Raw genomic sequence first — 71,040 nt, forward strand, 5'->3', positions numbered from 1 at the left:
CCCACAGCAGATCGGGCCCAGAGGATCCGGCAGGGGTCTCTTTGAGGTGTATGGACTAGGGGTCTGTCCTCAGAACGCGTCAGCTCGACCCCATCCCCGATTAATACCAGTGCGGGTCTCAGTCTCTTGTCCCTCGCGTCCCCCAGCCCTTTCCAAGGTCTCCAGATTTAGCTCCCACTCTCCACGGGACGCAGGCCCGAGGACCCGGAAGAAGCGGAGTGGGCTCCGGTTTTCACACTTTTATTGTAAAGCTCGGGAATAATTACACGGGTCTTTCATTGACAGCTCAGCAAACAAACCGGAAACGAACCGAACCGGAGAGGGTAGGGGCGGTGCCTGCGCATGCTCGCAGCGGGGATGGGGAGGAGGAGTGGGAGTGGGAGTGGGAGTGGGGGTGGGGGTGGGGGTGGGGGTGGGGGTGTCAGAGAAAGAGAAAGACGGAAAGAGACAGAAATCATTACAAATCAACGGGATTGTGCTCGCAGCGCCAGGGATGGGGTGGAGCGGGGCGGGGGCCCTTCCCGGGAGGAGCGAGGCGGTGGGAAGGGGCACGAACCAAGAGAAACACGACCCCAATGTGGGCACCCGACGCGCCCAAAACCCCCCACCCCGACCCCCACCCCCCTACACACGAGAGAGACACGGCCCCCCTCCCCACTAGATAACCTGAGGAGAGGAGACACAGTCTCCCCTCCCCATGGGCAGACACACCCGCCCGAAACCCCACGGGCGAGACACAGTCCCCCCTCCCAGAGAAGTCCCCAGTGGAGACGCCCCTTAAGAGACTTTCTCATGGCCAACACAAGCCCTCCCAACACCCGGAGACAGCCCCGACCCAGGGAAGAAATGGCTCCAGAGGCCCTACCCTCGGGAGAGAGAGGTATCCCAGGGCTCCTAGGAGAAAAGACAACTCAGAGATGCCCAGCCTCATCCTAAAGTGCTGCAGGGCAGAGAAACCCCCATAGAAGAGATGGGGGCAGGGCCAGAAACATCCCTTCCCAGACATGCTTCAGAGATAGCCCCCTTCCCTGGGAAGAGAGATGGCCCCAGACTGACTTGCCTTAAGTACCCCCAGGAACCCTGGGAGGAAAACAGGCTCCCCAGAGAGCCTGGGTAATGGGGGGAGACATGCTCCTGTGGTCCTCAGCGGGAACACATGTCCCCCAGAGGCTCCCAAGGGGAGAGATAGGGCCTAGAGAGCCCCCAGAAGTGAGGGATGCCCAGAGAACTTCTCCCCACCCTGGGATGTGAGACATGCTTCAGGGACGCTAGGAGAGAAATATGTCCCCATATACCCTACCCTACCAAGAGACATGCCCTGAAGTAGGGGGATGGGGACCGACTAGGTCCCCTCTAGGAAGACACAGACTGGGTCAGGCTGGGTTTGAGGGGGGCTTTCCTCTGGCCAAATGTCGCCTATTGGTACATAAAACTGTACGCGACACAGGCATTGGGGAGGGGCTTCACAGACCTAGGACCCACAGGGATAGTCCCCAGTGCTGTCGCCATCCCCTGCCCACCTTTGGTTTCATCTCTCCAGTGCCCAGTTAGTGACAGACCCAGTGCCCTGGCCCCAACCAGGGGGCTGGGGACTCTCTTTGCCTGTGGGAAGGGCTTCTCAGCCCTCCCAGCCATCTGGGCCACCCTCTTTCTTCTGGCTTCTCCATTGTGCAAAATGCTCCTCTGCTCTTCCGCTCAGTGCTCAGGGGTCTCTAAGACCAGGGCAAGGTACCCAGGCCACTAGGAGCTTCCAGTGGGAGTCCACTGACCCCAGGAAAGCCGCCTGTCTGGACCACCTTCTCCACCAAGCAAATGGGCCTCATACAATCTTCTTGCCCAAATCCTGACCTCCAGGACCCAGGACAATCCTGGAGGCCGCTGTTCGACCAGCAGGGCACCCAATACTACCAACTCCAAGACTATTGCACCTGCCCCATTTGTGCAGGGGAAAGGGGCTGTCTCTTTAACAAGCCCCCAGCCCATTTCCTGGGCTTCCCCAAGGGAAAGGAGCCTTTGGCCAACCCCTAGACCTGGTTGCTGTCACCCCATCCCATTCTACCCCTTCCCCTCCATAGAAGGGCTGCGTATGCCAGGGCTACCAGCCTAACAATGCTCTTCTTCCTAGCACTGTCACCCCAAACCAAGTTAGGGGTAAGGGGCAGATAAATAGGGTGATTCTTCAGCCCCCTGGCGTTTCCTGGGTGGGGGTGGGGTCTCTGTACAGGAGTCAAGACCCCAGCAGCACAGCTCCCAAAGGCACCAGACGACCCCGCAGCCTGTACCCACCCCTCCCAATCTTGGACCACCTCCCCAAGCTTAGACTAAGTCAAGCAAGGGCCATACCCTGAGTCTCCAGCCTCCCAGCCTGGGCCCCTAGGAAGCTGGAGAGGTATGGGCCAAGGCAGTGGGGGTTTGGAAGGAAGAGGGGCTGAGGCTTTGAGATGGCCACAGCGGGAGATGGGGGCTCTGCAGGACGCCCCTTACACCCTGGCCCCCTGAGGTGAAGAAGAGAACTCCACCTCATCATGGCTGACTGGGCTTCTCTGCCCCCCAACCTCCCTACCCCCTCCCCTATGGGACCCCTGACCCTGGCAAAGGGAAGCCCAACTGGAAGAAGGGGGCCTGGAGCCCAGGGTGCCCTGAGGCAGCCCTCCCACCCCCTGAGATCAAGGCAATGGTGGTTTTACAGGCTGACGGGTCAGTCATGGCAGGGGCTGGGGGTTGGGAGGGCAGGGAGGGGGCAGAATGCAGGCCCCCTATATCAGGAGCAGCACCCAGCCACCCCCTGAGCAAACCTTCCTGCTCCCAACTCACCCAACCAGGCCAGAGGCACAGTCATCCCACCCCTGTCCAGCTGCCCCCCACAGCCTCAGGGCCCCTCTGTGATGCTCATCTGGATGTGGGAGGCCAGCCTGAGCGGGGATGCCCCCCCAGGGCACAGCGCAACAGTTCCAAAAAAATAGAGATTTGTATTTTTAAAAAAAATTAAATAAAAGCCCAGCTCTGCTGATAGGCAAATGTTCCCCCCGTCCCCACCCCCACCCACCCGTTGTTTCCCTGGCCTGCACCCCCATCCCACCATGGCCCCAGGGGTATTTACAACATGGAACAATAGAGGCCTGGGTTGGGGGGCACTGCGGCAGGGAGGAGGGGGCACAGGGTAGGTTCCCCCCCCAGAGGGGTCCCCCAAGACAACACAACATCAACAAGAAAAGTTGCAAATCAGGCAGAAATGGGGACGTCATTCCAAGGTCCTTATATACAGACACTGCATGACCAGCAGGGAAGGGGGGCCCAGATGGGACTAGGCGTGGGCATGTGGCAGGCAGGTGGGCCAGCCCAGGAGCAGCACGGGAAGACGAGGCCTCCGCTCCACTCCCACCCCCGTCCCTACCCCACCTTTGGTAACAAAAGCCCTTCAGGGAGCCCCTGGCAGTCAAGAGTTTCCTCTGGGAGCTCCCAGGGAAAGGGGCTCCCCAGTTCAGCCCTGCTTCAGGGCTAAAATTGGGCGTGCTATCCCCGCCCTGGTCGGCCATGAGGGTAACAATGAGTTAGAAGTGTGCTGCCCACCCTTGACTCCACCATCTGCCCAAATCGAGGGGGTGGTCCCTGGAAGTCAAGGAAAGGAGCCCAGTCATTGTAGAGGAGCCCTCTTGGGCATCAGCTGGGGAAGCCCCATAAAGGGGAAGGGGCCCCTGGGGGCTGGGAGATGGAAAGGAGGGGAGAGGACCTGGACCCTGCATGGGGGAAGGGCCAGCGTGGTCATGAGGCCAGTGATACGCCCACTTGGGGCCCTGGCCAGGAAGTCCACGCTGAAGGGGTCAAGAGTGAGGCCCTGGAATGGGCCCATTTGGGAGCTGGCCGGCGGCTGGGGGAGGGGGGCCGGCCGGCCAGAAGGGGGCTCACAGGTAGATCTCGCGCTTGGCCGTCTGGGCAGATGCCGGTGTGGCTGCGGGTGGGAAGTCCGAGGTCTGGGTCAGGGGGATTTCCTCCAAGGTGGCCGAGTCCTTGCAGGAATCATGGCTACTGTGGGAGAAGGCACTGTAGGAGGGCAGGAGGCGCACGGGGGCCGTTTTGGTGTTCCGGTCTTCCGGGGGGCTGGGGCTGCCGGCACCCGCAGGCTCCTGCCCTCCTCGGTCCTGGTAAGGCACGAAGGTGGAGAGTTTGAGGGCGCTGCTCTTGGTCCGGCGGCTGGGAGATGACTGGCCAGGCATCCAGCATGTGTCAGAGTGGCCAAACTCACTGCACTCCCGGGTACATGTGCCTGTCATGGCTACATCAGGCAAAGGGCGAAGGTCTGTAGGAGCAAGCGGGGAAGAACAATTGTCAGACATACAGCCTCTGCAAAGCTCTGCTTCATGGCCTCCCACTGGCATCTACACCCCGCCTCAGGACAGGAGTATGCGCCCTTTCCTGACCACTGAACTCACAGGCACACACACCCTCGAATGGACACATGCCCTCCCACCATCGACCTACTGGCCTACTGTACACACGCACATGCACACACACACGCACACACACCAATCTATCTTCTTTTTCTTTGTTTTGAGATGGAGTCTTGCTCTCATCACCCAGGCTGGAGTGCAATGGCGTGATCTCAGCTTACTGCAACCTCCACCTCCTGGGTTCAAGCAATTCTTCTGCCTCAGCCTCCCAAGTAGCTGGGATTACAGGCGCCCACCACCATATCTGGTTAATTTTTGGATTTTTAGTAGAGATGGGATTTCACCAGGTTGACCAGGCTGGTCTTGAACTCCTGACCTCAGGTGATCCACCTGCCTTGACCTCCCAAAGTGTTGGGATTACAAGCATGAGCCACCACACCCGGCCTTATCCTTTCTTTCCTTCAAGACAGGGTCTCACTACTGTCACCCAGGCTGGAGTGCAGTGGTGTGATCTTGGCTCACTGCAGCCTCAATTTCCCAGGCTCAGGCGATCCTCCCACTTCACACTCCCGAGGCGCTGGGACTATAGGCATGCACTACCATGCCTGGATAATTTTTTGTATTTTTTGTAGAGATGGGGTTTAGTCATGTTGCCCAGGCTGGTCTTGAACTCCTGAATTCAAGCAGTCCGCCTGCCTCAGCCTCCCAGAGTGCTAGAATTACAGGCATGAGCCACAGAGCCCTAAATAGACACATTCCTTCCAGCGTCACCTATCCCACAGTGCTCTTCTTACACACCCACCAAATCTGTCCTCAGACAGGTGCACAAACATACTGCCTCATCGATCTCCAGACAGGCTTAAACGTGCAAATCTATCCTCAGGGGGGGTTGAGGAAACCCCCATCCTCACTGAATTGATGGATACAATCAATCTCTCTCTCTCTTTCCCTCTCTCACACACACAGATAGGCATGGATGCACAAATCTACTATACTGGGCACCCCTATCCTCAGATGAAATTGGGCACATCACTTCCTTCAGAACCCCCTCAAGCCTCACATGCTCCCGGTGGTCCTGAACCCACCCTCCTCCAGCAAGGCCTTGCTTTAAACCCAGGGGGAAGGGACAAGCTTCTATGTGGGGTATTCACATAGAAGCACACACTCACATCCACAAGCACGCTCATGCAGCCCCTCCCCACCTCACTTTGGCCCCTAAACCAGCCACCACCCCTGGCCTTGCCCCGGCTCCCTGCCCAGAACACCCACGGGAACAGGAGTTGGCTGCCTGACATTAGCAGTAGCCGGTGTAGTTGCTGGGCAGCGGGGATCTCCATGGGAACGGCTGGGCCATGAGCACTTCCTGTCACAGCTGTCCCTGTCCTGCCCTTGCTCAGGGACAGCACCAGGCAGTGCCCCCCCCACCCCCCAGGGACATGGCTGAGCAACACTGCCTGGGACAGGGGCTCCCCTGGCACCACCCACTCTGGCTTGGCCTCCTGCCAGTGCCAGGTGAGGAGGGGACAGCTCTGTTGTTAACCCTCAAAGTGCCAAGGTTCTACAGCTCAGAGCAGAGTTGAAGGACCCAACATGGCTCAGAGCAGAGCATGGGCACTGGGTGGGTGAGGCTGGGTGCTGGGCAGAGTCCCACAGACCCCAGACCCCAGAGCAGCTCCCACATACCTGGCACTCTGCCTCAGGGCCTGCTCCGGCCAGCCGGCTCTGCGCGGGCACAAAAAGGACGAGACGGGCATGAGATCACGCATGGAGGGGCGGAGTGGGGGTGGAGGACACTCTGAGACCTAGGGCCTGGGAAGTTAGACAAGGGCCCTGTACCTGAGGCAGGGGAGGGAAACCTCCCATCTTTTGTGGGTAGGGGAGGCTTTGAGTTGAGGGAGCGGGTGAGACCTGAGGACAGCTCCAAGTTAGAGAATCTTTCCATCTTGGCTTAGCTCGTTCACTCTCCCCCTCCACAGGCTGCCATGGATGCCTTCACACATGCACACGCACTGCACACACACTTTCTGACGGCACACCTCGACCTCTGCTCGAGCTCACATCTCCATTTTGCCATCACCCTCCAAATCCCTCCCAGACAGGCCTTTCTCCTCACCAGACCTCCTGCTGCTCTTCCTCAAAGAGGTGCCAAACCTTCTCCCACTCCTCTCCCCAGCAGATTGTCACTCTGTTCTCTGATCCCCCCCTCCCCGTAGCATCCAGGGCCCAATCTCTATTCTCAAGGCCTTCCCACCGTTCAGAGGACCGCCACCCACCTTCTCAAGGTTTCCTCACCATTATGTGAGCTTTTTGGTCAACACACTCAGGGTCCCTGTTCCCAAGTGGCCGTGTAAACATGGTGCTGAATGCAATAGCTTTGGAGTCAGAGAAACCTGTCACTTTCTAGATGTATGACTCTGGGCAAGTGACTTAACCTCTCTAAGCCTCAGTTTCCTCCATTGTAAACTGGGTGCCATAAAGTTCTCAGATCACAGAGTGGTTCTGGGGATTAAATGCGTGTATACCTGAAAGCCCTCAGCACGGTGATGATGACTGAGTACACAAGAACTCAATACACAGAGGATTTGTTTAAGGCCTTGTCACCATTCCCAGGCTTCCACTCACTCCTGGGGTGCCCTGACCATGGTGCTGTGCCTCACCATTCTCGGGGTGCTCCATCTCTCCTATGCTGCCGTCAGGGGTGGTGCGCTCATAGTGATCCTCAGGCAGGGCCAGGGGACCGAGTCGAGGCCCTGAGGATGACTTGCTGGACGGTGTCTCAGACTCCTCCAGGCCACTGTCATAGTAACTGTGCTGGGATGGGTCCTGCAGCTCCTGGGCCTGGCTGGTGGCCGAGAAGGTGACGCGGCGGTGAGGTAACTGCAGGGAGAGAGATTGTCACTATTGCCCAGCCAGCTTGCCCACAGGGCCCACCACCATACCAGGCCCTAGTACAAGCCAAGCACCATCCTACTCAGGCCTCAACAGCAACCAACAGAGACAGAGACCCAGGCCCTAGCATAGCACATTCCTCCCGAAAGCACAGGCCTCCGTGAAAGACTGCTCCTGAGTTCTAGGACCGCTCCTCGTACAGCCAAGTCCACATACTGGAAGTCCCAATACAGCGCAGGCCCCAGTGTTATTATAGCCCCTATGCCACCCCAGTGACCCTCATCCAGTGCAACCACTTGTTATAGCACAACCCTTCTAGTTCTAACCCAGCTTCCCAATATTGGCAAAGCCTCCCTTTAATCCCAGAATGGCCTGCAATACAGTGTAGAGCCCAATACCAGAGTAGCATAATACCACCCGACTCCCCTAATTCCAGGTCAGCCTCTAAACACCAGCATAGCCTGCAATTTCTAAAACAGCTTCCTAAAAGCAGCAGACTCCTAACTCCCAAACAGCTCACCAATACCAGAACAGTTAGTTCCCTCATTTCCAAACAGCACCCTCCAAACTCCAGCTCCTCACCTGTCTCACTGCTCTTGCCACTGCCTCCTTCCAAATGAGGGGACAACCTTTCATTTCTTATCCTCTGTTCCTCATCCCTGGTTTGCGATGTTGCAGCAGTCTGAAGACTCCCTGCTGTGGCCCCTCCCACTCAGCCCCCCATCCCCACTTCACTCCCCTCCAGAGAGGCCTGGGAGTGGAAAAAAGAGGGAGGAGCCTGATAACAAACCAGGGCACCTGGGGGAAGGAGACAAAGCAGAACAATGGAAACTACCCAATCCTCCCATCAGGAAATAGAATATTCACTGGAGAGGGTAGGGCTCTGCCAGGAGCCTGGACATGGGGGGAGGGCATGGCACCCATTAGGGATTAGGAAAGCTGGTCTCAAAGGGAGACTCCTTCCAGGAAATAGGAAGTAGCTTCTGGGAGGGCTGCTGGCATGAGGAGCCAGACTTGGAGGCTTGGACTGGGGACTGGGGACTGGGGACTAGGGGTCAGGGGAGTGGAACCGTTACAGGCTGCTCCCAGCCAGCAGCCCTGTATGCCTGCCACAGGTTAACGATCAGCCCTGGAACCTGGCAACCTCAACTTGGCACTTGGCACAAGCAGCCAGCCACCCAAATACCCACTTGGGACTGCCACAGATTTTCCTGCCAACCAGAAATTAGGAGTTGTGGAGGGCGCAGACCCAGGGCCCCTGGAGGCCAGGGGTGAAAACAGCCAAGCCCAGGGCTCTGCTGATGAGTCTCCACGCTCCTTCCCATCCTCCAAGACTTTGGCAGTGCTTTGTCTTACTCTATAACTCTGGATAGGAGGTTATGAAGATGGCCAGGGGAGGTGGCCTTGGCTTTGTAGACTTACCCTCCTAACAGCCCCATTCAAGGCAGCTAGGGTGGAAGAGGCTGTCAGGACAGGAGTTTTGGAGCTGTGGGGAAGGTAGCCCAGAACTGCCTCCCCACTATCCCCATTCCTGAAGATGGCTCCCACCTCATCTTCAGGAATAAGCGACCGTTCTTGGAATCCTTGTATTGATCTAAAACACTGAAGGGTCTGGGTGATGACTGATAAGGTCCCCAAAACTGATATGGACATTTGGGGCCGGGAGGCCATAAAGGAGTGTAGTCCACCTGGTGTAGAGGTGAACAGGGTCCAGGAGAGGTCTGGGAGGCATGGGGCTATATGGTTGTTGGTGCTTCTCTTTCCAGTTTTCTTTCAAGATACTGGCCAGCAGTCTCACCTCCCTGCAGAACCCATATCTGGTAATTGAAGGCTTCAGTCCTGCCTACTAAGCAAGTTGCTTGGTCTCTTTTCCCATGATTCTTTTCCGTAAAATGGAGGGTTGAGTTATACCCAACACTTAATGTTCCCTCTAATTTTATGACTATCAAATTATAAAAGCCCAGATCAAAAAATCTCTCTCAAACTCTTTGAGTCCTGAAGCTCTAGACACTTACTGATTATTTCCAATTGGCTCTGGCTACTGGCCCTTAAGATTCAACATGTCTGAAACCAAATTCTTCTTCAATTAGCTTCTGTATGGTCAATGATCTCATCACTATCCTATCACCCAGACTCAGAAGGCTGATGTCTACCTGGGAATCCTGGTAGCTCTCCCCTCATTCCCCATCCTTACCCCATATCCAATTATCCCTTGAATCCTGTGGGTCCTTTATCCCTAACCTTGGCCAAATCCGTCCATCCATCACCCCCATTGCCACCATCATAGTCCAAATTAAGAGGTTCAGTCCTGTACCTTCATCTCTATGCCCTTTAAGCCCACCATATATTCCAGTGAACTTTCTAAAATTCGGTTCATCTAAAACACTCATGAGCTTTCAGGGACTATTTCCTTCTGAAGAACTTTTGGTAAAGCACCTATGTCCTCTACAACCTACAGTTCTTCCAGTCTCTTCTTTCAGCTTTCTCTTATGCCTTCCATTCTTGCCAGAATATTCCTTTTTCTGCCCTTTCCCTCCCTCCAACTGGGTTCACTCCTGCCACAGGAGTTTTCTCACACGGTGACCCTGTGAGGAGACCCTGTGATTAGGACCCTGCCCTAATCCTGCTCATCACTGACAAGCTGACTTTCTCCTTCCAGAAGCCCATCTCCATGTCTTGTGTAAGTTTTCCCACACTGTGCTGGTCAAAGGAAGGGAGGGGCAATATGGTAAAATAAATTCAGAAAACTCAAGAGGTAAACAAAATTGGGGCTGGGCACAGCAGCTCACACCTGTCATCCCAGCATTTTGGGAGGCTGAGGTGGGCAGATCGCTTGAGCCCAGGAGTTGAGACCAGCCTGGGCAACATGGCAAAACCCTGTCTCTGCAGAAAATGCAGAAGTGTAGATCGTTGGTGCAGCCTGTAGTCCCAGCTACACAGAGATAAACAGGTCCAGGAGGCAGAGGTTGTAGTGAGCCAAGATTGCACCACTGCACTCCAGCCTGGGTGACTGAGCAAGACCCTGCCACAAAAAAAAAAAAAAAAGAAAAAATGTCTAGCAGTTTCCCCCTTTTTTGGAGGACTCTGCAGAGCCTTTAATGGGCTAATGTGATTATGAATTTCTTAGTACCAAAACTAACTTCTGCAGGCCTTTTTTTTGAGACGGAGGTCTTTCAGCTGTGTCACCAGGCTGGAGTGCAGTGGCCCAGCAGATCTCGGCTCACTGCAGCTCGCCCTCAGGTTCAGGCCATTCTCCTGCCTCAGCACTCAGAGTAGCTGGGACTACAGAAACCCGCCACCAGCCCGGCTAGTTTTGTATTTTAGTAGAGAGGCGGGGGTTTCCACCATGTTAGCCAGGATGGTCGATCTCTCCTGACCTCGTGATCCGCCCGCCTCGGCCTCCCAAAAGTGCTGGGATTACAGGCTTGAGCCACAGCGCCCGGCCAGAACCCCTTTTTATAGCATAATAGATAATAGGAGACCCGCCTGCTTTGTGTTTGAATCTGGCTGCATCACTAGTTTTCACTTCTGCAAAATGAATATTAAAATGACCCATATCATAAAGAGTTATGAGCACTGATTGAACTAATTCACACAAAGTGCTTAGCATGGTACCTCACACCTAGTAAGGACTCAAAAAAATGGAAGTGGGGGCGAGGCGGTGGCTCAAGCAATCCCAGCACTTTGGGCGAGGCAGGCGGATCGCGAGGTCAGGAGATGGAAATTCCTCCCTGACTGCAGGAAAGAAACCAGGTATCTCCTAAAACTCTAGCAGCCGGTAGGTGGTGGCAGCTGATCCCAGCTACTCGGGAGGCAGAGTGGGAGGAGGGAGCTGCAATGGCTGAATCCCGGCCACTACACTACAGCCTGGTGGCGGCTGGCGGACTCCGTCTCGGAAGGTGAGGGGTTGAGGCAGTGGCTCCTGCCTGTAATCCTGCACTTTGGGGAGGCCATGGTGGGTGGATGGCCTGAGGTCAGGAGTTCAAGACCAGCCTGACCAGCATGGAGAAGCCTGTCTCTAATAAAATACAAAATTAGCTGGGTGTGGTGGCACATGTAATCCCAGCTACTTGGGGAGGCTGAGGCAGGAGGTGTGAACCCGAGAGGCAGAGGTTGCAGTGAGCGAGGGTGTGCCGTGCCTCCAGCCCTCTTGTAGCTGAGGTGAAACCATCTCAAAGAAAAAAAGAGGGCAGGCCGGTGGCTCAAGCCTGTAATCCCAGCACTTTGGGAGGCCGAGATGGAAGTGGGATCCGAGGTCAGGAGGTCGAGACCATCCTGCATGGTGCATGGCTTGTCCTCTACTAAGAAATACAAAAATAGCAGGCCGAGATGCGTGAGGCCTGTAATCCCAGCTACTCGGGGAGGCTGAGGCGAGATAAGCGTGAACCGGGGAGGCGGAGCTGCAGTGAGCTGAGATCCGGCCACTGCACTCCAGCCTGGGCTACAGGCGAGACTCAGGTCTCAAAAAAAAAAAAGAAAAAAGAAAAAAAAGAAGTGAGTAGTAGTATAAGTAGTTTCATGGAATAAGTTAGGAAAAGCTTTAGTAGGGCACTTCTCATTCGACTCTTAAGGCTCTCAATTGCCTCATCGTTCACTTGTCTGTCTTGTATAAGTATGGCCATTTTTTTTATCAGGGTCTAGTACCATGCTGAGTACTCGGTGGAAACTTGGCCTATGTGTGTTGATGCTGACAACAGGTGGTGTGGTTTGGTTGTATCTGAATGTTGGGAGAAGACATTCAATGTGGCTCCATGGATGGGTTAGGTTGGATTAGAGCTGAGTAAGAGACAATCCCTCAGACCATGGGAAAGAAAAAGAGATGAAGATGCTAAAGGAATAGGAGAAAGACGGAAGGAATGCCAGCAAGGACAGAAAAGGAAGAGAAAGAATGGGAGGTCAGGAGTTGTTGGAGGTCACGACATGGTTAGATCTCACTTCCCCAGGCCCTACTCCTCCAAGGACCCCAGGAGTTTTTACTTTGGGGCCCCCCCCAGGACATTAGGGGAGTTTGTGGATGGAATCAGAGGAGAGAGCTGGCGCCTGGTCCTCTTGGGAGTGTCTCAAGCCTCTTTAGTCACCATGGAGATAGGTTGCCTCTGGCCTCAGAGACTCCCCTAGGGCCTGAGGCCCCTCAGCCATGATTTAGCCTTCCTCCAACTCAGGCACAACCAGAGACAGGGCAGACCCAGGAGAGCAAGAAGTGAGAGACGGAGAGAGAGAGAGTGAGAGCAAGCAACCCAGGGTGGCCAAAGCAAGGAGTGGAAAGAGGGGAGGGAGGTAGCATCACAGGCAGAAGGCAGAACTAGGAAGCCTCTGCTCATGAGCAGGGAACCCCCTAAGAGCAGGGGTGCAGGGCAGGTCAATGAAAAGAACTTAGGAATTCCCTTGCCTCCCCCTGGGCCCCGCTCCCTGCAGGCCAGGCTGGTGATCATGGTGGGGAGACACAGGGGAGAGCCAGCTAATTGCTGGGTGTTGAGTGTTGTTGGGATGAAGGGGCTGGGGAAGGGACTTGAGGGAAGGACTTGCCCTGGGGGAAGGTGGCTGGTGTAATCAAGAGGTTCTCTGCCTTCACCCAAGGCAGGAAGGCTGAATGTTATTCCCTGCCAGGTGCTCCAGTCTGAGGTCTGTCAGAGGCAACTGTTTGAGCAGGTTGGAAGAATCAAGCCTCAGATGGGGCAGGACTTGGGTACAGCTCCACCCACCCTTTCTGGGTCATTCTTAGGAAGAAAGCCCTACAGACATGGGGCAAGGGGATACACTGCCAGACACCTCCATTTGAAGGCTGATCGGAAGGCCACTTTCCCAGAGGTGGATAGGGACATGGGGCTGGATGGCAAGATGGTAGGCTAAGATAGTGTGGGGTACAGTGGGCAGGTCTAGGATATGGCAAGAGGCAAAGAGAAGGGAAGGGGAAATTGAGGTAGGACCTGAGGACAAAGGGCTGCTTCCAGTCTCTCTCGCTTCTTCTCTCAGTTCCAGAAAATAAGAAACCAAAACTCCAAAAATAGAGAACTTTATTGTCAGGGTCAAGGGCACGTGGGACCCAGCCCCAGAAGCCTAGTGGTGAGGAAGAGGTTAATGCACAATACACACAGAAGGCACAATGGCGAGGTCCCCTCCCCTGGCAGACTCCCCACTCAGTTATCCACGGGACCCCCGGTCTCCCTGTTTCCCTCCTAGAGAAGCACCTAGGGCTGGTCTCACATAGAGACCTAGGTTTGGAGTAGACTTCTTCCCCATTTCCCTCCCCACTTCTGCTCACCTGCCCACCACCCCCAACACACAAGGCCCAGCAGCTGGTTCAGGGCAAGTCACAGGCCTCTCCCCAGTGGGGAGAGGGCAGGGAGGAGACCACAGAGCACACCCTCCCTTAATCTTCACTCAGCCTAATCCCTGTGCCTGGGTGAGGCAGCAGTGTTATTACCAAGGCCCCACCTCCCACTGCTGGCTCAGGCTGGCCCCCACACTGGCAGGAACAGTAAACCTGCTCCATCACTCCCACACCTCAGTCCAGATGGCTCCGTGGTAGGGGTGGGGTAGGGGCTGGGGTGTGCTGAGCTGAAAGGGCTGGCCTACCTGCTTGCTGGGGTATTTGGGGGGGTTGGTGCGGTAGCTGTAGTCGGAGTACTGCTCAGAGCCCGTGGACGTGGTGTCCCCGGTGCCCACAAATGTGTTTGCAGGTGGCAAGTCCTGTACCACCTGGTGCTTCTTGGAGGCTGAGGGTGACTGGGGCTGCAGCTGGATGGAAGGCAGTGGGGAGTTAGAGCGGTAGTGGCGGCCCAGGTCAGGGCTGCCTGGTGGGTAGTTGAGGGGCAGGTGGATGCGGGGACTGTCCCCAGGGGCATCGCTCATCAGGTTGAACTTGAGGGACTTCTGCAGCCCGGCCTCATCCTCGTCCTCCACTGGCTTCACGGGCTTTGGGGACTTGCTCTTCTTGCCCTTGCTTTTGTTTCCCTTGGAGGCCTTGCCACTGGGCTTGGGGGTGTACAGGTCCTTGGTCTCCTTCTTACCAGCCTGGTAACCACTTTTAGCCTCCCGCTGCCGGCAGTAGCGCACAAGAACCGCCAGGGCGATGAGCAAGGCCACGGCCACCACACCGGCCACCACACCAAAGAGAATGTTGCCACGCTGCTTGGAGCGCTCGTATTCTGGATCCCCAGCAATGTCAATATCCAGCGGTGTGTCCAGGCTGTGGCCCAGGAGGGTCTCCAGCAGCGTGCGGTTGGCCAGAGTCTCATTGACATAAAGGTGGACCAAGGCTGTGCCATAGCGTGGGGGCTTGCCGCGGTCACTGACCTTCACCACCAGGCGGTGTAGCCCATGGTGGCGCCGCTCAATCTCCTTCTCCAGGGTGATGGCACCTGAATGTGACCCAATCTGGAAGAGTCCGTAAGGGTTGCCACCTGCGATGCTGTAGATCAGCTCAGCATTGACACCAGAGTCAAAGTCCTCAGCTGCCACCTGGCTGACCGTCTCACCAAGACGTGTCTGGGGGGTCAGCAGCCGGTGAGAGGTGTTAGAAGGGGCAGTGATATAGGGTGCGTTGTCATTCTCATCCAGCACATTGATGGTGACGCCAACATAAGCTGAGCGAGGTGGGACGCCACCATCCACCGCCTTCAGCTGGAAGGTGTAGGTGCTTTGTTGCTCTCGATCGAAGCTCAGGCTAGAGAGGATAGTGCCTGTGCCATTCTGGATAACAAAGTCACCATTGTCCTGCTCCACTGAGAGCTGCACCCGGGCATTCTCCCCCTTGTCTCCATCAATGACAGTCACCATGCCCACCGGACTCAGCGCTGGCATGTTCTCCATCACTGAGAAGTTATAGCCACTCAACATAAATTTGGGGTCATTGTCATTGCAGTCCAGCACATTGACAAGGACAGTGGCTGTGCCCTGGAGGCTAGGGCTGCCCCGGTCAGCCGCCACCACCTTCAACTCATAGCTGTCCCTCTGTTCCCGATCCAGGGATGTCTTCACCTGGATCTCTCCAGTCTCGGGAGAGATGGTGAAGAGGCCCTTAGCAGCCGGCTCAGGCTCCAGAGAGTAAACCAGCTCAGCATTAGAGCCAGAGTCAGCATCACTGGCGGTGACCTCAGCAATCACTTCACCAGGCTTGTTGTTTTCCGGGAAGGCGACCTCAGTAACACTCTGAGTGAAGACAGGTGCGTTGTCATTGACGTCCACCACCTGCACCTTGAGGGAGTTGGTGCTGGAGAGTGGGGGGTTGCCAGAGTCCACAGCCACAATCTCAATGGTGTAGTCTCTGACCTTCTCGTAGTCCAGCGGGGTGGTAGTCTGCAGGAAATACTTCTTCTTGCTGTCACTGCCTGTCTCACTGGCCTGGCGCAGCTGGAAGGGCACATCACCTGCCACCACACAGGTGACAGCTGCATTCTCTCCCTCATCTCGGTCAGATACCTGCACCAGGGCCACAGCTGTCTCCTCTGCCACATCCTCTGAGATGTTAGCCATCCCATCTTGATGAGTCACTAGCCCTATGCCCCGGATCTCAATGGTGGGGGCGTTGTCATTCATGTCCTTCACGGTCACAACCACTTGGGCACGAGCACTCTTGGGGTTGGTGCCTCGGTCCTTAGCAAGCACTGAGAAGCGCAAGGTGCTTAAGTCCTCACGATCCACCGGGCCCTGAACAGTGATAAGTCCAGTGTTCCTGTCCAGTCGAAGAAGACGCCTCACAACTTCCGGTGCCTGGTGGAATGTGTATTCAATCTCTGCATTGGCACCTTGGTCTGAGTCATTGGCCTTCACCTATGGGACAGGAGAGAAAAACAAGGAGAACAGAGACGGTTTAGATCAGGGAGAGCAAATAAAGGGGCATATGTGCTGCCAATGTCCTTTCCAACAAGCATGGCAGACACAGCCAATCCAACATCGCTCCCTTTCCAGAAGCCATGTGTGTACTGCCTTTTCCCAATTCGGACACTCTGGCAGGCATTACTAACCTATTTTCCTGAAGAGCCCAAATGCAGCCTGCAAATCCTCAACAGTGCTACAGGCAACTATTGGAGATGGGACAGGGCAGAATTAAACTTCACTTGTCACTGCTGTGTGGGTCCACAAAAATACCAGGAGAGGATGAGGATCCAATAGAACTAGGGACGCCATTTCACCAATGAACCCTGCCTGAACCCTCCTGAAGAGATGGAGAGGTGTGAGTAGTAGAGGTGGTGTGTGTGCCCGTGTGAATGTGCACTACATGCACGCCTGCACACATGTATGTGTATGATTGTGTCAGAATGTGTGATTATGTGTGATATTTTTGTATGAGAAGGTATATGTTTGTATGTGTATGACTGTGTCAGAATGTGTGATTATGTGTGATTTTTGAGAGAAGGTATATGTGTTTGTGCATATGTGTGTTTGCACACATGAGTAAAGACTCACATGCCCACCTGAAGGCCCCAGGTTGTTGTATTTCTTTTGAAAGAAGTCAGGTAGCGTTGTGGGTCAGAGAAGCCCTCCAGGCCGGGCCCCAGCCACCGCTCTGTCAAACCGGGGAAACCTGTTTCAGCAGCAACTTCTCCTCCTGGCTGGCACTGGCTGGCGAGGCACCAATGCGAGGAATCCGGCCTGAGCCTGCAGCCAGGAGGGAGGGGCTGATGCAGGCCACAGAGCCTGCTGGCAGTGGGCTGGGCTCCCAGCATCAAACAATGAACTGTCTGTCCCTCTGCAGTCAGCGGGCACGCCCTCCCACGCCAACTCCGACGCGCACTCGACCCATCTCTATACAAACATGGTTGGTAATGGGGCAAGAGGACCCAGGTGGGAATGGCCATGGGGTACTACTGGGCAGGGAGAAACATGAGGGCTGGAGTTAGGTCACAGCCAGACAGAATGTGATGGCTGTGGGAAGTGAGAGGAGAATAAGCATAACTTGGTAGAGTCTCTGGGGTAACAAAACAGGAGAGTCCTGGGTTCAAATCCCAGTTATACCACTTCCCAAGTAACTGTGTGACCTTGGGCCAATTATTTAACCTCCCTAAGCCTCAGTCTAGGAACATGTGAAATGGGGATAATAATGTAACCTGTTTCACAGAACTGTGGTGAGTATCAAATGGGATAATACAGGTAAAAATGCCTGACACAGGGAAAGTGCTCCCTAAATAGCATTTATTTCTTTTTGCTTGTCCAACCTCTACCCTGCTACCCGCCTGCCTCTGAAAAATCAGTGCTAATGCAGTAGTGGGCACTGCACCGAGTGAGCCCTCCAGCCACTGCCAGTCCTCTCCTCCTTGGGAATGGGAACTCCAGCTATTCCTGTCTGGGCTTTTGCTACAGTGAAGACTCCTGGGCAACGGTTCCCCAGGTACCCTGGTCTCTGCTCACATCTCTGGGTGCCAAACCTTAACAGTTTCTCCTCCCCTCACCCCAGTTTACCTGTCACTAACTTTATGATGAGGATCCCCAGTCTCCCTTGCCTCTAGATTGGTCTTCCAGCTTATCTACCTCTTGTCTCACCTCCCTTTGTCTCTGTCTGTGACTCTTGGCTTCTGTCTCCTTTCTATCCTTGCTCACTTCTGATTCTGCCCCATTCCCACAGCCCGTTTTCTTCCATCCTCTTTTTTCAGCCCTGCTGACCTCCCTGCTTACTCTCTGCCCTACTCTCCCGCTTCACCTCACTGGGAGGTGGTAAAGCTGTTACACACCTAGGCTATGAAGCCAGACTCTTGGCTGCGGCAAAGGTGGACTCTGAACTCATTAGCTGTAGGATATCAGGCAAGTTTTCTAATCTGTATGGACTCAGTTTCTCATCTGCAAAATGGGGATAATGCTTACCTTGTACTCTAAGGATTAAATGATATAATACACATCATGTGTTTAGAACGGTGCCTGGCACATAGGCTATTATTATTTGCCATCCCCAACTGTCTGTCTCCCTTTTGTTTTTCAGTCTTTTTCCAGGTCCCAGTCTACCAGGCTCTTAAAAAAAAAAAAAAAGGCTGAAACTCCCACCCATCTCCCACTTCGACTTGAGGACCTAGGACTAAGGGTTTTCCAGGATGGGTAACGGTGTCCAGGGCAGGCCGCGCCTCCTCAGCTCCCTCACATCAAAGAGAGAGGCATCTTCAGCCCATGGGGAAGGAGAAAGGAGCTGGGGCTGGCAGGAGGCCAGAGCTGAGATGACAGCAGGAGATACACCCACCTGTCTGCAGGGACGCTTTCTTTGCTCCCTCCCAGGCCCCAGCCCCATCAAGCTGCCCAGCGCCTGGGGCAGTTCCCATGGAGGGGTGCTGAGAACTTCAGCAGAGGAAACTGACCCCCCACTGAACCCCACTGTGCCAAGCACCCCACACCTATGGGCACCCCATGCCTAAGGGAGGAGGCAGGTATATAGACACCCCAGTATGTGTTTTTAGAACACCTGGCTAAAATGATCTCATTTGATTTTGTCAGGAAGAGGCAAAATGAGGCTATTTCCTTCAGCTTCAGGAAAACCTCATCTGGCTAAAGGGAAACTTGTCCCTGGTTGGGAAGATACTCTCATCTCAGGAGAGATTCTACCTGGATAAACGGTGATTCCTTTGTTCCAACTCAGCTCACCTGGCTGGCAGAGAAGGTCTACTTGACTAGGGCGGGAGTTTCACTTCTCAGAGGTTTCCCCAGCTTGAGTCTGCTTAGGGGTGGGGGGAAACTGTTCATATGCTGCGTCACTGTCACTTAAGTAGCCTAATAGAGGAAAGTAATATCACTGCTGGGGTGGGGTGGGAAAGGCTCCCCTGGCTGAGTTTGGGGAGAAGGGGTCTCACTACAGTATTCTGGCAGCTTTTCCCCTAAGTGAAGGGAACGCTCACCTGGTTGGGTGGGCTCCCATTTCTAATGGTGGATCACCCTGACAGTTATACGGAGGGGGCCTCTCACCTGGATGACCGAGTGGCCTATGGGGCTATTCTCAGATAGTTCGGCCTCATAGGAGGGCCGCTCAAACTTGGGGGCGTTGTCATTGGTGTCGAGCACGGTGACACGCAGCAGGGCACTGCTGGCGCGTGGGGGGCTGCCGCCATCCTGCACTTTAATGGTGAGGTCGTAGGAGTCCCAGCGCTCACGGTCCAGGTTGCCCATCACAATGAGTTGTGGTTGCTTCTCCTCCTGGTCCTCTGCCACCTGCAGCCCAAATAGCTCCTGGGCCTCAGGCCCAGCCTGCAGCTCATAGGATGCCACACCGTTGGGACCAGCATCACGGTCTGAAGCCAGCGGGATGGGGAAGAGTGAGCCGATGTTGGTGTTCTCAGGGATGGCCAGAGTGATGACTGGTGAGGCGAAGTTGGGTGTGTTGTCATTGATGTCTTGTACTTCTATCTGGCCCTCTAGCAGCCGGGGGCTGCCATTCTGCACGAGGTCTGTGATAGACACCTCAAACTCCAGGATGCAGGGATCACCAGGGAGCTGGTTCTGGCATTCACGGAGCCCCTCACGGTCGATGGAGGTCTCAGTGGTGAAAATGTCACCTGTCTTCCCATCCACGCGAAGGTACGGGGCACCCACCTCTAGCTTGTACAGGTGCCCCACATCTGGAAAACCATAGTCGGCTGCGAGGCTCCCAATGAGGGTGTTGGGTGGCTGTTCCTCCGGCACCTTGTACACTACCCGAGTGGCGTGGCCTGGGGATGGAGCCAGCAGGAGCAGCAGTGCTAGCAGCATGGAGGGCAGCAGTAGCCGTTGCCCCCCAGGGCCTGGGCTGTGCCTCAGCGGCCCCATTCTGGCAGGCCCCAGAATCAGGAGGGCTGCAAGAGGAAGAGGCAAAACAGAGGCCATGAGCTGGGAAGAGAAGCCTGGCCCTGAGCTGCCCAGAGCTGGCCCCATACTCACCCTCTCCCATTGACACACGATTCTCCACAAGAGCAGTCAGTCCCAGCACAGAACCCCAATTCCAGAAACTCAGATCCCTGAATCTCATCCACAGCTGGGTGTAGCAGCAGTGTCTGCCCCAGCTGGAGGAGCCAGTAAGAGGCCTGGCATGCTTAGAGCAGCTCCCGCCCATGGAACACCCTCACCCACCTGACGCTCCCTGGGCCTGAGCCCGGCTGCCCGCCCTCTTTCCTTCTTTCCCTCCCTGCTCTCTGCTCTGTGCTTCACCCAACACCTCCTTCTCACGAGCATCCTGCCTTAGTCACCGATGGTAATTACCCTGATACTGAGATAGGGAGAGAGAGCCAGTGGAAGGGTGAGGCCTCGAGCATCCCCAGTTGGAGCACCCCTCCCCACATGCATGGTAGGAAAGAGACACAAGTACCTCCTTACACACCCCAGACCCTGGGACCATGACTTCTCACACTGGGCCCCATTAAGGTTGGCTGGAGGGAGAGGGGATGATGTCTCATTTCTCTTTATTATGAGATGCCAAGTCAGTGCATATGTATGAGGTATGATATCTCAAATCCTCTTTTTCTGACAATCACCCACGGTGCCCAGTGTTCGCCATCCCCATAAAAGGCCAGCTTGAATTGGGCAAGGCTTGTGAAAATGGTTAGGTTTGAGGAGTAGGTGTTAGCCTTCCTGACTTTCCCCCAACACATATGCCCCAGAGTGTGCACACAGGCCCCAGAGTGTGCACACAGGCCCCAGAGTGCGCACACAGGCCCCAGAGTGTGCACACATGCCCCAGAGCGTGCACACAAGCACATGAACAGTTGCTAGGGCTCCTCTCCTCCCCCTCCTGCTACCATGGGCAGGTGCGTACAAGGGAACACAGGTCAAGATTGGGGTCAGAACTGTGGTCAGGGCTGACTAGCCCTGGAATTGGCATTGGGAACTGCCCTGGCCTGTCCTTAGCAACAGGGAGCCCAGCAGGTCTAACTGGGACAGAGCTGCCAGTGATTATGACACCACCAGCCTTTCCCTGACCACTCCCCCACCCCACACGCTCTGGTGTCTGGATGAACATCTGGCTCCTATTTGACATCTATCCCCATATATCCAGCCCCTACTTCACACCTGCGTTTCCCAACCTCTGCCCTAGCCAACCACAAGCTGCACCCCCATCACCACAATAACCCCCTTCTTCTGCCCATCTCTCCTGGCTTTGAGGTCATGCATTTGCAGATCCCAGTTAGACCCAGCTACTGTCTCTGTCTTGAATGCCCCCTCCTCTCCAACGAAACCATGGCCAGTCCCTCCTCTATTCAAATCCAAAATCTTTGGATCTGCAGTTTCTTTAGAGGCTTCTGGTTCAGTCTCCTTTCCCCACTTCCTCACTTTTACCTGGAATACCTTCCCCACACCTGGAATACCCACCCCATATAATCTCACTGAGGGCAGGCTCTGGCCCTCCAGGAAGCCTTCACAGTCCTCTCCTGCCCACGGTGACCTCTCCTTCCTCCAACTCACAGCCACTTATTGTCTGCTCCAATCCCAAGGCAATGAATCATGGGGCTGACTGGGACACCGCCCGCCTGTGTTGTTCAGCTTCAGTACTGTGCACCTATTCCTGAGTTATCTGCCTCTCCAGGCAGACACAAAGCACCATGAAGGGACAAGTACTCTGTACACTCACTCATCCCCTGCCCCCCAACAATGCACCTTTGCACATCTGGGTACACTGTAGGGACTCAGTCATGCATTCAACAAATGTTTATCGGACATTTACAATATGCCAGGCTTTGTCCTGGGCACTGGGATGCAGAAGTGAACAAGACTGGTCCAATCTGCCATGACAGTGGTTCTAACTCAATGACTATTTGTTCATTTATTTTGGTTGCTTCTGTATACCATTCGGCAAATGTAAGGCAGCAGGGTGGGGAAGAGCGAGGGCTGTGCCATCAGACGGTCTGAGGCAAACCCAGCTGCTCACTTCCTGGCTGCATGACCTGAAGCAAAGATTTAGTGCCTCAGTTTCCTTATCTGTAAAATGGGGATAATACTACCTATTTCCTGGGGTGTTTGAGATACTGTGGGCTAAATGTGGTACTCAACAAAGGACTCCTTCAAAGCATTTAGCACAATTGTAGTTGTGTACCTGTTTGGAAAATGTGTTAATTGTCTGTGTTTGCTACAAGATGGTGAGCAGAAAGCAGGAGAGTTTCTATTTTGTTTGCTCCTACCTCCTCAGGGCTTAGCCCTGGACCTGGCATACAGTGGGCACTCGGCAGCTCTTGAATGACTGTTGTTATTTTGGCTCTCTGGGCTTAGCCTTTCCTGGTGTGTGACCACTGCTCTTTCACTTGCTCACTTACCCCATTCCCCTACTCCACTAAGAACTTCCTGGGGTAAAATGTAAGTCTTCTCTGTTTAGGGCACATAGCAGACTTTTCAGCAAATGTTCACTGAATGCACAGAGTCCTTAGATAAATCAAACACTTCCCCTCCTCTGTGTGGCCTTCCCCAAGCACAGGCCCGTCCCTAAAGTGTGTGCGGCTGGCCAGCCGTTATCAGATTGGTGTGAATGTTTGTTCCCGTTGCAATCTTAATCTCTTTAAAGGAAGCAGGAATTTATCTGATACTCCATTTGGATCCACCCCGCCTCCAGTCACCTCCCCTCCACCTGCATGGACCTGACACAAGGCTCATCTGACTACTTCAACCCCAATCCAAACACATCCCCAAAGGACCATCACCAGAGAACCTCATTTTCTTATGGGACTGAGTCCTGCTGCCACCCTCCTCTGCATATACAAGGTGGTATCATTGTGCACCCCAATTCTCTACGTAAGTCTTGGCAGGTGAGGCGTTATGTGGGAAGCCCACAGGAATTACCCTAAACCTGAGAATAAATAAGGCAGTCACTGTTTGCCTCTGTTCTCTCCAGATCAAGGATATTTAAGATAGTTAATCTTTTGTGGTCACATCCTCCTTCAAGAATTTTATAAAACCATGGTGCAGATTTTTCCAGGAAAAATGACTATTCACAAACTTTAGCTGCTAATTAATTCAGGGGGCCATGATCCGGCAGTCAGAGCGAATGATGTGTGGCCACTCCAAGAGCTACAAATGAAGCCCCTACCTCAGGCCTCCTCCATCTCACAGTCACAACCTGAGGCCCTATAACCTTTCAAATCTCCTAGGCAGAACAGGCACACATGCTTGTGAGACTACCTCCGCCCCCCACATGCTCTTTCTCACCCTTAGGAGTTGCCTTACCTCCAGCCAGCAAAAGAACCAGTTAAGGACTGTGGTATCTAACCTCTGAATTGGAAAGAGAAGGAGAACCACAGGATAATATCCAACTCAAGGAAGGTATAGGATGGTGGAGCTGGGGAAAGGTCCCAGAAAGTAGGAGGAATGTGGGGAAAACAGGGCTGGGGGAGAGCTGCTCACAGTGGGGAAAGGAGTTGAAGAGGCTCAGGCCCTTCAAGCATCTGGAGAGTTCCTTCAAAATGAGGATTATCTGGCCCCACCCTTAGGAATCTTTATTCAGGAGGTGGGACCTAGAGAAACCCCCAAGCAATTGTAATGCAATGGTCGGATCATCTGGGTACAACTTTAAGATAATTCCAGGGAGTTAAGAAAGGGCCTGAGGTCCTGCAAACTTTCCGTTGCCAGGCTGGAATGCAGTGGTGCGATCTGGCCTCATTGCAACCTCTGCCTGCCGGGTTCAAGCAATTCCCCTGCCTCAGCCTCCCAAGTAGCTGGTACTACAGGCGCGTGCCACCACGCCCGGCTAATTTTTTTTTTTTTTTTGTATTTTAGTAGAGACGGTGTTTCACCATGTTGGCCAGGATGGTCTCGATCTCCTGACCTTATGATCTGCACCCCCCCTCGGCCTCCCAAAGTGCTAGGATTATAGGCGTGAGCCACCGCGCCAGGCCGGGTACAGCAAACTCTTTTTTTTATTTGGTGGGGGGATGGAGTCTCGCACTGGAGTGCAGTAGCTCAATCTCGGCTCACTGCAAGCTCTGCCTCCCAGGTTCATGCCATTCTCCTGCCTCAGCCTCCCGAGTAGCTGGAACTACAGGCGCTCACCATCACGCCCGGCTAATTTTTTGTATTATTTAGTAGAGATAGGGTTTCACCATGTTAGCCAGGATGGTCTCGATCTCCTGACCTTGTGATCCGCCTGCCTGGGCCTCCCAAAGTGCTGGGATTACAGGCATGAGCCACCGCCGCACCCAGCCCCTGCAAACTCTTATCATCACCTTTGCCATCCATCATCATCACTCATTATCATCTCAGCAAACACTAAGATTCTACTCAGTACTAAGCATTTTACACACATGATCTCTTTCCTCCCAACCCTCTGAAATGGGTACTGTTTATTATTACACTCCTTCCCATACTACAGATGATCAAATGCGGGCTGAGAAAGAATAAACTGTCTCAAGTCACAGAAGTAGTATGTGGAAGAGCCAGGACTTGAGAAATAAGAATGCCTCTTCACATCCCAGAGTCTGGGGGAAAGGAACAGAAATATCTGAGGCTAGAATCTGATGCTTGTTATGTCACACCCACCTCCCCACCATTCTTGGACTGCCAACCTTGCCCAGTAAGTAGGGAATAAGGAAGAGTGGGCCTAAGGGTCAAGGAATGGATGAGCCCAGGCTTCCTAGGCTGCTGCTGTCCACACAGGGGCCTGTAGAGATGCAGGGAGAGAGCCAGGGTGGCCTGGAAGGGCAGGAGCAGCAATAAGGAGGCCTTCCCTCACCCCTGCCCCCATCATCTCTGAACTTTGTCCCCAGCAGTTGGGCACTGGGAGTCATTAGTCCCACACAGCAGCCTTTGATACATGCAGTGCCTTATCTGCCCTTCCCCAGGCCCTGACTGCCTTCCTGGGCAACGGTGCCCCACCTCCCCCCAGTGACGTGGGCACCCAGGACCCTGAGAAGCCTCAGGGGGAACAGGCACAGGGACTCATGTCCCTCAGATAGAGGAGGAGAAGTGTCATCAGGGGTGTAGGAGTAAGGGATAAGAAGGGGACGGAGTCCCAGAAAAGCCAAAGGAAATACTATCTATGTCAACATCTGGGAAGGGATGGGAACAGAGGTGAGGGTTCACCCGGAAACATCATTTCCAGCCCACCCTGGGGACTAAGGTCCATTGTGCTGAGTGCTGTGGCCAGAGAGAAAAAACACACACAGAGGCAGCCACGACTGTCCCAGTAGCCAGGTCAGCTCTGACTTCCCACCCTCACTCCAGCACTGTTACACAACGGTCAATGCCGCGGGCACAAAACACCAAGGGACAAAGGGACTGTCTGGGGGAAGAGGGGAAGCAAATGGGGCTGTGTGGGGTGGAGCTGAACAGAAGCCTCCCACTGAAAGCAAGTGTGCAGACCTCAGCTCCTCTCCCCTCTCTCCCACAACCCTCTATTAGCCTCTGCAGGGCTTCTGGGCACCTGCATGCTTGAGTCAGATTGTTGGGGTTAGAACCCTCGCTCCACCACTTCCTAGCTGTGTGACGTTAACCAAGTGAATTTACTTTTCTGAACCTGTTTCCATACTGTGAAATGGAAATAATGAATCCTGCCTCTTGAAATTATTTGGGAGAATTAAATGAGATCTCATGCCTATAAGGTCTGTTACATTAAGGTCTATTTACATCACATGTAAAGGACAAATCATTTTTTTCTAAGTCTTCCAATTGCTGAATAGACCATTTTATTTCCAGCATCAGGCACACAGTGGGTGCCCCTTTGTTGGATGAATAAACAAGCCAATCCCTCGCTGCCTTGTAAGTCCTATGAAGGCAATGATGGTACGCATCTTACTACTGCATCCTCACCACCCACCATGGGCCCTGGCAGATAAAAGGTGCTCAATACATTGTTGAACAGAATCTCTGCACCAACTATGCTTGCTCACGGAAGGGGCAGCCCTCACCTTCTCCTTCTTTCCCCACACTCCTCCCTGAACCTTGATTCCCACTTAGCTCCTCCCCCACCCTCGTAGGCCCCCTCCTGGCCCTTCAACCCCCTTCTTCCCAGCAGTAAGGTTACTATCGCTTGCCCAGCTTCTCTGCAGAAGTAGCCACAGCAGCAGCCTCTCTGCTAAGAATATGCCAGACCAGCAAGACACCCCCTTCCAGCTCAAGTCCCTTTTGGAATTGGGAATTGGAGGTGGGTAGGAAAAGGGGTAAAAACTAAATGCGGCCAGAACTGAATCCAGACTTGCCTCCCTATCACACTGCCTCTGGCCACCTCTGGGGGCCCGTCTCCCTCTCCCCTCGATTCTACCCCATGCCCTAGTCTAGTTGTAATTACAGGTTCCAATACCCCCAGACCTTCACGTCAATAAAGTAACACCACTACCCCCGCGCCCCTCCTCCCAAACACAGCTAGACATCCGGGTTGTCATAAAAACTTTCTGGGTGGCCCCCTTTCCTGGCAGCTCCCGAGGGTTGACCCAGAACAGGTGCTAGAAGGCTCGCGGCGTCCTCCTGCACGAAGTCCTGGACTCTGCCAACCCCAGCAGCCCCAGTCCGCACCGCCTTGGTGAGCGGGCGCTCCCAGCACACACCCAGCGCGCGGAGCGACTCCTCCCAGAGGACGCCGACTCTGTGTGTGTGTGTGTGTGTGTGTGTGTGTGTGTGTGTGTTGCGGGGATTGGGGGGTGGCGGAGGACGGCGGCAGTTTCCTGGGCTCTGGTGGCCCAACCCCCACCCTGGCAGCAACTGGCCTCCAGGAACCCAAGGCAAGACTAGGGCGCGGCGTGTTGAGAACGCGCCTCGGCTAGTTGGGGGAGCCCTTGAGCCCCCCGCACCCAGGCCACCGCGGGGAATCCCTCCTCTCCGGCATCTCCGGCCTCGGCCTGGGGTCCCCCGCAAGCCGGCGCCGGCGCGAGCAGCGCAGCGGGAGCCGGGAGGGGGCAGGGAGGGAGCCGGCGCTGGAATCACAAAGCCGCGAACCCGGCTAGGCGGGGACATTCTCATAAAACCGACCCTTTCGTGGCGAGCGGAGGGGGGATTTTACCCTACGCTCAATCCTCCAAGGCCTCAGTGCCGCCCTCAGTCTTTCCTGGCAGAAGAAATAGTAGCCGACCACTGTTGGGGAAACTGAGGCCATAAGTCTGACTTACAGAGGGTAGCTGGGGGGGAAAGGGTGCGAGACCACCTCGCCTACAAATTTTGCTCCTGTGCCTGCCGCGATCTTCCTTCTGGCTCCAGGGCCTGCCCGCGCACACACTGGCCTACAGCGCAGAATAGGCGGAGGGAGCGCCCAGGTGTGAGACGAACCAAGGTGTGCGGGACCCACCAAGGTGTGTGGGACCCACCAAGGTGTGTGGGACCCAGGTGTGCTGGAGACCCAGATGGCTCAGAAAACTCAGCTAAATGTCCGGAAGAGGGTCGCAATCACTGTCCCAGGCTAGCACCCTCTGCAAATGAACCTGGGGCCCCGGAGCCCTGGGGAGGCGGGATGGCTGGGCCATCCAGGTCCAGTTTGTTCCCGGAACACCGGCCGGTTCGGCCCGGGAGTCGGGGTTGGGGAGGCGCCGGCAGGGAACCAGGCTTCCCGCTGTGCCGATATTTACAATAACAATGTCGCGATTAAGGTGGCGGGGCGCTTGGGGCTCGCCGAGCGACCCCGGCGGCTTCTGCCTGAATCTGGACTCCGAGGGAGAGGAACGGAGTGTGTGTGTTTGTGTGTATGAGCTGCAGGGTGTAATTGAAAAGTAAAACTTTTAGGCCCTCCCCGTAAATGGTTCTGTTTGTTCGTGGCGCAGGCAGAGTTTGTTGCAAGGCTTGATGTAAGACTTGTTACTAAATGATTAACTGCCTTTGTTCTGCTTCTGTAAAACTGCTTTCCCGCCCTCTGAACTGTAAAACAAGCCCTGCCTCAGCCGGAAATTCCAACCCATGCTAAGGTGGCGGGCCCGATCGCTGCAACCCAGACCCAAGGTTGCATCAGCGAAACTGCATTCCCCAGACCTCCCGGGGCTAGTACCTATCCCACCCCTTTGCGTCGCCAAATGAAAAAGACACCTGGCCTCGAGGTTACAAAGAGGCCAATCAATATACAATATGCAAATAAAGCCCTAAACGCTATAAAGAGATGTATCGCCACAAATCAGGGCTCTCTCTTCCCTCATTCCTTCCGAGGTGGGAGGGCCCTGGTGCACCAGTAAATGACTTTTCTGCCGAAATTTGTGTGTTGGGTGGTTCCTCGCGCCGACTCTCAAACCCTAAGGAACTGATTCTAACATCCTGGGGAATGCGTCCGAGTTTGAGAGGCGGCCAGGGACTACCAGCCTTTCCTTTCGGCAGAAACCGCGCGGCCAGCCACCGGTGGCGGACGACAGGACGTGCCCATGTGTAGTCCGGGTGCTTTTGCTTTTTGTTTTGTCTTTAATCTCTGAGGGTCGGCCAACCTCCCGTAGGAGTGTAGAGGAGGACAGACGTGTCCTGGACCCTCACACTCCTCCGACCCGGGGACCCGGCGGTCGTCTGGAGCTGATGACACCGTCAGCCTCCGCACCTCAAATCCTGAGGCGGACCCCCACCACCATCTGAATCACTTGTGGTACTTTGGCGCCATTCTCTGGCCACGCAGCTCCTCTGTTTTTTGTCTGGTTTGTGTTGTCACTGTTGTCTTATGTGTGTGTATGAGCCCTAGGACGGGACAATGGGACAGACGCTAACAACTCCTCTATCTTTGACTTTTGACACACTTTTCAGACGTCCGGGCCCAGGAGCCCACAATCTTTCCGTAGGAGTCCGAAAAGGACGATGGCAAGCTCTGCTCGTCCGAGTGGCCCACCCTTCATGTCAGGGTGGCCCGGGACCGGAACTTTGACCTCTCCGTTATTTTTGGAGTTAAGACAAAGACTGACCTACAGGCCCGGCTAAAGGACTACAAGAAGAGTACAGACCCAAATCTGGGCCCCTTGGCAGAACTGTACCGGCCAGGACATTCGCAGACCAGCCACCCCACCAGGTGGGGGACTCCGTCTACGTTAGACGACACCGTTCTCAGGGACTGGAGCCTCGGTGGAAAGGACCCTACATTGTTCTCCTGACCACACCCACAGCCATAAGGTTGACCGGAATCGCCACTTGGATTCACGCATCCCACGCCAAAGGCTGCTCCAGGGACCCGCCTGGACCGGCGTCATCCGGAACTTAGGCTCCACACCGCTCCGGAGACCCCTTAAGATAAGACTCTCACGCACTTGACTTCTGCCCCTGTCCTCCTACCCGCGCGGTACATGTAGTAACCCCTCACATAGTCAAGATGAATTCACAACAAAGATAATCTTCTTATACAAACCTAGTACTGGTCTACGCGGGGTTTGACGACCCTCGCAAAGCCATAGAATTGAGTACAAAAGCGATATGGCCGACCATGCGATTGCAGCGGAGGACAGTGTCCAGGCTTGCCGTCAGATTGAGACAAGTCAAGTGACTTGCTCGAGGCAGAGACAGCTTACTTAATGCCCGACCAAAGATGGAAATGCAAGTTAATTCCAAAGACTACCTCCCTAGCGGGCCACTCCAGAGTGCCCCTGTAGTTCTTACCAGTCCTCAGTACACAGTTCTTGTTATACCTCATACCAACAATGCAGATCAGGCAATAAGACATATTATACGGCTACTCTGCTAAAAGCACAAGCCTGGGGGCACCAGTGATGTACAAGTATTAGGATCCACCAACAAACTTATACAATCTCCCTGTAATGGCATAAAGGACCCAGTCTATTTGCTGGAGCACTACGGCTCCTATCCACGTCTCTGATGGAGGAGGTCCATTAGACACCACAAGAATTAAGTGTTCGGAGAAAACTGGAAAGAAATTCATAAAGCCCTATATCCTGAACTTCGGTACCACCCTTTGGCCTTGCCTAAGGTTAGAGATAACCTCATGGTCGATGCCCAGACTTTGAAAGCATTCTCAATGCCACTTACAGCTTACTCCTAATGTCCAACACGAGCCTGGTCGACGACTGTTGGCTTTGTTTACATAGGTCCCCTACTCTTCTCGCAATACCTAACTTCCCATTATCCTACGTAACTTGCTCCTCGGTTATCTCTTGTTTAATAATTCCCCCCTTCTAGTTCAACCGTGCAGTTTTCCAATTCATCTTGCCTCTTTTTCCCCCTCCTACAACAGTACAGAAGAAATAGATCCTGAGCCATGTTGCCTTCAGCAACTGTACCTCCACGCAATGTCGCCGGTCCTATATGGCTGTAAATGGTTCGGTCAATATACCAATGGCAATAACATGGCATACCTTATCTACCCACGAACTGGACGGGGCTTTGCGTCCCTAGCAGCTCCTCCCGACATTGACATCATTCCGGAGATGAACCGGTCCCCTATCCCTGCTATTGATCATTTTATATATGAACCTAAACGGGCCGCTGGTTTATTCCTTTACTAGCTGGGCTAGGGATCACCACAGCCTTCACAACAGGGCTACAAGCCTAGGTGTCTCTGTGACCCAATATACAAAATTATCTAATCAACTAATTTCTGATGTACCGTCTTATCCGGCACCATACAAGATCTGCAGATCAAGTAGACTCATTAGCCGAAGTGGTTCTCCAGAACAGAAGGGGCTGGTCTACTTACAGCAAGAACAAGGAGGAATCTGTTTAGCCCTGCAAGAAAAAATGCTGCTTTTATGCTAACAAATCAGGGATTGTGAGACGAAATAAAAAACCTTACAAGAAGAACTAGAAAGACACAGAAAGATCTAGCTTCCAACCCACTTTGGACTGGGCTAAGGGCTCCTCCCTTACCTCCTGCCCTTTCTTGGCCCTCTACTTACCCTCCTGCTCTTACTCACCATCGGGCCGTGCATTTTTAACCGTCTAACCGCTTTTATTAATGATAAATTAAACATACACGCTATGGTGCTAACCCATGAGTATCAAGTGCTCAGAACCGATGAAGAAGCTCAAGATTGAGCCTCTAAGACACAAAGAAAAGGGGGAAAATGAAAAGGAAATGAAACTTTTAGGCCCTCCCCGTAAATGGTTCTGTTTGTTCGTGGCGCGAGGCAGAGTTTGTTGCAAGAAGCGATGTAAGACTTCCAAACCAGTATGCTAAGGTGGCGGGGGCCCGATCGCTGCAACCCAGACCCAAGGTTGCATCAGCAAAGAAACTGCATTCCCCAGACCTCCCCGGGGCTGTGCCTATCCACCCCTTTGCGTCGCCAAATAGAAAAAAGACACCTGGCCTCGAGGTTACAAAGAGGCCAATCAATAACCTGTATGCAAATAAAGCCTAAACGCTATAAAGAGATGTATCGCCGTCGGGGCTCTCTCCCCTCATTCCTTCCAGGTGGGAGGGCCCTGGTGCACCAGTAAATGACTTTCTGCCGAAATTTGTGTGTTGGGTGGTACCTCGCGCCGACTCTCAAACCCTAAGGAACTTGATTCTAACATAATGTAATGTGACACTGTTGGTTTAAGGTGTGTGTGACACCCAGTGTTAAGATGGGTGAAGCAGTGGATTCTGTGTTTGTGGCTGTGAGGCTCTGCTGTTGGTGCCACTTCCTGTGTTAGGGTGTGTGCCGTCAAGCTTGTGCTGAAATACTGGGTTGTGTGTTTGTGTGGGTGCAGTAGAGGGGTGCAAGGAGACCTGTGCTGTGTACCTATATTCTGGCCAAGAAGTGGGTGAGATAATATATGTTAGGGTGTGTTCCTTAAAGGAATGTGGGGGGTGGCTAGGTTTTGGAGGGTTCGTGTAGTCAACTGTGGCTGTGACACTCGTACATGAGGGCACGAGACTGTGTTTGTGTGTCCACGTCGCGGGGTGTCACACCCGGTTGTGTTGTTGCTCTGTAAAGCCACGGGTTGCGTGTCCGTGCTGCTGATCGTGCAGACACTGAAGCGGATTCTGAGCTGGTGACGGTGCCCCAGTGGGCGCTGGTGTGCAGGAGGTATGTCTGTGTGCACATATGTACGGATGTATGTCTGTGTGTATATATGTCCACGGTCTGGCCCTCTGGGTGCCCGCGGGAAGCTGGAAGCGGCTGAGTGAGCCGAGCTAGTTGCCCAACAAGTGTGTATGTATGTGTTGTGGATAAGGGTCCCTGCCTGCTCCGTCCTCCGAGAGCCCCCCATCAAACTGGGGGCCGCGCGCTTCCCCAAACCCAGCCTCCACGCCGCGCGCTCCTGGAGTCTCCTTATCCCGGTCTCTCTGAGACCTCCCAGGTTCGGGACGCGGGGACTGGGGTCCCCTCCCTGGGCTTCTCGCCGCGGACCTGGGAGACCGGAATCCCTCGGCCGCATCCCCGACTCTGGGCTCCCAGCCGCCCCCACCTCAGCACCCTCGCGCCGAGCTCGGGCTAGGCCCCCGCGGCCTCGCTCCGCCGAGCGCCCCTCCCTCAGCTCCCGCCGGCCATGACCGCTTCGGGCCCCAAGCCGCTGCAGCCTCCACCGCCACCGGATCCTTACCCGCCTCCGGGCAGCGCCGGTCGCCCGCCCCGCTGTCCATGAGCCGCCGCCGGCCCCGGCCCGGGCTGCGGCTCCGCACGGCTGGGGCTGGCGCTGCGGTTCGGGCTCCGGCTCCGGCTGGCTCTGGGCGCAGCAGCCCGGCGGCTTTGCGTCCGCGCCGCGCTCCGGCTCCCCGAGTGTGTGAGGCGGCGGCGGCGGCGGCGGCGGCGGCGGCGGAGCCAGCAGAGAGCGGAGCGCACAGCCCGGCCCGCCCCCTCCCTCCCTCCTCCCTCCCGGCCCGCCCGCCTCCCCGCCCCCCCTTCGGCCGGGAGGTGGAGCTCGGGACCGCTCCGGTCCGGCTGGGAGGGGACCCCAAGCACCGCTCCCTAAAGCCTGGACCCCTCCCTTTGCTATCTCTTCACTACCCGACGCCCAGTACACAGGCCGTCCCCTCCTCTGCGCTTCACCTTACACTTATCCCACCCAAGCCTCCATCTAGGACCGCTCCTGAATTCCCCTCCTTACCCTACTCAAACACCTGTCCCCAGCTCTGTCTGCCCCCTGGGAAGTCGAGGCAAGGGAAGTGTCTCCCACAGCGCCTTCTTCCCTGGGCACCTGCTCCTCCATATCCACCCTCTTCCCGCCCAGATCCCCGATCACCCTGTGTGGCCCTCCCTTCCCACTGCGCTCGGGGAAAGTCCACCCCTCCCCCTCCGGCCGAAGCCGCAGAGCGGTCAGCCTAGGTGGCCGCAGCAAGCCGTGGGGGTGGGGCTATGGAGGGGACCGTGGGAGGAGGAGGCTAATGGGACCCGGGGGCTCTAGAGTGAGGATGGGGAAGATACACAAGCTGAAGACGAAGTGCTGCGCCTGAGCTCAGGCTATTCGAGGGTCCCCTGATCACCTGCCCTCTGGGCGGCGTAGTGCTGCGGCCACCCGTATTTGCCAGTGACTTACATTATACAGTCACCGGGTCCCTGCCCCCCGAGGCCGCGCAGTGTCACGGCCTGTGTCACACGCCCTCGCAGTGCCACACGCTCCCTATCACACTCACACTCACCAAATCACACACGGTGTCACACGCAGTGTCTCACACACTCCAATACTAGGTTTCTCCCATTCAGATCTGGCTCTCTGGCGCCATCTAGAGGTCTTCGAGCAGCTTGGGCACTCCCTCTCCTGCGCTCGTGGTTTGGTAACCCAGGCTGCCAAGTGTCCCAGTTCAACAGGACCTCCTGCCTTCTTCGCCTGCATGCCCAGGCAGAGTGTTCGAGATCAAAAGAATGAGGAAAGCTATCCCTAGCCAGGCCTAGTGCTGCGTGAGGAAAGGGTCTCGTTATGGGATGATCAGTTGCTGGGCCCCTTTTTGCCATAGCCTCTGACTCCCCATCTCTGTCCTTCCCCATTTCCCTGTTCCTACCACTCTTCTGTGCCTTTCCTCTTTCTTCTACTTCCTTCTCTTCTCAGCTCTGGCCTCTCTCGGTGGGATGCTCTTCAGGGTAAGAGTGGAATCTCTGGCTAGCTAAGGGGGCAAGCAAAGTCTGTGCAAGATCTCTCCCAGAGCAGCCCCCCTTAACTGGACTCCTTTTCTGGCCTGGGCCCTGCTCTATCCCTCAGCCCCAGGAGCCCAGGGGCGGGGCTCTAAATGGGAGATGGGATAATCTGCTGAAAGAGGGGGGAGGGTCTGTCCTGTAAGTAGCTTCTTTCTGTCTCACCAAAGCTCATACTCTCCACATCATTGAGCACAGCTCCGAGGAGGGAATCAGTGGCCCAGAGAGAAGAAATCTTCCACAGAAGAGCTGCCCCAGTCTCCCTGCCCCCAGCGTGTGCCCGCTGCCCAATGCAGCAAACCCTCCCCAGTCTGCTTGCTGGGAGCCATTCAAAGGCTCCTCTGTTCTCCTCCCTTGCTCAGGGCTGAGCAGGCTCAGCAGCCGCAGAGCTGGGCAGGAAATGCTAATCTCCCAGATGTTCTCCTCCATCCTTCCTGCTCCACCACCATCAAACTCAAATTCTGCACCAAGTGGTAGGAGCAGAACTGGGCCAGAGAAGCAGCACCAGGGTGTGCCTACTCTTCTCCCTACTCCCCAGCCCCTCCTACCCCAGCTGCCAGGCTGGGCTCTGTGCCCCTGAGTCAGGGGCAATGTAGATATGAGAATTGGGGCCTTTTTTCCCCAGGAAGGAGGGCAGGTGAGCAAGCAGGGACTGGGAGGACGGTTGGGGAGCAAGGGCGGTGGCATTTGAAGAGGAGAGAAGTCAGACTTTTGGCCCTGTACCAAAGTGGGAGGAGGACCTGCTTGGCAAGTGAAGCATTGGGGGTAGCTCCTGAAACTGATGGTGCCTGAGTTCCAGCTGAGACTGTGGTCAGGGATTGGAACCAGGTGATGCCGGGTATGGGAATGGTTGGGGTGCTTGCTGTGATATCTGTGTACCTGGGATGGGCTGTGGCTAAGTGAACTAGGATGCTGTAGGACCTGGAACTGTAACACCAAGCCTGCTGCCTCTGATTGTAGTTGGGACACTTGCAATGCTCTGATGCTGGTGTGCCTAGGCTATAGCCAATAAGATTACCTGAGAAGCTATCACCAAGCTGTGTGTATATGGGCGTGTGTGTGCATGTTGAGGGAGGGCTGTAACTGATATGCTGTGGAGCCTGAAGCTATAGATATGAGGCTGGCACACCTGAGACTAGCTGTAGCTGAGAAGCTGTTCCCTGTTAATATGATGTAGATGGGACTGTAGCTGGATCCATTGCCTAGGTCCTAGGAGATGAGAGGCTGTTGCTAGGAGCCTGTACCTGGGAGACAGGCTGTTACCTGGGATAGGAGCAGAGCTACTGTTGTGTATAGGACTGTAGCTGAGCTGCTATTGGTCCTGGAGCTGTAGCTGTGATGACAGCATACTGGGGATTGGCTATAGCTAAGATGCTGTTGCTCAGGATTGTGGATGGGCTGTTGCTGTATGCAGGACTCTAGCTGGGATGCCTGCAGCTATAACTTTAAAGCTTGGGTGTAGCTAGGAGGCCATTTCCTGGTAATTTTGCTGGACCATTATTGTGTGGGGGCTGTGGCTGAGACTCTATTGTCTAGGAGATGACAAACTGTTCTGGAAGGCAAGATATTACCTGAGATGGAAGCTGATGTACTGTTGGAGCTGATCTACTGTTGTGCCTAGGGTGGTCCCCAAGTGGATGTTGCTGGGTCAGTGAGAGCTGGGTGGGGGAAGCCAAGTGAGTCCTGCCTTGAGGTCTGGGAGATGCCAGGAGCCCTAGGCTGGGTGGGGGCTGCTGCTCTGGGGAGGCCTCAGCAGCTGCTCTGCTGTGAAGCTGGAAAGCCTGTTTTCATTACTGTTTTAACTCTTTTTTTAACCTTGTTTTTCTCTCGACTGCACTTTAGCTCACTCATTAATTTTGGTATTTTTCTCACGGTGCCTCAGCCCCTGTCACGGCTGCTATGGCAACAGGAGGCAGTGTGCTCAGTGCCAAAATATCTGATCAAAAAATAACCAAAATAAGCAAACACCAAGACGACTGTTCTGGGGACTATGGTTGAGGGAGAGTCGATGGCTCAGATTCAGGAAACCCTAGGCTTGAGGGTACCTGTTTCACTACCCTTCTCCCCCAGGGAAGCTTTACTGAAGGTTCTGATAACCTAGAGGGCCCCTTTCCAAGGAATCCCCCACAGCACAATATCCCAGGACTCTGAGATTTCCAATAGTCCCTGTCCAAGGGGCAGCTTTGCCTGAGGTGGGAACATCAGGAGAGGGTGAGGGCTGGGGATCACTTCCCAGGTGCTGGCAGATGAAGCTTCTAAGAAGCTCCTTCCCTGCCCTAGCCACAAGCATCTGCACTCACTCACTCACCCACCCCTCTTCTGGCCCTTCTTGCCTTAGGCTTATCTCCCTTTCTCTGCACCCAACCCCCACTAGGCCACTTTTGTTTTCTCATAGCCCAACATACTGATGGGAAGGACAGAATTGGGAGGAAGCTGACAGTCTCCAGCCCCTACCAACTCCTCAGTGGGGGTGCTGGAGAGGGGTGCCATAAAAGTAGCTGACATTCTGAGGCCTCTGCCCATCTCTAGCTCACCTTCCTAGGGGAGATTCCTGAACATCCCTGACCACTCACTCCAATTTTCCCTCTCATTTCTTGGGAGCCTTCTAGTTCCCTGGAGACTTCCTCTCAAGTGGGCATGTCCCCAGGAAGGGTAAAAGGATAGAGCCTCACATAAGGTAGGAATGGGGAGAGCTCTTGGTACTACCTGTCTCTTTTCCTTCTTCATCCACCACATTCCCCTCTGAGGAGGCTTGTCTAGATGTCTGGAGCACTGGGAATTGGGGGAATGAGGAAGAGCCCCTCAACTCTGTCTCAGTCACATCACTTAATCACACCTCTCTTTCTGCTCCAACCCTCGGGCAGTGAAGTCTCACTCCCCACAGATCTCCACCCGCTTCCAGGAATGGCCAGAACTTGCCTCCTGTGTCTTTCTTTCCATTTCTATCTTCCCCTCCCCCCAAGAGCAGTAGTGGCCTTGGCCTCCTGGCAGTGCCTTCCCAGCCTGTTTCCATAGAAACTGGGTAGGCTGTGCAGTGCAAGAAGGGGAGGGGAGACAGGAGCAGGAAGGAGGGACCAAGCCTTAGGGACAGCCCCAGATGAAGGGACAAGGGCACCAAGAGAAGCAGGGAGGGGCCCCATGCAAACTGAGGGTGGGACCCCGATTTGGGGAACCGGGTGGGATGGAGGGTGGATTGGGGGAGAAGAGGTAGCAAAAACTTGGTAGCTGGCTTTGCTGCCTCCTGAGGAAGGGACACAGAATCTCCCCTTCTCTGCCACAGGTAGTGGGGGTTCCTCCCTCCCTACCCCCTTAAAATCCTTCTTTACCAGAAACTGCCTGAGCCAGATGAATCTCTTCTCCGGGGTCTACTAGTCTCTAAGAAAGGGACCATGGGATTCCTTTCTTCCCCGAAGAGCTCCCCACTCTCCCCGGCCAGAGTCTCCTTGATCGGGAGACTGGGCAGCCCCCGGGGACCCGGTGGCCGCCGCTGACCCCGTGGCGTGCGGCTCTCAAAGGCCCCATTCATCTCTGGGGGCTGAAGGCGCCATTGTCCCCAGCGGGGGGTGGTGTGGGGAGTACGTGAAGGGGTCTCGACTCAGAAGGAAGGAATGCGTCTGGAGAAGTTGCCCCCGGGGCCCCAGTCTCAAGGCCCGCACCAGATCTCCATCGGGACCCTTTCACGACCCCAAGCCCTTTCCCCAGGAGCTCCCAGCAGCCTTCGCGCTTCTCCGGAGGGTGGGGACTGCCGCGGCGCGGGGGCAACTTCGCCCCACCTCTCCGGTGGACTCCGGAGAACCATTTCTGGGACCGGGAGCTGTCCAGCACCTCGGGTCCTGACGGACCGCTGATTCGCCTAGGTGCCATCGGACAAGCGGGCGCTCAGAGCCAGCCCTGGTGGCTCGGGAGCTTTCCCCCATCCAGGCTAAGACCACTAAACCACGCCTGGCCCGGATGAGCTTGAATGCAGCTCCGGACGTGGGGATCCATCGGTGCTGAGAAGTGACCTAGGGAGCACCTTGACCCCTGCCCTAGATAGGGCATAATTGAAGGGCCAAGTGCCACCAGACCACTCTCCTGGAACCCTGTCTCAGACTTGGGCAGGAAGAAGAGTCATGAGAGGTCAGGCCTTGCCTCTGCCCGCTTTCCCCATCTTTCTCTATGTCTCTGTTTCTGTTTTCCTCCGGCTCTCCTCCCTCCTCCTCTTTCCCTCCCTGCTGGGTTGGGGGCTGCTGAATTATCATTTCTCAGCTCTGCTAATGTGCTCCCCGCTGCGAGGAGGGATCATAATTCTGGGAGATGATTAAGTTTCAAATTGTTTTTCTTTGTGTTGTTGAAGATGAGGCTTTAATATGGTCCTTCCTCAGCCCGGGAGCCTACCCCCATTCCTCCTTTCCTAGTACTCTCCTCACTAATAGGCTAGGTTTGGGACCATGTCTTTTGTGGTGCTCGCCAAACTTTTATGTGTATGGAGTGGTAAGGGAGAGGGGCATAGACCTACCCTTTACTCAAAATGGATTTTTTCTTTCTTTCTTTCTTTCTTTTTTGAGACAGAGTCTCACTCTGTCGCCCAGATTGGAGTGCAGTGGCGCCGTCTCAGCTCACTGCAACCTCTGCCTCTTGGGTTGAAGTGATTCTCCTGCCTTAGCCTCCTGAGTAGCTAGGATTACAGCTGCGCACCTCCACGCCCGGCTAATTTTTTGTATTTCACTAGAGACGGGTTTCACCATGTTGGCCAGGCTGGTCTCGAACTCCTGACCTCAAATAATCCACTCGCTTCAGAAGCATCCCAAGGGATTACAGGCATGAGCCACTGTGCCTGGTTGGGAATACATTTAATATAGTGGTGAGAAACACTGGTTTGGACGTCGGACAAGTCAACATTTAAATCCCGACTCTGCCACTTACTACTCAGGTGACCTTGGATGAGTTACTTGAACTGAGTCTCCGTTTCTTCATCTATTAAATGGGGGTACTATGAATTACCTCATAGAGCGTTGGTGAGGATTTAAAGTGATAAATCATGTAAAGTGGTTAGCAGGGTGTACAGCTTATGGTAAAACTCAGTAAATGTTAGTAGTTATTACTACACATATACCTTACCCTGTGTGATCCTGCCTCCCCCAGGCTCCTTGACTTTGTTCTTCTGTTCAATGTTTATCTAATGCCTACTATTTCGCAGGTACTGTACAATAGACAGTAAGTTATCCAGGAGTGAGGAAGTTGACTTTCTTGCCTATTTGTTCCTCAAACACCCTTCATTTACCTCCTTCCTTCCTTCCAACTTAAGTTCACTCTCATTTTACCCTCCCACCGGCTTCTGGTTCTTCCTGCATTGTTCCCACTCCATTTTTCCTTCTTTCACTGATGTCTTATCGCTTCACTTTGATTCTTATCCTCCTAACACACATATATTTTTTTACCTGCTACATTATTCTTCATCCCATTTGGGGCCATCACAGTGAAAAAAAGAGCTGAATTTTCAAACTAGGAAAGAGAATTCTGTCATGCTGTGTATGTGTGTGTGTGTGTGTGTGTGTGTGTATGTCTGAGGAACACACACATTAATTCACATTCAACGGTAACGCTATAGCTGACTTCCAAACTCCTACGTTTGAACTGTGTGCTTGTTTGCCTCTCTATCCCCTCTATTTAAGCTCTTGAAATACAAGTCTATTTCTTTGCCTGCCTACTTATCTGCTCTGTCCCTGCCTCTCTCTCTTTGGAGTTTGTTGTTTTAAACAGCTTTATTGAGATATAACTGATATACAAAGAACTACATGTATTTAATATGTATGATTTGATGAATTTGGATGTCTTTGTTATATTCTGAATGGGAATGCTTACTGGTTGTTAGTATGAGAAGCTGATTTATGATAATGTATTTTTGTGTTTGCTTAACTGGCCTCCTACCTATCACCATACTGGTAATGGGTTCAGGATACACTACACCAAAATGTGGCAACTTGACATTTGAGAAAACAGCAGAAGCAGGAAGGTCATTCTCACCTGTCCCTCTCCCTTCTTACGGGAAGTGGGCCATAAAACCTCTGACCGTCTTCCTCCTTTTCTCCTGAGGTACACCATAAAACCCTAATTCCAGGGTTTCCTAAATCCAAAAAAAAAAAAAACCTAATTTTTTTTTTTTTTTTTTTTTGAGATGGAGTCTTGCTCTGTCACCCAGGCTGGAGTACAGTGGCACGATCTTGGCTCACTGCAACCTCCACCTCCTGGATTCAAGTCATTCTCCTGCCTCAACATCCCAAGTAGCTGGGATTACAGGCACGTATCACCACACCTAGCTAATTTTTTGTATTGTTTTGGTAGAGGCAGGGTTTCACCATGTTGGCCAGGCTGGTTTTGAACTCTTGACCTCAGGTGATCCACCTGCCTCAGCCTCCCAAAGTGCTGGGATTATAGATATGTGAGCCACTGCACCTGGCCCAGCTTTCCTCATTTTAATCTTCATTGTTTGGTTACTGCTGGGAGAGTTCCATCCCAGCAGCACCATTTTGGTGTCACAGATTAGTGGGTATGTGACTAGAAGTGTCCTACATTTCTACATTTCATGGGAAATTGGAGAAACCATTTTCATAAACACCATCCTTTACCACCTGTGGCACTGAAGGCCTTTGTTTTCTTTAGGCTATCTTTGGGAGTGGTTCTGGATCTTGTGAGGACTGAATCTTTTTGTATCCTCTTTTGAGGACATCTCTTTCATCCATGGTTAAGTCATAAAATACTTACTGGTTTTGGGCCAGGCACGGTGGCTCACGCCTGTAGTCTCAGCACTTTGGGGGGCCAAGACAGGTGAATCACTTGCGGTCAGGAGATCGAGACCATCCTGGCCAACATGGTGAAAGCTCACCTCTACTAAAAATACAAAAATTAGCCAGGCATGGAGGCGCATGTCTGTCGTACCAGCTACTTAGGAGGCAGCAGCACGAGAATTGCTTGAACCCAGGAGGCAGAGTTTGCAGTGAGCCAAGATGGTGCCACTGCACTCCAGCCTGGGCAACACAGCAAGACTCTCTCAGAAAAAAAGAAAGAAAGAAAGAAAAAAGAAAGACTTATTGGTTTTGGTTCTGAGTCGCTTGATTGCTATCTTTGATTAAAATAAGAAAAAGGATATTCGAAAGCTTTTAATTTGTTTTTTAAAGAGCTCTATGGTAGGAAATTGGTTTCATTGAAAGTTGATAGGCTGGCGTGGTGGCTCAGGCCTATAATCCCAGTACTTTGGGAGGCTGATGCGGGCAGATAACGAGGTCAGGAGATCGAGACCATCCTGGCTAACATAGTGAAACCCCGTGTCTACGAAAAATACAAAAAAAAAAAAAAAAAAAATTAGCCAAGCGTGGTGGTGGCGGGCCCCTGTAATCCCAGCTACTCTGGAGGCTGAGGCAGGAGAATGACGTGAACCTGGGAGGCGGAGCTTGCAGTGAGCTGAGATTGCGCCACCGCACTCCAGCCTGGGCAACAGAGTGAGACTGTCTCACAAAAAAAAAAAAAAAAAAGAAAGTTGATATTTGATATTCAGAATATATATATATATATTCTTTTTTTTGAGAAAAGTTCTTGCTCTGCCGCCCAGGTTGCAGTGCAGTGGCGTGATCTTGGCTCACTGCAACCTCCACTTCCCGGGTTCAAGTGATTCTCATACCTCAGCCTCCTGAGTAGCTAGGACTACAGGTGTGCACCACCACACCTGGCTAATTTTTGTATTTTTAGTAGAGACGGGGTTTCACCATGTTGGCCAGGCTGGTCTTGAACTCCTAACCTCAAGTGATTCACCCGCTTTGGTCTCCCAAAATGCTGGGATTACAGGTGTGAGCCACCATGCCCGACCCAGAATATATATATATATGTTTTGTTGTTGTTGTTGTTGTTTGTGATGGAGTCTCACTCTGTTGCCCAGGCTGAAGTGCAGTGGGGCAATCTCGGCTTACTACAAGCTCCACCTTCCGGGTTCATGCCATTCTCCTGCCTCGGCCTCCCAAGTAGCTGGGACTACAAGTGCCCACCAGCACGCCCGGCTAATTTTTTTTTTGTATTTTTAGAAGAGATGGGGTTTGTGTTAGCCAGGATAGTCTCTATCTCCTGACCTCGTGATCCGCCCGCCTCAGCCTCCCAAAGTGTTGGAATTACAGGCATGAGCCACTGTGCCTGGCTCAGAATATATATATTCTGAACAGGCATTTCTGTTCTATTGAACCCTGCTTTTCTCATGGGAACGTCTCAGTTGACTGACCCTTCACCCTCTTGCCAAACTCCTTCTGACTATATTTTTTGCCAACTCTCTCTGTCTCCCACTTTCTTGAGCTTCATTGCCTCTTTGGGAAGTTGAAGATCCCCTCAGACGAGCTCCTCTAAGACCTCTTCTTTCCATTTACTTCTGCTTTTCCTTCCTCCTTTTACTTTGGTCTTCCTTTCAGTTCCCTTGAATTCTTGATATGACACCTTTCTCCCTTCCCTCTCCAGAACCTCGATTACTTGAACTTTAGGTCTCTGGCTCTCAAGGGACTCAGAGACTCCTGAAAGTAATCACTTGAGGCTAAAAGAGAGAAAGAAAAATACTATTTGGAAACAAAAATGGATGTTTGTCTATTTAGATGGGCTTGGGAGGCCGATAGCCACTAGATGTCTCCTCAGTCACTCACCTAAAATTAGTCCACAGCCTCCATAAGATTGACCTCTGATAATAGACAAATATGCCTCCAAAACTTGCATTCTTCTTCTGTGCCATCGAGTTGCAAATTTTTACCCTGTCTTCTTTAGAACCTAATAGTTACCTTTTGGAAATACAAACTTCAGGGAGGGAATTGTCATCAGAAAAAAAAAGCTCTTGGAAACCAGTTGAGTAAAAAATCTTAAAAGTCTTTTCCACAAATATTAGTAAAAAACTTTAGGCTGAGTGCGGTGGCTCAAGCCTGTAATCCCAGCACTTTGGGAGGCCGAGACGGGCGGATCACGAGGTCAGGAGATCGAGACCATCCTGGCTAACATGGTGAAACCCCGTCTCTACTAAAAAATACAAAAAAACTAGCCAGGCGAGGTGGTGGGCGCCTGTAGTCGCAGCTTCTCAGGAGGCTGAGGCAGGAGAATGGCATAAACCCGGGAGACGGAGCTTGCAGTGAGCCAAGATCCAGCCACTGCACTCCAGCCTGGGCGACAGAGCGAGACTCCGTGTCAAAAAAAACAAAAACAAAAAAAACAAAAAAAACTTTAGACAACTGAGAAGGTAATCTTAACTTGTTATACCTGCCACAAATGCAATTTAGATCTAGCCATTTATTTTATAAATTAGTGTGTTTTGAATTGTTGTACCTGGCACATGGCTAACATGTTGAAAGCTGTAAGATCTTTGCCGTCTGTCTGTTATGTTTACATATGTATGTGTATTTGTATGTTATGCATAGCTGGTATTTTTCCTACCTCTGGATAGTATTATCAAATTTATTCATAAAATTCCTTAAAGGAATTCTATTCAAATTGGTTTGGAAATAAATGAGTGCTTATATGAAGTATTCCTAAAACTCTCAGAAATGTAGAGTCTAAGTCAAGTGTAGTGGCATGATCCTGCAGTCTCAGCTACTTCAGAAGCTAAGGCAGGAGAATCTCTTGGAGAATTCCTTGAGTTCAATAGTTCAAGACTAGCCTGGGCAACAAAGTGACCTCATCCCTCTCTCTCTCTGTGTGGAAAAAAAAAGAAAGAAACAGAAACTAACCCCAAGCTTTTTTGAGTTTACGTGACTTGGGTAAATTTTCTTCTTTCCCTCCCTCCCTTCCTTCCTTCCTTCCTTCCTTCCTTCCTTCCTTCCTTCCTTTCCCTCCTTCCTTTCCCTTTCTTTCTTTCTTTCTTTTTTCTTTCTTTTTTTTTCTTTCTTTCTTTCTCTTTCTCTTCCTTCCTTCCTTCCTCTCTCTCTCTTTTTCTTTCTTTCTTTCTTTCTCTTTCTCTTTCTCTCTCTCTCCCTTTCTTTCTTTCTCCCCTTGCCTTCCCTTCCCTCCCCTCCCCTCCCCTCCCCTCCCTTCCCCTCCCTTCCCTTCCCTTCCCTTTTCTTTCTTGACAGAGTTTCACTCTTACTGCCCTCCCTTCCCCTCCCCTCCCCTCCCCTCCCCTCCTTTCCCTTCCCTTCCCTTCCCTTTTCTTTCTTGACAGAGTGTCACTCTTACTGCCGGAGCTGGAGTGCAATGGTACTATCTCAGCTCACTGCAACCTCTGCCTCCTGGGTTCAAGCGATGCTTCTGCCTCGGCCTCCCAAGTAGCTGGAATTACAGGTGCCTGCCACCAAGCCCAGCTAATTTTTTGTGTTTTTAGTAGAGACAGGGTTTCACTATATTGGCCAGGCTGGTCTTGAATTCCTGACCTCGTGATCCACCTGTCTCAGCCTCCCAAAGTGCTGGGATTACAGGCGTGAGCCACCACGCCCGGCCGACTTGGGTAAATTTTCAAGAAATAAGATTAGTTTTTAAATTGTTGGTAAAAGAAAATCAGAAATGTCGACTGGGCGGGGTGGCTCACGCCTGTAATCCCAGCACTTTGGGAGGCCGAGGCCGGTGGATCACGACAGTCAGCAGATCGAGACCATCCCGGCTAACACGGTGAAACCCCGTCTCTACTAAAAATACAAAAGATTAGCCGGGCGTGGTGGTGGGCGCTACTCTGGAGGCTGAGGCAGGAGAATGGTGTGAACCTGGGAGGTGGAGCTTGTAGTGAGCCGAGATCGCGCCACTGCACTCCAGCAGCCTGGGCTACAGAGCGAGACTCTGTCTCAAAAAAAAAAAAAAAAAAAACAAAATCAGAAATGTCTTCAGAACTGTTAGCATTAAATATAATGCAGACATACATTTTTTTCCACTTGGGTTTGCTAGTCAAACAAGCTTATGTTATCTCCACTTATATATTTAACTTTTAGTTTCTTTGCTTCTGTGGTATTTTTGATACTTGCCTAATTTGTCAACAAGAAAAATAACTTAAGATGGTGGCTAGCTTTGTTTAATGTCTCATGAAATTTTCATGAGCAATTTAATTCAAGCATAATTGTTAAGAACAAGTGAATTAAATGAGATATAAGTGGGATAAAAGCTTATAAATAATCTTTTCCAACAACAATTATGTTTTATAAAACATTTCCAGTTAAAAATAGTTCCAAAATTTTTTTGGCAACTTCAAAGCTTAAAGTTATACTAAATTAAATTGAGTAACAAACATTTATCAAACGGGTCATTTCTATGTAAGATATAATGCTGAAACATTAATCACTGAACATGAGTTTATCTACTTTTGCTTCTTATTTCAAAAGAACTAAATATATTTGGGTCTCAGTAAAAATGTCCTGTGCCACTTTGAAAAATTGTATTATGGAGATGCATATATTTCTAGAAATTATGAAATGGTGTTAATCTACACAATTTTGGTATGTGACAGTTCACAATTGCTTACTTCTTAGTTTTCACTAGAAATTGAGGATACTAAAATTTAAAATTCAAATTAATATATGGAATTAAAACTATTAGAAATTAAAAGCGTAAAAACTCTATGCAAATAATGCAAGGAAAATAAGATACATTTTTGGTAAGGAAAATTATAAGGCAGGAGAATGTGTTTTTCTGTTAGGGGAAAAATGAGTAACTAATTCTGTCCTAAAGTAGAATAACTGATCTTCCCAGAATGAGAAAGAGAAAAATGTAGGGAAAGAAATGTCGATGGATATTTACACATATATATATATATAAAAGATATATACATATATATCTTATATATATACATTTTTTTTTTTGAGATGGAGTCTCACTCTGTCATCCAGGCTGGAGTGCAGTGGCATGATCTCAGTTCACTGCAACCTCCACCTCCTGGGTACAAGCAATTCTCCTCCCTCAGCCTCCCGAGTAGCTGGGACTACAGGTGTGTGCCACCACACCCGGCTCATTTTGTGTTTTTTTAGTACAGATGGGGTTTCACCATGTTGGCCAGGTTGGTCTCAAACTCCTGACCTTGTGATCTACCCACCTCAGCCTCCCAGAGTGCTGGGATTACAGGCATGAGCCACCACAGTCGGCTTGATGGATATTTTTAAAAGATTGTAATGGGTTTGAGGAAGGAAATCTTAGGAAAGGAGTCTTATCTGGTGTGATCAAAGCTATCCGAGGCTGGATAGATGTATTCAGAAGAAATTTTTAAAATTAGCCTTAGCATTAATAGTACACTGATGCAAAACCAGAATTTGGTCTCCTCTGTTAAAGACAAAGTTTTTTCATGGGGGGTATATTGGTTTGCTTTTGATAAGAGACTATGAAAAGTTTTTTCTTTACCTTTTAAGTAATTGGTATAGAAAACAAAGGTTTTGTGAGCTATCAAAATAATTTTTGGTGCTTCACATAGGCTCTACTAGGTCTTTGATTACTTAAGAAAATGGAGTTCTCTCTATTAAAAGAACTAAGGATTTGTTTTTAAAACTATGTAACCTTCTGTACTTGCCTTTAAAATATTTTATTGCCACTTTCATTAAATAGATAACAAATAACCTGATTTAATCAATAGTTTTACACCTTTTGATATTGTTGACAAACTTTCCCAAATCAAATTCTAAATTAAATCTTTTTGACCTCAATCTAAATTTGGGAGCTTCTAGAGGGCCTCTGGAATATCTCAAAATAATTTATTTTCTCTCCTTATAAAAAGAGAGATATTACACTAATTTGGCTTATTTGTGTTTTGTTTGTTTGTTTTTGTTTTGTTTTGTTTTTTGAGACGGAGTCTCGCTGTGTCACCCAGGCTAGAGAGCAGTGGCACGATCTTGGGTCATTGCAAGCTGTGCTTCCCAGGTTCACACCATTCTTCTGCCACAGCCTCCCGAATAGCTGGGACTAGAAGCGCCCGCCACCTCGTCCAGCTAATTTTTTGTATTTTCAGTAGAGATGGGGTTTCACCTTGCTTGCCAGAAAGGTCTCCATCTCCTGACCTCGTGATCCCCCTGCCTCGGCCTCCCAAAGTGCTAGAATTACAGACGTGAGCCATAATTTGGCTTTTTTTTTTTTTTTTTTTTTGAGACAGAGTCTCACTCTGTTGCCCGGGCTGGAGTGCAGTGGCTGGATCTCAGCTCACTGCAAGCTCTGCCTCCCGGGTTTACGCCATTCTCCTGCCTCAGCCTCCCAAGTAACTGGGACTACAGGCGCCCGCCACCTTGCCCGGCTAGTTTTTTGTATTTTTTAGTAGAGACGGGGTTTCACCGGGTTAGCCAGGATGGTCTCGATCTCCTGACGTCGTGATCCGCCCGTCTCGGCCTCCCAAAGTGCTGGGATTACAGGCTTGAGCCACCGCGCCCGGCCTATTTGGCTTATTTGACATGTTAAATTTGCATGGGAAACACTGTCAACTAAGAAATGATGTTTAACGTTCTTTGAATTTTATCTGTATGGGTATATTATTAATGTGTGTTCCAGAAACTGTATAAAATTCTTAAAAATTTGATATGTTCTCATATAATGTTTTCAGTCATAATTTTAGTTATGTTAAAATGTTTTATCCCACAGGAATAATCAAATTTCTTCATCAGGCCAGGCGCGGTGGCTAACGCCTGTAATCCCAGCACTTTGGGAGGCTGAGGCTGGCGGATCACGAGGTCAGGAGATGGAGACCATCCTGGCTAACATGGTGAAACCCTGTCTCTATTAAAAATACAAAAAATTGGCCGGGCGCGGTGGCTCAAGCCTGTAATCCCAGCACTTTGGGAGGCCGAGACGGGTGGATCACGAGGTCAGGAGATCGAGACCATCCTGGCTAACACACTGAAACCCCGTCTCTACTAAAAAATACAAAAAACTAGCCGGGCGAGGTGGCGGGCGCCTGTAGTCCCAGCTACTCGGGAGGCTGAGGCAGGAGAATGGCGTAAACCCGGGAGGCGGAGCTTGCAGTGAGCCGAGATCGCGCCACTGCACTCCAGCCTGGGCGACGGAGCGAGACTCCGTCTCAAAAAAAAAAAAAAAATACAAAAAATTAGCTGGGTGTGGTGGCGGGCGCCTGTAGTCCCAGCTACTCGGGAGGCTGAGGCAGGAGAATGGCGTGAACCCGGGAGGCAGAGCTTGCAGTGAGCAGAGATCGTGCCACTGCACTCCAGCCTGGGTGACAGAGCGAGACTCTGTCTCCAAAAAAAAAAAAAAAAAAATTCTTCATCAAGTTTGTTATTATTATAATGAACTCTCATATTTTTAACCATGGCCAGTTTTTTTTGTTGTTGTTGTTCACAAACAGTTGTTCTACTTTTATTCTTGTCTGAAAGTATTTGCAATCAACTATTGTCCAAAATTGCTTCTTCTTCAAGCACATTCATGGAAAAGATCTTGACAAGTACTCTGGAATAGAATGCAGGTTCAAGTTTCTGATAACTTAAAAATCATACCATTGCACTGGGTAAGAATTTCCAAAACTCTAATGAAGAAACTGATAAATTCATGAAACTGCTAAGCAAGATCAAAGACAACAAGATTTGATTACACAGGACTGAATAAACTAATGAGGATGATTTGGGGGATGACTTTTTGTCTGAAACATTGCTGGTTCTTTAATGTTTTGTTTTCCATATTTAAGAAAACTTTTTTTTTTTTCACTTTTAAGCTATCTATAGCTTACAGCCACTTGGTAAAGTATACTTTCATAAACAGAATTAAAATCATTACTTTTTCTCCTTACCTGATTCCTCCAGAATTCGGAAACTATTAGTATCCTTTCCTGATTCCTCCAGAATTCAGAAACTATTAGTGAATATCCTTTTTTTATGGCAATATAGTTATTTGCATAAGTTTAAAAAGAATCTGTTCCCCTTGTAGCAGAACACATTGGAAATATTGGCTATGTTACCAAGGCTTTGACTGGAATGCCTATTTTCGAATATAACCCAAATACTTTAAGTAACTAAGGCTGACTTTATTGATCTAGTAAAGCCTCTTAGAAAAACCTGGCTTGGTAGTCTGCATACATGGTTCCCTTACATAGTTCCCCTATATGGATGCCTTACAGGTAAGTAAGTAATGCCACTTTTTGAGAGGCCCTGGAAACTCGGGGTATTTTGGGGTCTTCAAGAAGAGAGGAATTCGGCCAGGCGCACACACCTGTAATCCTGGCACTTTGGGAGGCCGAGGCAGGCAGATTGCCTGAGGTCAGGAGTTTGAGACCAGCCTGGCAAACATGGTGAAACCCCATCTCTACTAAAAATACAAAAATTAGCCAGGCGTGGTGGCAGTCGCCTGTAATCCCAGCTACTAGGGAGGCTGAGGAAGGATAATTGCTTAAACTTGGGAGGTGGAGGTTGCAGTGAGCCGAGATCGTGCCATCATGCCATTGTGCCATTGCACTTCAGCCTGGACAACAAAAGCGAGACTCCCTCTCAAAAAAAAAAAAAAAAAAAAAAAAGAGAGAGAGCGAGAGAGAGAGAGGAATTCACCCAAATCTGTAGGTATTATAGGTAAAGTATGATGACAAGTCCTTGGTTTGGCTTCCTAGACTTGAGTGGGGTTTTAAAAGTCCAATTTGAGATTCCTTATGAAAAATTCCAGCAAAGCAAACTTAAATGAGCCTATATGGCAATCAGTGTTTTGCTGCACTTATGCAAATAATAAGGTTAAGTTTAATGAGATTGGGCCTATTTTGCAAACAAATTCATCTTATTTTGATCATCTTTGGTAGAAACAGAGGTGACTGTAGGTTTAAAAATTACATTTCAGAAGAAAACTAAAGTGTATCTGTTACTGAATTCTAGTCCTGTTCATGTTTTTGAGGTTTTGTTTTGTGTTGTTGTTGTTTTAAGAGGGAGTCTCGCTCTGTCGCCCAGACTGGAGTGCAGTGGGGCAATCTCGGCTCACTGCAACCTCCGCCTCATGGGTTCAGGCAATTCTCCTGCCTCAGGCTCCTGAATAGCTGGGACTACAGGCACCCTCCACCATGCCCGGCTGTTTTTTGTATTTTTAGTAGAGATGGGGTTTCACGATGTTGGCCAGGCTGGTCTCAATCTCCTGACCTCAGGCGATCCACCCACCTTGGCCTCCCAAAGTGCTGGGATTACAGGCGTGAGCCACCGCGCCCAGACGTTGTTTTTTGAGACAGTCTCGCTCTGTCGCCGGGGCTGGAGTGCAGTGGCGCGATCTCGGCTCACTGCAAGCTCCACCTCCTGGGTTCAGGCCATTCTTCTGCCTTAGCCTCCCGAATAGCTGGGACTACAGGCGCCTGCCACCATGCCTGGCTAATTTTTTGTATTTTTTAGTAGAGACGGGGTTTCATCGTGTTAACCAGGATGGTCTCCATCTCCCGACCTCATGATCCAGCTACCTCGGCTTCCCAAAGTGCTGGGATTACAGGCGTGAGCCACCGTGCCTGGCCCTGAGGTTCTGTTATCTACCTATAATCTGGACTGAATCTTAAATTCTTCTAGTTTCCTCCAATATCTGGTTATCACTGTCCAAACAATTTCCAATTTTTCTCCCACCTTGTGACTGAGAATCACTAAAAATTAAAACTGCCCTTTTCCCAAAGCCCTACAAGCTAAAGTTGGACAACTTCATATAGACTTTAGAGAAATCACAACAGCCATATATGAATAATTTTTGTACCTGTTGCTGTATGGGCTACTCAGAAAGTTCATCAGAACACCTCGTGCAAACTGCAAACTAGGAAAATCTATCAACTTGTCACTGCCTGTCCTCATTCCACCATCTCAAGATGCTTTGAGCTCAACTCTAGAAATTTTTTTGACTGGCTGTCTTCCGGACTCAAAAACCAAGTTTATGGATTGCTCTAATTGTTAATGTTTGTTTTTCTATTGCTTGTCTAGAAATGCCTCTTATGAAATGCCTGATTGATTACACTACATAGAGGCCTAACTTTGGTAGAAGCCCACCTGCAATACCAACTAACAACTGGAATAAGAGACAACTATTAACTATTTGACTGGACTGAGTTATTCCTGGAACTGAGAGATGGTTCAATGGGTTATGCAATAATCTTCCAACTCAATTTTTGGGCTGTGAAACTTCTTGGGAAAGTTTCAGACAGGAGAATGATGGGGTTCAGGACACAGTACTCCAAAATATGGCAACTTGGCATCTGAAAAAAGAGCAGAGGCAGGAGAGCCACTCTCACCTTTCCCTCTCCCTTCTTCCCTGAAGCAGGCCATAAAACCTGGGAAGTTTGGCCAGGCACAGTGGCTCATGCCTGTAATCCCAGCACTTTGGGAGGCTGAGGCTGGTGGATCACCTGAGGTCAGTTCAAGACCAGCTTGGCCAACATGGTTAAACCCCGTCTCTACTAAAAATACACACACACACACACACAAATTAGCTGGGCGTGGTGGCAGGCACCTGTAATCCCAGCTACTTGGGAGGCTGAGGCAGGAGAATTACTTGAACCCAGGAGGCAGAGGTTGCAGTGAGCTGAGATCACGCCACTGCACTCCAGCCTGGGTGACAGAGTGCAACTCCATCTCAAAAAAAATAAAGGAAAAAAATTTGGGAAGGTCACTCTCTGACCTTCTTCCTACTTTCTTTCCTGAAGTAGGTCATGAAATCCTCATTCCAGAGATACCCCCCCTATACTGAAGAAAAGGGACTTCCTTGTTTTTGAAGACAGAAGAATCTGAACAGGACTTGCTAAGTCCCCCACCCCCAGTTTATTACCATTAGATCACACCCCTTTTGTCCTATCATGCTTCTGCACGAGTGACCACTTCTACTCTTCCTCAAACCCAAGCCTAAATAAATACACAAGTTTTCCTGTTTTGGGGGAGTCTTCATTTCCTTATGAAGGCTCCTGTGTCATGTAAATCTTACATTAAATACATTTGCATGCTTTTCTCTTCTTAATCTATTTTACATTATTGGAATCTTGGCAATGAACCTAGAATTGGATGAGAAAAGAAATCTTCTCTCTCCAACACAACACTGACTTTTTTTTCTTCGTTTCTCCAAGGAGTCATTTCACAACTATTTGACGGCCTGGTTCAGTGCAGGAAAACAGAAACTACTCTAGGTATTTTGAACTGAGGAGAACTTAATGTAGAGAATTAGTACTTACACAATCATTGAAAGGAGTTGTGGAATGGACTTCCCAAAACTGCAACAGGAGAGCGAATGTTTGCCATGATTAGTAAGATGGGGAATCGAAAGGCCACCACTGTAACTGTTGAGTTAAAGAACACATTGTCAGAGATCTGCCATCCAGGAATTAGAAAGCAGAGATCAGGAAGCTGAATGGCTGTTGCAGGAGAACCCCATGTCTCCAGGATCCTGCTTGCCAACAGAAAGTCCAAAATAGCAGAAAGAAGGCATCTTCCTCCTTTCTGTCTTCCAGTCATACAAGTGTGCCTAATTGTAAGGGAGTCATGGAAATGTTTTCTAGCTCCCCAGTCCCTGTAACACACTAGAAGAAAATAAGAATAGAGGATGCATGCCAATTGACCATATTCAATACAAACCTGCCCTTTAGGAGTCCACAGACTGGAGAGAGAACACCACAATAAATGCAGTCTGAAAGGATGAGCCAGGAAGTATCAGACCAAGTTTAAGTGGCATGAGTCTGGGACCATTTTTTTTTTTTTTGAGATGGAGTTTTGCTGTTGTTGCCCAGGCTGGAGTGCAATGGCACGATCTCGGCTCACTGCAACCTCTGCCTTCCAGGTTCAAGCAATTATCCTGCCTCAGCCTCTTGAGTAGCCGGGATTACAGGCATGCGCCACTACGCTGGCTAATTTTGTATTTTTAGTAGAAATGGGGTTTCTCCATGTTGGTCAGCCTGGTCTCAAACTTCCAACCTCAGGTGATCTGCTGGCCTTGGTCTCCCAAAGTGCTGGGATTACAGGTTGGAGCCGCCACACCCACCCCATAGTAGTCTTAAAATGATTCCAGACCTAATTGAAGCCATGGAAGTCAGACTCAGAATCATTAAAGGGACAAAGCTGAAGTCAGTACACAGGGAAGAGGGGGGAACAGAAGACACCACGACCCGATGTCAAAAGCTTGAAGCTCTCACTTCCTGCAAGTGGCTGTACATAAGGCCACGAGTGCATCCCCAAGTAAATAGGGCCCACCTTCAGTGGCAGCTTCTCTCTCACACTGGCTGGTTATGGTTTATGTGGCCCTTTGTGGCTTACTTGTCAGCTGCCTCAAGACCATCATCATTCACAAATGAGCCCACAGGATCACCACTGGGAGAAGAGAAATACAGAGGGAAAAGATTCAAAGTGGTCCCATCTTCCGAGCAGGAGGGCCAGGGACCCAGGAGTATTTTGCTGTAGAAGGCCAAGGATCAGGTGCCTTCCAGCTGCCTGTATTTGCTTCCTCCTGTAAATCCAGATGTTTTGGCCCCTCTTTTCTGTGACTCCAGGAATCAAGAGCCGGGTCCTGGTGGTTCTAAGACAAGGAAATAGTGGCAGCTTCTAAGATGGCAAATAAATCCCAAGTCCATTAAAGGGCACCACTTGGCCGGGCGCGGTGGCTCACGCCTGTAATCCCAGCACTTTAGGAGGCCGAGGCTGGCGAATCACGAGGTCAGGAGATGGAGACCATCCTGGCTAACACGGTGAAACCCCGTCTCTACTAAAAATACAAAAAATGAGCTGGGCATGGTGGCGGGCGCCTGTAGTCCAGGTACTCGGGAGGCTGAGGCAGGAGAATGGTGTGAACCCAGGAGGCGGAGCTTGCAGTGAGCCGAGACTGTGCCACTGCACTCTAACCTGAGCGACAGAGTGAAACTCTGTCTCAAAAAAAATAAAAAATAAATAAATAAAATAAAGGGCACCACTTTATATCTGTTGAGTGAGTATGAGGTGGTCTGGCATCTCGGGGCTTAAATAGAAGGCAGCCTATCCTGCTGGTTAAAAGCTTGGCCTCAGAGTTCTGTCCTGGTTCAGTTGCTTCCTAGTTGTGTGATGTTGGGCAAATTACTTATTCTCAAAATGGAAATAGTAGTACATTTTTCTCTCAAGATGGTTCTGAGGATTAATTAATTATGTGTAACTATATATAAAGTGCTTAGCCCAGTGCCTGGCGTATAGTAAGCGTTCTATAAATGGTAACTGATAGTATTTTTGTTATTAGTATCAATACCATATGTTCTCGGAAACAAACATCTCCCATCTTAATTACCAAAAAACATCTGGAATAGAAGGTTCCTCACACAAAGCTTGGTCTAGAACTATGAGCTCTTAGTCACATTCTGGAAAAGTGCAGAGCCAGGCCAGGCCAGGATGCCCGTTGAGCCTGTTTCCTCCAGCTGAGAAGTTTCTGTCTGCTTCAGTCCTAGTGCTGTCCCTGTATAGTTCTACTGGGCATCTTTTTTTGGGGGGGCATCTTTTTTTTTGAGACAGAGTCTCATTGTGTCACCCAGACTGGAGTACAGTGGCGTGATGTTGGCTCACTTCAACCTCCACCTCCTGGGTTCAACCGATTCTTGTGCCTCAGCTTCCCAAGTAACTGGGACTACAGGTGCATGCCACCATTCCTGGCTAATTTTTATATTTTTAGTAGAGGCGGTTTCACCATGTTGACCAGGCTGGTCTCGAACTCCTGACCTCAAGTGATCCGCCCACCTCGGCCTCCCAAAATGCTGGGATTACAGGCTTGAGCCACCGCACCTGGCCTCTGCTGGGCATCTTAACATGCCCCAGGAGAGTTACATGGTGTCACCCTGGCAGGTGAGAAAGGGAGATACTGGTGATATTCAGAGGCCCAAGATCAGAAGGATTTGGAACCATCTGTTCTGACATTTTCTTTCTGTTTTCCTTCTTCTCTAAGGTCCTTTCCCCAAACCATCCAACTTCATTTTTTTTTTTTTTAATTAAATTTTTTTTTTTGAGATGGAGTTTCTCTCTTGTTGCCCAGGCTGGAGTGCAATGGTGCGATCTCGGCTCACCGCAACCTAGGCCTCTCAGGTTCAAGCAATTCTCCTGCCTCAGCCTCCCTAGTAGCTGGGATTACAGGCATGTGCCACCACGCCTGGCTAATTTTGTATTTTTAGTAGAGATAGGGTTTCTCCATGTTGATCAGGCTGGTCTCGAACTCCCAACCTCAGGTGATCCACCTGCCTTGGCCTCCCAAAGTGCTGGGATTACAAGCGTGAACCACCGCACCTAGCCATTTAAGTTTTATTTAACATAAATTATGTGCCACGCATTGTGCTAGCACTGGGGGTATAGTGAAGAACAGAGAAAAAGGCAACTCCTAACCAACTAGAGCTCTCTTTCCACTGGGGCCACAAACTATATAAATGTGATCACACAAATAATCATTTAATTACAGGTTTAATCAGTGCATGGAAGGAAAATGACAGACAGTAATGAGCATGGATAATGGGGGAACTTACCATCCCTCAATAGTAAGGGGTTGGGGGTGAGCAGGGGAGGCTGGATCAGACCTGAAGAATGAGTAAGAGTCAGCTAGTCAAGGAGAAAGAAGCTTCCTAGGTAGAAGTGAACTCCTGCCAAAATGTTCAATGATAACTTTATGGTGTGTTGCCTTGATTGGACGTCTTAATTCTTAACTGAGTACTCCCAAAATGATAAATATTTAATAGTGGAATATTTGGGAGGCATGTGACCAGCAGATAGGGTCAGGAGGCCTTCTTATTAGCCTTCAAACCAAGCCATATGGCTAGGAGGCATGGCTCTGGGTATGCAGTGTATGTGAGCATGAGTGTGTAGGAGTGTGACTGTGTGTTTGTGACTGTGAATGTCAATGCAGGTGTATATGGATAGATGCAGACCTACAACTGATAATTTTGGTATCTGGGCCAAGCAACAGAAATATATCTTGAAAGTCAGGCATACATCAGTTCAGGAGGGAGTTGGAGGGGAGCAGAGTACAAAGACTGCTCTCTCACATGCACACAGGAGCCTCCTACAAGTGGATTCTCTGTTCATGAACTTAGACATTCCAGGTCAGCCATCTCTCCCAAAAGTCAGGGGCAAGCTAGCCAGCACTTCTAGAGAAGGACTGGTGCTGAAGGTGGGGGGAGGAGAAGGCTTTAAAATATGCACAATCTTTGAGAAAATAATTCTTTAAAATGTTGGCACCCTCCACATTTTTTGTTCCTGGGCTCCTGGTGAGTGTGCCTTTAAGACTGAATGTATATATACATATATGTGTGTACGTGTGTGTTGACTGTACTTTTGTGTATATGAACAGGTGTTGGGGACTACCACATAAATTGTGATAACTAAGACCCCTATGAGTTTGGAGCCAGCAGATGTGTTCTTGCACTCCTCCCCTCCCACTTCATGTGCCCTGACACTCCCACTATGCTTATCTCTGCAGCTCTCATGAGAAGCAGAGGCTGGGATTATCTGCCTGCCAGGGCTGAGTCCCTTCATATTAACAACAGACTGAAGATATACTGACTGTAACAAGACAAATAGAAATAATATGGTCACATTCACCTCCATTTCATAAAGCAAGTGGAACCTGGACTCACTGCAATGAATGAGCTTCAATAATTCATCCCAGCTGCTAATGTGGTATTGACATAAAGCTAATTTAACACTGGGGGAGCCAGGGGAAGTAGGGAGCTGTTAGCCTTCACTTACAGCGCGGTCACTCTGCTAGCACTCTGGTGCTATGCTGGAAAGCAGAACCCCAGAGCAGAAAAAGACCTGGGGAGGTCACTTGCCCCCTTCCCTCCTTGCAGCCAGTTGACTTTCTGAAGTTGTTAGGATGGTATTTTCTTCTTGATGATACTCTTGTCCTTTTGCATCAGGAATAGAGACTTCCCACCCCTGTCTTCAGATCTGAACTTCTCAACAAAGAGATGTTGCTCAGGTCAGTCAGACTCAGGTCAGTCTCTTCAGGGAATCAAAACCACTGTCACTTTCTATGGGGTATGACAGTTGGCTAAACGAGGTTGAGGATTTTTGTTTGTTTTGAGACAAGGTCTCCCTCTGTCACCCAGGCTGGAGTGCAGTGGCATGATCTCGTCTAACTGTAGCCTCCACCTCCCTGGCTCAAGTGATCCTGCCACCTCAGCCTCCAGAGGAGCTGGGACTACAGGCCTGTGCCATCACACCCCACTAATTGTTTTTGTTTTGCTTTGTTTTTCTAAAGATGGAGTTTCGCCACATTGCCCAGGCTTTCTCAGACTCCTGAGCTCAACCAATTGCCTGCCTTGGCCTCCCAAAGTGCTGGGATTACAGGCATAAGCCACCGTGCACAGCAATGTTGAGGTTTTTGCTAGAGAAAAAGGGAACCTATGGTTCATATCTTAAATGATATTCAACAACCCATTTGATTTTCTTCTGTCTCAAAAATAAAAGTCACTCATTCAACATCCAAAACATGTTTGAGTTCCTATCTTTCTTCATTTATTCAACAAATACTTAGGCCAGGCACGGTGGCTCACGCCTGTAATCCCAGCACTTTGGGAGGCAGAGGTGGGTGGATCACCTGAGGTCAGGAGTTCAAGACCAGCCTGGCCAACATGGCGAAACCCCATCTTTTTTTTTTTTTTTTTTTTTGAGACGGAGTCTCGCTGTGCTCCCAGGCTGGAGTGCAGTGGCGTGATCTTGGCTCACTGCAAGCTCCGCCTCCCGGGTTCACGCCATTCTCCCGCCTCAGCCTCCCAAGTAACTGGGACTACAGGCGCCCGCCACCACGCCCGGCTAGTTTTTTGTATTTTTAGTAGAGACGGGGTTTCACCATGTTAGCCAGGATAGTCTCGATCTCCTGACCTCGTGATGCACCCGCCTCGGCCTCCCAAAGTGCTGGGATTACAGGCTTGAGCCACCGCGCCCGGCCGAAACCCCATCTTTACTAAAAAAATACAAAAATTAGCCGGGCACGGTGGCGGGTACCTGTAATCCCAGCTGCTTGGGAGCCTGAAGCAGGGAGAATTGCTTGAACCCAGGAGGCAGAAATTGCTGTAAGCTCAGATGGTGCCACTGCACTCCAGCCTGGGCGACAGAGTGAGATTCCATCTCAAAAAAAAAAAATAAATAAATAAAAAACCCCCAAATACTTAGTAAGCATCTCCTGGTACTAAGTGAACCAGACTGATTGGATTCTTGCCTTCATGAAGTTTACAGTACAACAGGAAAGATAGGCATTAAATAAATAAATGCATGAATGAGTATATAATTGCAAATTGTTGCTAAGGCTGTTTATTTATATTTATTCATTAATTTGTCTTCAATGCAATGAGAAAGAATAACATTAAGGAATAGCTTTGGAATGGGAAGGCCTCTCTGAAGGATGAGAAGTCTGGAAAAGAGAGTGGGAAGAGTAGACCAGAAGAAGGAAAAGCCACATATTTAAGGGTTTGCTTCTTGCTGCAAGCAGGTGAATAAAATTTACTGGCGCCTAGTGGGAGAAAAGGAATCAGGAAAGAAAGACCTAAGTTCAAATTTGCTTTTGCCACATTACAGTTGTGTGGCCTTGGGCAAGTTACTTCTTTCAATTCTGTTGCCTCATCTATAAAATAGAAATGATCATATTTTCCACTTTATAGGATTGTTGTGAAAAATTAAGTAAAATAATGTTCTAAAGTGCTTACCAGTGCTTGGCATATGGTAAGTGTCAATAAATTACTATTACTGCTATTATGATTATCCTTAAATGTTCCAAGTTCTTTATTACCCCCAGGCTTTGGCACAGTTTGTTTCCTTTGCCTGGATCACACACTGTTCCTTTTACTCACTCATGTTCATCTTTCAAGTAACGGCTGAAATGTATTTCCCTGGAGGGACTTTCCTGACCCCTAGATTAGTGACTCTCAAAATGTAGTGCAAGTAAGAATCACGGCCAGGTGCAGTGGCTCATGCCAGTAATCCCAGCACTTTGGGAGGCCAAGGTGGGTGGATCCCTTGAGCCCAGGAGTTCAAGACCAGCCTGGGCAACATGGCAAAACTCCGTCTCTACAGAAAAATACAAAAAACTAGCTGGGTGTGGTAGCATGCTCATGTAGTCCCAACTACTCAGGAGGCGGAGGCAGGAGGATCACTTGAGCCTGGCAGGTGGAGGTTGCAGTGAGCTGAGATCACACCACTGCACTCCAGCCTGGATGACAGAATAAAAGCCTGTCTCAAATAAATAAATAAATAATGAGTATAAGTGATGTGCACGTGTGTGTGTGCGCACGCACGTGCTTAGTACAAAACAGATTCCGAGTTTTGTCAAAGTGCCATTGTAATGTAAGATGATAACATTAGGGGAAATGGAAACCAAATGAAAGATGTGCAGGAACTCTCTGTACTATCTTTGTAACTTTTCTGTAAATCTAAAATTTTTCCAAAATAAAAAGTTCACTTAAAAAGGCAGATTCCTGTGCAGATCAAAACCACAGTGCAATATCACCACACACTATACCCCACTAAAAATAGAGAGAAAGAAAGAGGCTGGGTGCCGTGGCTCACACCTGCAATCCTAGCACTTTGGGAGGCCGAGGCAGGTGGATCACCTGAAGTCAGGAGTTCAAGACCAGCCTAGCTAACATGGTGAAACCCCGTCTCTACCAAAATACAAAAGTTAGTCAGGCATGATGGTGGGTACCAGCTACTCGGGAGGCTGAGATGGGAGAATCATTTGAACCCGGGAGACAGTGGTTGTAGTGAGCCAAGAATGGGCCATGTACTCCAGCCTGGGAGGCTGAGTGAGACTCCATCTAAAAAAAAAAAAAAAAAAAAAAAAAAAAGAAGAAGAAGGAAGGAAGGAAGAAAAAAAGTGAGGATGTGGAAAACTGGAGCTTTTGTGGGAGGATAAAATGGTACAGCTGCTATGGAAAATAGTATGGCGGTTCCTCAAAAAGTTAAAAATTGAATAACCATATGATCCAGTAATTTTACTTCTGGATATATATCCAAAATAATTGAAAGCAGGGCCTTGAGGAGATATTTGTACCCCCGTGTTCATAACAGCATTATTCAACAATAGCCAAAAGCGGAAGAGACTCAAATGTTCATTGATAGCTGAATAGGTAAAGAAAATGTGATATATCCATACAATGGAATATTATTCAACCCTAAAAAGAAAGGAAATTCAAACACATGCTAAAACATGGATGAAACTTGAGGACATTAGTGAAATAAGCCAGTCGCTAAAAGACTACTATATAAATAACTACTATATGATTCCACTTATATGAAGTATCTAGAGTAGTCTGACTCATAGAGACAGAAAGTAGAATGGTGGTTATCAGGTTCCAGGGGTAGGAGGAAAAGGGGGGTTGTTTAATGGGTATAGTTTCAGTTTTGCAAGATGAAAAAGTTCTGGGTGTTGACTGCATAAATGTGAATGTACTTAATTGTACATTTAAAAATGGTTAAAATGGTAAAATTTATGTTATGTGTATTTTACTCACAATCAAAACTTTTTTTTAAAGCAGATTCCTTGGCTTTACCTTCAGAGCTTTTGACTCAATGCGGAAATGGAAAAGCTGATCCTCAAATTCATAAGGAATTGCAGGGGACCCCAAATAGCCAAAGCTATCTTGAAAAAGAAGAACAAAGCTGGAAGACTTACACGTCCTGATTTCAAAACTTATTACAAAGCTACAGTAATCAAACTGGTGTGATAGTAGCATAAAGGATAGAGATATATATTAAGGGAATAGAATTGAGAGTCCAAAAATATACTTATATAGCTATGGAGTCAATTGATTTTTGACAAGGGTGCCAAGAGCATTAAATGGGAAAAGAGTAGTGTCTTCAACAAATGGATATCCACATGCAACAAAGGAAGAAGTAGAAGAAGAAGAAGAAGAAGAAGAAGAAGAAGAAGAAGAAGAAGAAGAAAGAGGAGGAGGAGGAGGAGAAGGGGGAGGAGGAGGAGGAGGAGGAAGGAGGAAGCAGTAGGAGGAAGAAATAAGAACAAAGAAGGAAGTTGGACTCCTTACCTCATACCATATACAAATATTAACTCACTAAGGAGCTTCTGGATAGCTGAACACATGAAGATACTTGGAGGGAAGGTGGCATGCCTAGAGATGTATGAAAGCTCTATGCCCCTTCCCACATGGCTTGCCCTATCTGTCTCTTCCATCTGGCTGTTCATCTTTAAAATACCCCTTACGATAAATGGGTAAATGCTACATGTTCACTTGGCATCCTAGGTCAGGCATTTGGTCTCCACCAGAACCCAGGAACAAGTCCAGGAGCTGTATTTTTTTTTTTCAAAGTGTGAATGAGTTATTTATGTAAAAAGGCATAGCTGCAATAAAAAACTCTAGGAGTCTACATCATGATTCCTCTATCAGGGATTCTCAGATGGTTCGCCAGCATTCCTATCTGCAATAGACATTTGGAGCACTGTTGAATCTGCTGGGTCATAAGGTCCAAGCAGGAAAGCAGCTTATATCATACCTGCAATAGCTTCAGAAAGTTTTCTTGCTCTGGTCCTATATTAACTTTCTATTGCTATGTAACAAATTACCACAAACTTAGTGGCCTAAAACAAAAACAAAAAACAAACAAAAATTTTGAATTCGTTATGTATCAAATACCTAAATATAAGAGCAAAAACTATAAAACCTTTAGGAGAAAACATAAGGGTAAATATTCATGACCTTGGATTTGGCAATGGTTTCTTTTTTTTTTTTTTTTTTTTTTTTGAGAGAAGTCTTGTTTTCATTCCCCAGGCTTGAGTGCAGTGGCTCAATCTTGGCTCACTGCAACCTCCACCTCCCAGGTTCAAACAATTCTCCTGCCTCTGCCTCCCAAGTAGCTGGGATTAAGGCACCGGCCACCACGCCTGGCTAATTTTTGTATTTTTTAGTAGAGATGAGGTTTCATCAGTTGGCCAGGCTGGTCTTGAACTCCTGACCTCAGGTGACCTGCCCGCCTCAACCTCTCAAAGTGCTGGGATTACAGGCATGAGCCACCACGCCCGGCCTGGCAATGGTTTCTTAAACATGATATCAAAATCACATGCAACAAAAAGTATGTATGGATACACTGGACTTCAGCAAAATTAAAAACTTTCATGCATCAGAGAACATCTTCAAGAAAGTATAAAGACACTTTTCATTTCATTTGTCAATTTGCAAATCACATATCCACTAAGCTTCTAGTATCCAGAATATATAAAGAACTCTTATAATTTGATAAAAAAAAGACAATTCTTTTTTTTTTTTTTTTTTTTTTTAGACAAGGTCTCACACTGTCATCCAGGCTACAGTACTGTGGCAAGATCACAGCTCACTGCAGCCTCAACCTTCCTGGGGCTCAAGTGATCCTCCCACCTCAGCCTCCTGAGTAGCTGGGACTACAGGTGCCACGATGCCAGGCTAATTTTTTGTATTTTTTCATAGAGATGGGATTTTGCCATGTTGCCCCAGCTGGTCTCAAACTATTGGGCTCAATTGATCCACCCTCTTCGACCTCCCAGAGTGCTGGGATTGCAGCTGTGAGCACCGTGCCTGGCCTAGATAACTCAATTTTTTTTTTTTTTTTTTTTTTTTGAGACAGAGTCTCGCCAGGCTCCCCAGGCTGAGTGCAGGGACATCTCGCTCACTGCAAGCTTCTCACCTCGGTTCACGCCATTCTCCTGCCCAGCCTCCTGAGTAAGGCTGGGACCATGGCCACTCACCTCTGGCTAATTTTTTTTTTTTTTTTTTTTTTGAGACGGAGTCTCGCGCTGTGGCCCAGGCTGGAGTGCAGTGGCGCGATCTCGGCTCACTGCAAGCTCCGCCTCCCGGGTTCACGCCATTCTCCTGCCTCAGCCTCCTGAGTAGCTGGGACTACAGGCGCCCACCACCGCGCCCGGCTAATTTTTTGTATTTTTAGTAGAGACGGGGTTTCACTGTGGTCTCGATCTCCTGACCTTGTGATCCGCCCGCCTCGGCCTCCCAAAGTGCTGGGATTACAGGCGTGAGCCACCGCGCCCGGCCAGCCTGGCTAATTTTTTGTATTTTTAGTAGAGACGGGGTTTCACCGTGGTCTCGATCTCCTGACCTTGTGATCCGCCCGCCTTGGCCTCCCAAAGTGCTGGGATTACAGGCGTGAGCCACTGCGCCCGGCCGATAACTCAATTTTTTAAATGAGCAAAGGACTTGAATAGACATTTCCCTAAAGAAGACATACAAATGGCCAAAAAGTACATGAAAAGATGCCCAACATCATTAGTCATTAGGGAAATGCAAATCAAAACTACAATGAGATACCACTTTATACCCACTGTGATGGGTATAATTAAGGAAAAGAACAAGTGTTGGCAAGAATGTGGGGACACTGAAACTCTTGGGCCTTCATGATGGGAACATAAAATGGTGCAGCCACTGTAGAAAACAGTTGGTGGTTCCTTAAAATGTTAAACATAGGATTGCCGTATGACCCAGCAATTTCATTCGTAGGGGTATACCCAAGAGACTTGAAAGTAGGTACTCAAACAAATACTTGTATATAAATATTCACAGTAGCAATATTCACAATAGCCAAATGATGGAAACAACCCAAATATCCATCAATGGATGAATGGATAAACAAAATGTGGTATATCCACACAATAGAATATTATTTAGCAATAAAAACAAATGAAGTACTGATATATGCTACAACATGGATGAACCTTGAAAACACTGTTAAGCAAAGGAAGCTAGACGCAAAAGATCATGTAGTGTATGATTTCATTTCTATGAAATATCAGGAATAAGTCAAATTCATACAGATAGAAAGAAGGTTAGTGGTTACCAGGGGATGGGGGGAAGGGAGAATGGGAGTGACTGCTTAATGAGTCAGGAGTTTCTTTGGGAGATGATAAAATATTTTGGAATTAGATAGAGATGATGATTGTACAACATTGTGAATGTACTAAATGCCACTGAAGTGTATACTTTTATATGGCTAATTTTTTGTCTATGTAGATTTTACCTCAATTTTTTAAAAAAGCAAGTTCCTTTAGGCCCCACATTCAGAGTTTTGGATTCAGTATATCTGGCTTGATGCCCAGGACCTGAATTTTCAACAAGTACCTCAGATACCACTGATGCAGGTGGTCCAGGGACCATATTTTGAGAAACATTGCTAAACAATGTAAAGCTTCCTATTGATTCTCTTCCATAGATCTCTGAGCCTTTTACTTTTTGTAACATATATCGTAATTGTAATGGTTTATCCTGCACCTCTTTTCCCATAGACTGTAAACTCCATGAGGGCAGTACCTATGTCTTCTTTCATCATCATAATGCTAACATTTGGAAAAAGCACCTTGAGGCTGGGCATGGTGGCTCATGCCTGTAATCCCAGCACTTTGGGAGGCTGAGGCCTGGGCAACATGGCAAAACCCCGTCTCTACAAAAAATTAAAAAGTTAGCTGGAAAAAGAAAAGAAAAAAAGAAAAGAAAAGGAAAAGCACCTTGACGTTACATATGCCCAGTAGATATAGGGTGAATTTTTTTTTTTTTTTTTTTTTTTTTTGAGACAGAGTCTCGCTCTGTCACCCAGGCTGGAGTGCAGTGGTGTGATCTCGACTCACTACAACCTCGCCTCCAGATTTAAGCGATTCTCCTGCCTCAGCCTCCCGAGCAGCTGGGATTACAGGCACACGTCACCATGCCTGTCTAATTTCTTGTATTTTTTGGTAGAGGCAGGATTTCACCATGTTGGCCAGGCTGGTCTTGAACTCCTGACCTCAGGTGATGCACCAGCCTCGGCCTCCCAAAGTGCTGGGATTACATGCGTGAGCCACCGTGCCTGGCCTGATATAGAGTGAACTGAATGACTGAATTGGATTAACTAGAAGGGATCAGAGTAGAAGGGAAAAATCTTAAGGAGCCTCTAGCCCAAGAATCCACAGTGTAAGTAGTGGGACCAGCATTTAACCCCCCTTATCCCCATGGCTTCCATTGCACAACAAACTGTATCAGCCCACAGTGTGGAAATCAGGAAACTATGGTAGGGAAAGGAGGCCTTTCCCATGGCCCCAAACTGGGCTCCCCTTGGGGAGGCACCTCTAGGAGCTCATGGCCAAGACTGAGCAGAGTAGTCTTGGCTCTGAGACCCTGGGGCGTGGCATCCATAGGTGCACAGTTCTGTTGGCATGGCCTGGCTGGAAGACTCTGGCCAGGTTTACCTGGTCTCCCTGGCTGATCCCAGTGCCTTTTGGCTTGGTGACTGCTCTCACTCTTGGCTGCTTCCACGGTGCCTTAGAGCACACAGTCAGCAGAATAGCTTCCCTCAGCATTGCTGAGATGGGTCTGGGCCATCCCACTGTCGCCTGTGCTGACTTCTGAGGCCTCATCAACACTGCAGGAAGCATGATGCACCCAAAAGGATGTAGGTGGGACATCCAGGGGATGGAGCCTCCTGCCTGGGCATCTCATATGGAGCCAGCACAAATAATTGCATCCTCACTGCTCTTACCTCTTCTCATCCACAGGCAGGCTTCCTCGAGTCAAGCAATTTTCCTTTTCTCCTCTGTGTCTTCTCTGAAGGGAAGTGTGAAATTTTTCAAGTCTTCACTAAGTTTGTGACCATCAATTAACCCTAAATCAATCAATAATCACCACCCCTATACACACACACTTATATACACAAATATAGGCAGTCAGCCAGGCACAGTGGCTCACACCTATAATCCCAGCACTTTGGAAGGCTGAGGCAAGTGGATCACCTGAGGTCAGGAGTTCGAGACCAGCCTGGCCAACATGGTGAAACCTGTCTCTACTAAAAGTGAAAAAAAAATAGCTGGGCGTGGTGGCACATGCCTGTAATCCCAGCTGCTCGGGAGGCTGAGGGAGGATAATCATTTGAAGCTGGGAGGCAGAGGTTGCAGGGAGCCGAGATCACACCACTGCACTCCAGCCTGGGCGAAAGAGCAAGACTCCTTCTCAAAAAAACTACATATACATAGTCAATGTCTTTCACAGAAAAAAGTAGGACCTTTTAAAAATCTTATCATTGGCTAATTATGTGGCCTTCCTCAAGGCCTCAAATCCTTCCCTCAACATGAAAAGTTACTGCCAGCCAGGGCAGAGGCGTGTGCCTATAGTCTCAGCTACTACAAAGGCTGAGGAGGGAGAATCTCTTGAGCCCAGGAGTTCAAGTCTGCAGTGAGCTATCATCATGTCACTGCACTCCAGCCTGGGCAACAAACTGAGACCCCCATCTGTAAAATAATTAAATAATTTTAAAAATAAAAAATAGTAAATGAAAAACGTTGCTTCCATTGAGTACCTGCAACGCACCAGGCAGTTGAGCTTAGAGCCTTACAAATGCATCACCTCATTCAGTTCCCACAGAACCCTATCAGATAAGTAACATTTTCTTTCTTTCTTTCTTTCTTTCTTTTTTTTTTTTTTTTTGAGACAGGGTTTCACTTTTGTTGCTCAGGATGGAGAGCAATGGTGGATCTTGGCTCACTGCAAACTCCGCCTCCCGGGTTCAAGTTATTCTCCTGCCGCAGCCTCCCAAGTAGCTGGGATTATAGACATGCACCACCATGCCCAGGAAATTTTTGTATTGTTAGTAGAGATGGGGTTTCGCCACATTGGCCAGGCTGGTCTCGAACTCCTGACCTCAGGTGATCCACCCGCCTTGGCCTCCCAAAGTGCTGGGATTACAGGCATGAGCCACCGCACCTAGCCAGGTAAGTAACATCTTAAAAAGGTAATTGTGAAATATAACAGATATACAGAAGCTGTCTAAAACATGTATATGAATCTATAATATATTAATATATATCTATTACATATGTATCTGTAGCAACATTCTCTTTCTTTCCTTATAGTTTTGTTACCCACATATGCATTTCTAAATAATATAATTTAGTCTTGCCTATTTTTGAAATATAAGTGAATGGGATCATATTGTACATATTCTTTTGAGCTTTTTTTTTTTTTTTTAACTTACTTTTATCTTTGTGAAAGACTAGAAAATGCAGACCCTGACTGGACAGCCACATCCCAGCTGAATTCTAATACCATGGAAGAAGGAGAGAATGGATGTTGGTGGATAATTAGCCATTTTGCTACAATGTATTATTCACCCACCTCCCATTATTTCTGGAGTTATTTCTTTCCTGCTCACTTCGATTAATAATTTCCCCTTCTTTTCTATCTCATGGCAACCTCAATGATAAATCATGGAACCAATGAGTAGGCTTTAGTTCAAGAAGGCAATAATTTCATTCTAGGTAGTTTTGGGCAATGTGAGCAGAAATGCCCTCCCACACCATTAAATTTTTCTTTCCCTCTTTTTTTTTTTTTTTTTGAGATGGTGTCTTACTCTGTCGCCCAGGCTGCAGTGCAGTGGCACGATGTTGGGGCACTGCAACCTCCATCTCCCGGGTTCAAGCAATTCTTCTGCCTCAGCCTCCCAAGTAGCTGGGATTACAAGCATGCGTCACTACACTGGACTAATTTTTTTTTTTTTTTTAATTTTTAGTAGAGGCGTGGTTTTACCATGTTGGCCAGGCTGGCCTCAAACTCCTGAGCTCAAGTGATCCACCCACCTCGACCTCCCAAAGTGCTGGGATTACAGGCGTGAGCCACCACGCCCGGCCTCAAATTTTCTTAAATAAACATATTTTGAGGGCTTATTTACCGTAAGATACTAAGCACATGCAAAGGCATCCTGACTGCTTACCATGTATGGAAATTCCAATAAAAGGGCGTGCATAGTTAAAGGGTTAAGGGTATGTGCACCCACAGGGTAAGTCTTAGAACCAATTTATAGAGTCTTAGATGTCCAGCCATATCCTGTCCTGCAAGGACAGTCCCATGTAGTACATGCAGAGAAGGGTGGACTGGATGTGATATACATAAGGGGTTGTGGGCATAGGAGAGGCGGTGGGACAGGGTGATGATTAAGAAAGACCGTAGAGTCTTACATGTCCAGCCATATCCTGTCCTGCAAGGACAGTCCCATGTAGTACATGCAGAGAAAGGTGGACTGGATGTGATATACATAGGGGGTTGCGGGCGTAGGAGAGGTGGTGGGATAGGGTGAGGATCAGAAAAACCTAGGAAGTGTTTCCTAGCTCTGCCCTAGTTGGGCGAATCTCTTAATTACTCTCAGCCTCAGTTTCCTCATCGGTAAAATGTACCTACATCTGAGAAAGAGATAGTAATTATCCTCATTTTACAGATGAGGAATCCCAGGCTCAGAGAAGTTAGCTTGCCCAAGAATTCATTAGAGAAAGCGGAGTCAGGATTCAAGCCCAGGCAGTCTGACTCCAGAGATGGAGTTCTTCATTGCTAAGAATCACTAGTGGGATGGGGATGTGCAGAATGAGTTGGGGGAGGAGGATATACTTTTAACACACTTAATGCATCCACTGTTAGATGTTTTCTGATTTCCAAGTTGTTAAAAAGAGAGTAAGTGTGTTTTAGCATGAAGGAAACACGATACTGTGGGTGGGCAGGAAGGATGAGGAACAGAGACTCAATGATCCCCGGCTCTCTCTGCTGTTTCTTTCTTGGGTTTACAGCCTTGGGCAGGCCCCAAGTAGAACAGCCACGTAAACGCATGCCTAGAGCGCTTGCCTCCAAGATGAGGGCATGAGTGCAGGATGTCACTGAATTTCCCTCCCCCGGCAACCAAGATTTTTGGGGTTGGGGGGTGGGGTGCAACGATTGCCACAGTTATTGTTCCTCCACAGCCTCGGAGCAAGATTCCCCCCAAAGCCATATTAAATAAATAAAAGGAAATTCAGCAGATGGGAACATGAATCAATGAAAACTCCCATATGAGTGCAAAGATTTATGTCAAAAAACAAAACATCAACATCTGGGAGCTGCCACGTCTCCTCTTGGCTGCTCGTTTGGAATGGATTCTCAGTGTCGCTTTCCGCCTCTTTCTAGCCCTGGGAGAGGACAGCAAGAAATAAAGAATGAAGCCCATTAAAAATAGTCATTTTTAATAAGAAATGAACGCTGCTTTCCCCCTCAAGGCTGGAGGGAGCGTGATGCAGGCAGTGGAGCTGCGGGCTCGGCCCCTGGATCGTGGGGAGAGAGAGCCCCCTGCCGGGCGCGGAGGGGCGCCCTCCCTCCCGGGCCCAGCGCCGCTGTCTAGGGTCGGTTCCCTCCAGATTTCACAGCCGCGGCAGCAGCAGGAGCGCGCACACGCCCGCGCCCACTGCACTGCGGCGATGCTCGGCAGCTCAGCGGCGGTGCTCGGCTGCTCAGCCGCCGGGTCTTCACGTGTGTGCGGCCCGGCCCCGGGAGATTCTGGGGCAGTCTCCGCAGGCAGTCAAACCTGCCGCCGGGGCGCTCCTCTGGCCACGGCGAACCTGCACCTGCCTTCCCCAATCCGGGGGAAGGGAGGAGGCGAAAGAGGAACCTAGGCCTTGAGAAATGTGTAGTGCGGATCCAAGTCCGCACTTAGCTCTTAAGCTGGGCCACGAGGGCCCTAAAGGGACAGGCGTTGGATTCTGATATGTGGATTCAAATCAACTCTGCCACCGTCAACTATGTGACCTTGAAGAAATTTACCTCCCTGAGCCAGCAATTTCATCATCTGTAAAATGGGAATAAAAGCACCAGTCTCCCAGGGAGGCTGTGAAAAGTAAATGGGAAACCATGTGAAATACTTAACACGGTGCACATATACATAAAATTTAATAAATGTTAGCAATTATAATCAGGGATAAAGACTCAAATTCTCATCATAGGTGACAAGGCTCTTACAACCCGTGTTGTAAGCTCTTGCAGCCTTGGAGAGGTCACTGACCTCTTCCATCACTGGGTTCCAGCCGCATTAACCTTGACTTCCACCGAGCAGCCTACTTCCTATCTGCCTCAGGACCTTTGCATCTGCTGTTCCCTCTGCCTGGATGGCTCTTTTCCACCTTCTGCTTCAACCCAGCCTGCCCTTTCTTTGGGCCTCTAGTTACTTGTCACATTGTCCAGGAAACCCTTCCTGATTTCCTGATTCATTTCTGCCCAAAATATAGTTCCTCTGCTCTATGCTCTCATAGCAGCCCAGCTTCTCCTTCCTAGCAACCTTCCTAATTGAAACGTATCATCAGTTTTGTTATGTTTCCTATCCGTCGCCTACTGGACAATTCACTCCATGAGGCCAGGAGCCCAGCCTATCTCATTCGCTGCTGTATCCTCAGTCCCCAGGACGGTGACTGGCCTAGGCTCTCCATTTGTGGTAAATGACCCAGAGTGGATGGCAGGACTCAGGCCAGAGGGAATCCTGGGTCTTCTACGTTGTTTCACCAGTTCCTTCCAACAGTAAACATTCATTTATTAAGATCTTCTATATGCTATGTCCTGTGTTGGGCACCAGAGACACAGACTCATACAATTCAATCTCTGACTTAATGGAGCTTGTAGTTCAAAGGCAGAGATGGATATGGGAACAGAGGACAGCACAGATGGGGTGAAGACAGCAATGCGGGTGGTCGTTCTTACAAGGACAGGGCCCTTGGCTCCACGTGGCATAGATGGACTAAGCTAAGTGCTTTACCTGCATTATCTAACTAAAACTCACAACTATTAGAGAGGCCTATTATCATCCCCATTATACAGATGAGACATAAAGAATTTAAACAACTTGCCTAGTGTCACAAAAAGAGTAAAAGCAGAAACGAGATTCGAACAGGCACATACACATTCTGATTCAGAGTCAGACCTCCGAACTACTTGGTCACACTGCCTCAAGAAAACAGCTGTGAGATTACCTACCTCCCACCCTCATGACTCCAGTTCTGTGCTGGGTAGAGTGCGGCCCTGCCCCTCCTGGGTTCCTGCCAATAGGACTGCCACCACCCAAGAGCAGAGAGGAGGTAGGGAAAGCAGGGCTGAGGGGCAGGGAATGCATCCACCCTGTTCCACACATGGCACTTAATGAGGAATGTTCACAAGGGTGGCAAAGGGGACCTGCAATAGCTCAACTAAAAACAGGAGCATCTCTGACTTCCGTGCTGCCAAATCTCCAGTGCTTGAGGGAGGCCCCAGCCTAAACCCAGCTCAATGCCCTGAGGGTGTTGCTCTCACCTTTCTCACCCACTTCCAAACTTCACTGATCCTGCTACACCTCCTTTCA

General features: G+C 50.0%; 1 protein-coding gene across 3 annotated transcripts; it reads right to left on the reverse strand.

Moving 5' to 3' along the window:
* Positions 1 to 219: 219 nt before the first annotated feature.
* Positions 220 to 32,744, reverse strand: PCDH1 (protocadherin 1). Of its 3 annotated transcripts, XM_009209273.4 has the most exons (6): positions 20,109 to 20,300; positions 19,161 to 20,023; positions 13,854 to 16,049; positions 7,046 to 7,265; positions 6,072 to 6,110; positions 4,189 to 4,297 (listed from the first exon to the last, which is right to left on the reverse strand). In XM_009209273.4, the coding sequence occupies exons 1-5, from the start codon at positions 20,278 to 20,280 to the stop codon at positions 6,085 to 6,087; spliced, it is 3,477 nt and encodes a 1,158-aa protein (XP_009207537.1). In that variant the 5' UTR covers positions 20,281 to 20,300; the 3' UTR covers positions 4,189 to 4,297; positions 6,072 to 6,084. The 3 variants fall into 3 exon arrangements, with proteins under 3 accessions (XP_003900316.1, XP_009207535.1, XP_009207537.1); XM_003900267.4 differs by lacking the exons at positions 6,072 to 6,110; positions 20,109 to 20,300 and adding an exon at positions 32,568 to 32,744 and having other exon boundaries at positions 220 to 4,297; XM_009209271.4 differs by lacking the exon at positions 6,072 to 6,110 and having other exon boundaries at positions 220 to 4,297; positions 20,109 to 20,304.
* Between the last annotated feature and the right edge of the window lie 38,296 nt (positions 32,745 to 71,040).

This window comes from Papio anubis, chromosome 5, assembly GCF_008728515.1.
Source record: "Papio anubis isolate 15944 chromosome 5, Panubis1.0, whole genome shotgun sequence".
Classification (NCBI taxonomy): domain Eukaryota; kingdom Metazoa; phylum Chordata; class Mammalia; order Primates; family Cercopithecidae; genus Papio; species Papio anubis.

Excerpts from the sequence above, each read along its gene's own strand:
- PCDH1 (XM_009209271.4), bottom strand. The coding sequence starts at position 20,280 with ATGGGCGGGAGCTGCTCTAAGCATGCCAGGCCTCTTACTGGCTCCTCC. Across the intron at positions 7,266-13,853 it reads CCAAATACCCCAGCAAGCAG|TTACCTCACCGCCGCGTCAC; the intron begins GTAGGCCAGCCC and ends CTCTCCCTGCAG. Across the intron at positions 4,298-7,045 it reads GATGGAGCACCCCGAGAATG|ACCTTCGCCCTTTGCCTGAT; the intron begins GTGAGGCACAGC and ends TTGCTCCTACAG.